Source organism: Arachis duranensis, chromosome 3 (assembly GCF_000817695.3).
Source record: "Arachis duranensis cultivar V14167 chromosome 3, aradu.V14167.gnm2.J7QH, whole genome shotgun sequence".
Taxonomy (NCBI): domain Eukaryota; kingdom Viridiplantae; phylum Streptophyta; class Magnoliopsida; order Fabales; family Fabaceae; genus Arachis; species Arachis duranensis.
Window position 1 is genome coordinate 126,995,600 of NC_029774.3, and position 62,535 is coordinate 127,058,134.

At 33.7% G+C, this 62,535-nt stretch overlaps 6 protein-coding genes across 6 annotated transcripts; 1 reads left to right on the top strand and 5 right to left on the bottom strand.

Moving 5' to 3' along the window:
- Positions 1–6,445: 6,445 nt before the first annotated feature.
- Positions 6,446–8,829, bottom strand: LOC107481206 (uncharacterized; the record flags this gene model as incomplete). Its single annotated transcript, XM_016101425.1, has 3 exons — positions 6,446–7,705; positions 7,788–7,825; positions 8,421–8,829. Coding segments are annotated over 3 exons (1,161 nt in total), but the record flags the coding sequence as incomplete, so codon positions are not given.
- A 9,020-nt stretch (positions 8,830–17,849) lies between these two features.
- Positions 17,850–19,041, top strand: LOC107481156 (casparian strip membrane protein 2). The gene is made up of 3 exons (XM_016101373.3): positions 17,850–18,248; positions 18,326–18,449; positions 18,580–19,041. Exons 1-3 carry the CDS (start codon positions 18,025–18,027, stop codon positions 18,793–18,795), a joined length of 564 nt encoding a protein of 187 aa, XP_015956859.1. The 5' UTR covers positions 17,850–18,024; the 3' UTR covers positions 18,796–19,041.
- A 139-nt stretch (positions 19,042–19,180) lies between these two features.
- Positions 19,181–20,419, bottom strand: LOC107481204 (NAC domain-containing protein 2). Its single transcript, XM_016101424.3, has 2 exons — positions 19,885–20,419; positions 19,181–19,811 (listed from the first exon to the last, which is right to left on the bottom strand). Exons 1-2 carry the CDS (start codon positions 20,335–20,337, stop codon positions 19,404–19,406), a joined length of 861 nt encoding a protein of 286 aa, XP_015956910.1. The 5' UTR covers positions 20,338–20,419; the 3' UTR covers positions 19,181–19,403.
- A 9,480-nt stretch (positions 20,420–29,899) lies between these two features.
- Positions 29,900–31,842, bottom strand: LOC107481203 (methyltransferase FGSG_00040). Its single transcript, XM_016101423.3, has one exon. The coding sequence runs from the start codon at positions 31,790–31,792 to the stop codon at positions 30,200–30,202; it is 1,593 nt and encodes a 530-aa protein (XP_015956909.1). The 5' UTR covers positions 31,793–31,842; the 3' UTR covers positions 29,900–30,199.
- A 3,851-nt stretch (positions 31,843–35,693) lies between these two features.
- LOC107481202 (anaphase-promoting complex subunit 2) lies at positions 35,694–42,331 on the bottom strand. Its single transcript, XM_016101422.3, has 16 exons — positions 41,948–42,331; positions 41,753–41,845; positions 41,248–41,479; positions 40,540–40,832; positions 40,381–40,452; positions 39,524–39,768; positions 38,711–39,127; positions 38,372–38,573; positions 38,122–38,236; positions 37,957–38,030; positions 37,073–37,192; positions 36,872–36,960; positions 36,716–36,797; positions 36,208–36,399; positions 35,988–36,056; positions 35,694–35,897 (listed from the first exon to the last, which is right to left on the bottom strand). Exons 1-16 carry the CDS (start codon positions 42,179–42,181, stop codon positions 35,775–35,777), a joined length of 2,652 nt encoding a protein of 883 aa, XP_015956908.1. The 5' UTR covers positions 42,182–42,331; the 3' UTR covers positions 35,694–35,774.
- A 1,043-nt stretch (positions 42,332–43,374) lies between these two features.
- LOC127745601 (uncharacterized) lies at positions 43,375–44,383 on the bottom strand. The gene is made up of 2 exons (XM_052258532.1): positions 44,072–44,383; positions 43,375–43,764 (listed from the first exon to the last, which is right to left on the bottom strand). Exons 1-2 carry the CDS (start codon positions 44,381–44,383, stop codon positions 43,375–43,377), a joined length of 702 nt encoding a protein of 233 aa, XP_052114492.1.
- Positions 44,384–62,535: the final 18,152 nt, after the last annotated feature.

Sequence of the window (62,535 nt, forward strand, 5' to 3'; positions counted from 1 at the left end):
AAAAAAAATGTTCATTACACATGTAACAAAATCCCTTATGCCGCTACTTGCCTACTTCAATGGAACCCATCAACTTCAAAATTTAAAGCTAGCTCAGCAATGACAAGTTGTGCAAACAGCAAATAGTCAAATTTCTTGTGCTTTCCAGCTTAGGATTAGATGTGTATCTAATCTTTATATCGAATTCCCCCTTTTTTTTTTTCCTGTCTATGTCAAATTCTCATTTAATTGTTAGGTGTATTTTATGAACTTCATCTTCATGTATTATTCTTAATTAAATATCTCTCTCTCTAATGTAACCCAAATTGACGTTAATTATAGCTAGCTGGCAACAACAATTTTCTTTGAAAATGAATTATACAAAGAGATTATCAAACATTGATCAGCTACACTATATATGTATGTTTTCATTTCACCCTTACAACCTTTGTGGTACATATATAATCAAGTTATCCATGAAGAAGAATTACCCTTATGGTTAATATAGCATTAATCAAAGAGATTAAGATTTGAACCATTCGGTATAGTGTTATTTATTTATTTATTTAGAGACTCGAACCCCCAACTTCTTAGGTGAATATAGAAAGACTATGTCATTTGAGTTATAACTCATTGGCCATTCGATATAGGGTTTAAGCTGCATGATTTTATCAAAAGCACTAATTAATGATGATAGTTATAGGAATACAGTCAGACAAGAATTTGACACCAATAATATAATAGATAAAATTATTATTTGTGCATCAAAATTAGTTAGTATATATTTATATTTTAATATATATTTTATACTGATAACTAATTTTAGTAATTAATTTTAATATATATATATAGCATGATTGTATATACTAACTAATTTTGATATATAACTAGCATAATTATATAATGGGTTGTCACAAACTTATTATAAATTAAATAACTGAAGGAAAGTATCAGCCCCTGTTTTTTCCACGCCCATGTGGGATGTTGTTTAAAGTGATTATCGCATAATCATATCTTGGGGTGACTCTTGTGATCACTAAAAGGAACAAAATCATTAAGCATTTCCCTCCAATTTCAATTTTCCCAAACCATAGCTTTTACTTGCATTCAAACTTAGAGAGTAACTAGCGTGAACATTCTATTGAGTGGCACGTTTCTTAAAAAATGGGTTTTCCTCACTAGTTAAAAGAAAGAAAAAATGGAACCGCAAGAAAATCCTTCATAGGTAGATAAGATTGAATGGCAAAACAGATTTCTTTATGGAAGAGCAGCTTTACTTTACGAGTCCCACACAATTCACATAAAGGCATTGGGCATGCACGACCAAAACACACACCAACTTTCAAAGCTTGGCCTAACGGGTTGCTCAGTGCGCGTGAACAAATATACCTTAATTATTCCTACAATGTGGGAGAGCATTTTATCCATCTCTCTTTGATAGCATGTGAGAGGGAGTAAAATATAATGTTGGTTAGATATGCATGCATATGAAGCCTTTGCATTGAAAAGTAGGATTTACTTTGAAAAAAGGAAAGGAAGCTGTATCTTTAGATTAATTTTAACTCCTCAACATTGTTGGATAACTTTAAATTAGAAAAATAGTAAAACTAAGTTGTCATTATATACTCTGAATTCAGAGTAATTTTAGCCCCTCAAAATTATTAGACAACTTGAAATTAGAATAATAAAAAGTGTGTGACACATACTTTTTATAATAAAAAGTGTGTGACACATACTTTTTATATAAATTATACATATCTCTTTTTTTAATTCAAACTTTTACGGTTGTCGCCGGTTAAAGTTTACCAATTTTGAATTTGAAATAACATACTTTTTTTATCTCTCTTCTTTTTATTTTCTCCATTTTTCGTCTCCAACTAACTAACCTAATTTAGAGAAGATTTTGACATCCCTAGAGCATATGTTGGCTTTGTTTGTTTGAAATAAAGTGGAAAAAAGATAGTCGGAGAAAGAAAAATAGAAAAGAAGTAGTGGATCAATTTAGGGTTAAGAGTCAAATTCGTTCCTTAAAGATTATTTATTTTTTAAATTAGTTTTCAAATAATTTTTTTAAGTCATATTAGTCCTTAAAAAAATTATTTTAAATAAATATAGTAATTATTCATACTCTAACCCAACAAATAAAATCAAGCCCAACAAAACAAAAAGGCACACCCAGGAGGGTGGCCCTCACAGTACGTCGGACACGGATTTAAGGAGACAAAGTTCTACTTACCCAAGGCAGATAACTATCTCTAGAAATCTCTTCTACTATCTCTATCTTTTTTAAAAGATAGATTCAAACAAACTTTCAAGATAAAAGAAACAGTTATCCATTCGAAAAGATGGAACTATTCCAACAAAAGTAGTTATATACTCTACTATAAATACACTGACACCCCTCATGTATAAGGTACGTTCTACTCTATTAAAAAACAAGTACCACCCCTCACGAGAAACTGGACAGGCGGCACCTCAGTATCAAAGAGGTCGGACACTTCCATATTAAGGGATCTGGACCTCACGTTCAGACCCAAATCTACGTTTCAAGTAATCCTCAGAATAGTAGTTATTTTAAGTATTTTAATCTTTTAGACTCATTAAATTAATATAGTAGTTATTTAAAAAAACTATATTAAAATATTAAGATTCAACAAGTGATCCCAAAAATTGATTTTTCAATTATTGAGTTCTATTATATAAATTAAATAATAATAAAAATTATAATTAAAAGATTTAAATTTTAAATATTAAGGTTTAAAAATAATATTAAAATTAATACTATAAAAAATATTTTAAATTTAATATTATGAAAAAATAAAAAATTTATATAAGGATTAATTTGAATAATTTTTAAAATTTTAAGGATAAAAATGACTAACGTCTGGACTTTTAGAGACCATTTTGATTATAAATAACTTTTTTACATGTCAAGTGATACGTGGCATTAATCTACCACGTCATCATGCCACGTGACACTTTACGTGACACATCATCATCTAACTAATGGAATGACTAATTTGACTTACATTTTATCTTTTAAGGACTAATATAACTAAAAAAATCATTTGATGACTAATTTGAAAAATGAGTAATCTTTCAGGGACGAATTTTACTATTAACCCATTAATTTAGGGATAGCAAAATTATATGCAGAAAGATACCTGTGAAGGTTACTAGCGACGTGAGATTAAATTGGGACTTTACCAAATGAAAAATTCTATGTTGTTTACTAGTAAAAGAAGCGTAATATGTTGATCATATGTGTCAAGAGAAGAAGTGTGATGTGTGGCTTTGTATGCTTGTTTTTGACTCATATGAGTAAATTCCTATAGTGGTTCTTGAGATTTATCGAATTACTCTATTTAGTCTTTAAATTTTAAAGTTTCAATTTTATCATAGTGATCCTTCAAATTTAACTTCGAACACCATAGTGGTTTTTAGAGTCATTTCCGATGTGTCGATAGTGACACAGAGATAAAGTGCTGATCCGGGATCGTTTGTCACGTTAAAAGTTTTCACCGGCTAGATGACATGACAAGATTGCAATTGGGTCCAAATTAGTCCCTCCTCTTATAAAATCTTAATTCGTCCCCAATGTTAAGATTGCGCTTTTTTTTCATCTTATTTTTCTTTTTCTTCTTTTTAATCGAAGCTCTCTAACTATCTGCAACTACTTAACATTAAAAAATTATAACAGGAGGTGGGTATACAGTTGCAAACAGTTCGATAAGGTTACCTTCTAAAGGATATTGGACGAGGACGACTAATTGCAGGAGCACATCGCGTGTGCCGAAATAGTGTGGAGTGACTGCTGTCCAATTTTGCGATAATTTGGGACAAATTTAAATTCAAACAAACCTTTTTTTAGTTGTCTTTATGATGCGAGTTAATTTGTTAGTACTGTGTTAAGTTGTTAGTTCTTTTCTATTTCTATAGCATCTTATTTATTTTTTTTTTGTTTCAAACAATAGAAAGAGATGGTTTGGGTTATTTGTGTGGGTAGACACTTGGACAAGATGACCAAATTTCAGAGTGATCCCATAGTTGTTTGAAAAGAAACAAGATGGAAAATTGCATGAACTAGGTCGCTCTGAAGTCATCATGAATAACTTGAATCCAGAGTGGATAGAGAAAATTACTGTTGCTTTTTAGTTTGAGATTGTGCAACCACTTGAGTAAGCTACTCCTTTGATAATTTAATTTCCTGTTTCTATTCTAAGATACATTATATTCATATTTTTTCTTTTTTGACTAACTTGTAACTACTTGTCTTTTGACCCCTTTCCAGATTTCATGTGTACGATATTGATTCAAAATACTATGGTGTTCCCACTAAGATTTGTAAAAATTAGACACTAAAAACTATCCCTTTTTAACATTTTCTGCTTAATGCCAAGTTGTAAGTTGTAATCTGCTAAATTTACTGAAGAAGAAGAAAATTTAACAAAGGGGCAATTTATTAGTTGAAAACATGTAAAAATGTGTAAGGTTCCACTTTTTCTGAGGTCAGTTTCATTCTACTTATTGACCTCCATTGATTACTAACATGCCAATTTGGTGTAACATTTACACTATTTCATTTTTTTTTCTGTGAAAAACTCTACTTTTAAATAATTTGGATGCTGCTTTTTATTGACATTGGTGTTTCTTATTTGTGGTTTCAGATAATGACTAAACATAGCAGGAGCATAATTTTAAACCTCCTAAATATGTTTAGGTCAAAATACTCTACTTATCTCATGTGCAAACAAAATATCTTTTTAATAATTTTACTTATTTTGTTAGTACTCAACGAGATAAATAATATAGAAAAAAAATAATTTTCTTAGATTTTCTCTATACATAATTGTTATATTTATTTTATTTATTTAAAGGAAAAGTATATAGAATCAAAAGGTTACCTGTCAAAAACTAAACAAAACCATATTAATTTATATTAATTAAGTAAACCTAATTAAAACCTATAAAAAAAATTTTCCTTTTCTCTCTCACATTAACCTAGTCACCTACAATAATCACACACACTTCGACTTCCATGCTCTCCGAGACGCCCTCAACAAGCGCAATAAAAATCTATACAGACAACTCAACCTTGTATTGAACAGAAACGGCAGCGTCAGGCGCGGGAGAGCCCTCCCGCACCAGATCCAAACCTCTCCACCAAGGTTCTCTCCAAAGACCTCCCCGTCAACAAATCAAAGGGCACATGGGCGAGGATCTACCTACCCCGCGAAACACTGGATCAGAACTCCAAGTTTCCGTTACTGGTGTTCTTACACGGTGGCGCATTCATATTCCCATGCTTTTCATCAGAATAGCCATGAGAGAAATTATAAAAAAAATATTTATTTAATATGAAAAAAACATCATAATACTTAACAAAAGAAACATCTAATTATATTTTAGTAAAAATAATTAAATATCTATAAAATTTAAAAAAATATGAAATTCTTAAAGAAATAGAGACATTCACATTTGCAATACAAAAAAAATCAAAAAATATATAAAAGAACATCCATTTAGTATAAAAAAGAAACATTCTGATACTTAGCAGAAAAAACATCCATATATATTAACTCGTAGAGATTTTAGATTCACCCAAAAATATTTGGCTGATTTTTTGCTAATATCCTTTTGGTTCTCTAGCATTGCTCTTATTTAAAAAAAAACACACACAAAATATTAAGTGCATTTGTTCGGAGGAAAAAATAAAAATAAAAATATAAATTATAATTAGAAAGTTAGAACCATCCCTCTCAAAGTCTCAATCAATAAGAGGCCCATTGAGCAAGGTACACAAATTAGTTCACAAATAATGTACTTCGGCTCAAGACCAAAAAATACTTCAGCTTGATAAACCCAATGTTTTTCCCATGACTCTTCTATTCAAAATAAAAAGATATGATGGTTTATTTGGCATAAAGGCAGCCCAGTAATGCAGGATTCCGGGAAGGGAAAAAAAGCACCCAAAGAATGTAATATAAAGATAATTAGATTAATAACTGATTCCACCATTTAAATCTGTAACCTAATTTTGAAGTCACACGATGGTTAAAAATCATCATATCCTAATTTATTTCTAAAACAATGTTATATATGCAACAAAATTTATTATTTTGAATTTTTTATCAACCCTGAACCAATAAAAATATTTTTATACTAAATTCTAAATCCCAAATTATAATAGCATAAAATTAAAATATTAACTCAATGTCAGTGAATATCAATAAAAAATATAAACCCTAACATTTCTCTTATTTCTAACCTTCAATGATAGCAAAACGAAGGTTGAATAGTAAACAGAGAACATGAACATGAATCATTCTAAATCTAATAATGCACAACATAATCAAGAGGATTACCCTTCCCATTCATTTTAATGGGCATCAAAGCACAACGGGTAACTTGCCACATTTTGGTTTATAGTTATTTAAATTAAAAGTTCCAAATATTTATCAGAAAATAACAACCAATAAAGTATTTATCAATCCATTCTCAGCCCTCAAAGATACAACAATGTATCCCCGAAAACAATGCAATATATGCATATCAAGTTGACTGAAATTTCAATACACAAGATACAACATCAGAATTTCAAGGGAGAAAGGATACAACATATCAATCTATACAAAAAACCTCAGCTTAAGAATCTGTCATGAATTTCCGGTTGACTAAAGTTGGACAATCAGCTTCTGAATTTTAGGGAAGGTTTCACATTCAGATTATGTTTGGTTCCAGGTAATAATAAGGTGAAATTTTTCATAGATGAGCTCTATATAATTTTACACAAACTCATCAATAAAAAGGTTCAACCCATTTTTATCCCTATCCAAACATACCCTAAAACAATTTCATGCTTCCACCAAGTCTAGACTTGGTTCAGTAAAATGGAAATGCCTTTGAGCACCAAGTGCTGCTGCCTATTCTGCTGGAATTTCCACCAAAAACATGTGATGAACATAGCCCACTTACTTCCTCAGATGAATTTCCCTTCAAATAAATATGCTTTCTACTTGGTTAAATTTCCCTTCAAAGAAAGATTCTTTTTACTGAAATTTCGATTGAGTAAGAACATCGTGTTTCGTGGGGGTGCATGCCCAAGCCCTTCAACACTATCAACCCCCTGGACACAGCCCCAAGGCCTTGAGGGTCCATCCTCATCAAATGGTCTAAGCCTTGGAAAACCATTACCCAGCAATCGGACACAGAGAGGGCAAGGAGGATCACTTTTCTGCGTCTTTGGAGTTGCTTGCTCCAAACACTCGGCATGAAACACGTGACAACAAGGAAGAACTCCGGTTGTAGGCATGTCTCCACTTCTCACAATGCGTCGGGTACTCCAAGGTGATCTATGTGATAGAAGTCTTTCACACAAGCTGCACCTTGATCTATCCAAAGGGATATGCCGGCGACCACATGTTTCGGATTCAAATAACTCAGAAACCTCAGAAAGATCCAGAGTACTGCTAGCACTACTCCATCCCTGGACATCTCTGAGTGGATTAGAAGCATCAAACTCAGAAGAACTTGCAACTGCAGGATCAAAAGCTTCCCTAGCAGGAGTAATGTCAGGAAACGAGAAAGGATAGATGGGTTTGGATATGAAGGAACAGTGTTTAGAGAAGTTCCTCTGTAACAATCGTGATTTAGTAGTTGATTCAGACTCACTACTCTCTGACTGGGCTGAGGTTGAGCCAACACTATCTGGATCTTCAGAAGTTCCCTGTATATATCTTTGCCTATTAGCCTATTTCTCAAAAGACAACAAACTGTTAAGCAGACACTCGTCAATTAAAAGAAATTACCTCGTTTTGTGTAAAAGATATCTGGGTCAGTGAAGGACCTATTGAATGCCAATGAGAAGGAAGCAGTTCAGTCAGCAAAAGACACAATCCACAAGGCAACCAGAAAGAAATATTACAAGTTCCAAAAATTGTACTCTTCAAAAGTTTAACAGCAACTAGTGAAACAGCATAAGTTCATCTGGCAGGACAAATTTATTTTGCACTAAGCGAATCCACACCAAGAAACTTTGAGTGTGAACCAAGAGACAAGCATGACATTTTTTGAAGGACGACAAACTCATATACAACATAATTTACAAGAAAAGAAAAGGCCTCTGATGATTAAATGAATCCCTAATGGAAAAATCAGGATAAAATAGATAGGTTACGACACGTGGAGACATAATCAAAATAAAAACTGTTCACATAGAGTACAGATATATTTTTCAAACATAATTTCTTCAATATAGTAAAATTGCAAATGAAATAAGACATACAAAACATTTTAAAGTATATACCTAGATGCATAATGTATAGGGAAAAACGCTAGTTGTGTAGTGTGGCAGAACAAGTCCACCGTTAAACTTTACAGAATCACACTTAAAGTAATGTATGCATATCTACAACAAACTAATGTGGAGATTTCAGCATTACCTCTGCTAGTTGGAGTTTCATAATCATTAATGCTTATTTCCTGTATTGCTGGAGGTGTCCACTGAGGACCCTGAGAGAGGTCAGATGGACTACTAAGGAAAGCCCCGGTACCATCGGAAGCGGAATAATGAAGATCATATAGGTGGTTGCCGCTAACCCACCCCCTACTGTCTTTCCCATTTGATGACGTAGAAGAGCCATAGAGCTGAATACCATCATGCAAACCGTATGAAAGCCCTTCGGACTGGAATCTGAAATCCCACCTAGATGGAGGCGGTGAATAGCTTGTATTCGTCCGCCAGTACGGCTCATGTGGGCCCACAGACCAGTCCCTACTGGCTGCATTTGATCCATGTGGCCTTGAAGCCACACAACAAAGCGACCCCGTCTTAACTATCTTTTCAGAATATCACTATAAGCCAATGCTGAATGCTCCCAACACCAAAGCTATCCTTAGCATTCAACTCGGTAATTACATGCCAGGAACAAAAAATTTGGAAACTATGCTGCAATTTGTTATGGTGCAAGCTGCCAGCTTACCAATCATAAGTTAACACAAAAAAAAAAAAAGATTTCATCTTCAACATGTGTAGGAAGGCCAAAATGAAAAACCTGCATTACAGAAATGGCATTCAACACAACTGACTAGAGAAATGCATTTACAAGAAACAGCATACAAAAGTAAAGCTATTTCATCTAAACAAATTGTCATTTTAAGCCAACAACTTAATAGTTAAATAACATTAAAATTACAAACAATGAAATATACAAATAAACAATAAATCATACAGACACTGAAATCATGGAAAACAACCCTATGTAGGAACTGATAAAGAAATTATCAGTAACAAAAAAAAAAAACCGCGTGTAAAAGAGTAAATTCAAATAAAATCAACTACCAACAGAGCAAAGAAAAACAAAAGCAGGAAGCTTTTTTCCTTAAGAAAAAATCTTTCGAAAAGAGGAAGAAAAGAAAGTAGCTGAAATGTTAGCAAGAGAAGCATATGACATGGTATGGTACCTTGTGGCAGCGATTGTGTGCGGAACAGATTGGTAAGGTGAAAGAGCGAAGAAAAGACGAAACCCTAATTAAGTGGTGGAAGGGAGAAAGGGGTTCGACGGAGAAAGGAGACGGCGGTGGCGGAAGTACCAACTACTACTCCCTAAGTCTCACAGCTGGAACCCACCCACCTCTCTCTCCTACTTCTTCATCAACTTTAAAACGCACCGTTTCCACCACCAGAACCCCACTTAAACTTTATCTGACTTTGAAGCTTAAACTTTAAACCTTGATTTTAGGTGACAATGGCATTTCCCAATCTAATAATTATTCTTCGTCGCCTAGATTTCTTCCTCACACAAGTTTGTCACTTTTCAAATTTCTTGTAATAATTTTTATTTTATACGTATTAGTATGAGTTTTGCTTTCTTTAAGCTTACTAAAAGGATTTAGCTCACAAATTTAAGAGTATTTTTGTTTAAGGAAAAAAACTTTTAAGGATTTAGCTAAACATATATTAAAGTTATTATTAGTGGAAATTTTATTATTTTAATAATTCATATAAATATATTAAGAATAAAATTTTATATTTTTATAAAAAAAATTAATTGACAAACTTAACATGTAATTTAACTAAATTTTTAATGTAATTTAAGTTCTTTAGCTTTAAATATGTCAATGGAAACTACAACATTAAATTCTATTTGTAAATTTCGTATTTGTAATATAATAGGTTTGACACATTTAGAATCATGGATATCTTATCCAATTATATTTGGTAACCAGTTAGGGTATGATTCAATTACAACTAATTATTGAAATGAATGTTTTTGGTATATATATAGACAGGTGGACGTTGCAGAGGTGCAGGTCCAACACGCAGGTAACGTGCTGACTCAGCACGCAGCCCACATGCTGAACACCTGTCCAAAATTTGAAGCAACATGCAAGCTCCGTGTTGACACGTGGCGGTCATCCATCAACACGCATGATGCGTGATTGATACATGGCAGGCAACTCGCAAGTTGCGTATTGCACACGTGGCGGACGTTTGTTGGATGATTTAGTAACATGTAGCTTGCAAGGTGAGTCTTCTGCCTATAAAAAGCAATGTTCGTAACCATTTTGTTTCATTTGGAAAGAAGTGTTTTCCTCCAGGGTCGGTACGATGGAAGGCACAGTAAATATAGTGGTTTACCACAACGGTGAAGTCGTACGAAATACGTATGAGAGTGTGAGCTTTGTGTGTGAGAATATGTTTTCGTTTGTCGTTCCATGCACTATAACGTTCACGGAACTACAGTACATGTTTTGTCAAAGCATAGAGGTTGATATTATAAAGAGGGTGACCAACATTCTCTACAGGAGTCCGGTTGTCATTTTTGGCGGCCTGATACAGTTTGAGGTTATGCCAATAGTCGACGAAACAAGTATTCAACAGATGTTTCATATTCACCAGCAAACTTAGGTGCAACACCCGAGGATTGAGTTGTATGTTGAGTTTGAGCATATTATTGCAGATGAGGTTCAACATGATCCAGATGTGCAAGATGACAGACTTGAGGCGTACTTGGGAATGAACGATGATAGCGATGAAGAGTTCAAAACTACGTACGAAGCTGGTGATGAGGACAAGGATGACGATGGGGGAGGTGAGGCTGTGGCGAAAACTTTAGTGGTTCCATCCGCAATTAGTCAACTGATTGACGTTCCACCCTTTATGCGTAGCTTGGATCTTGACGCCATGCATGCACCGGAGTTTCCCGAATATGAAAACACAGGTACGTGAGTAGTGGGTAGTATGTTTACTTGATTTTGTTTTAGTGGATCAATGAACGACAAATTTGTTTTCTTATAGGTGTTGCTGATCCTGAGGATGGGGAGTTTAGGATCGGAATGGAATACAGTTCAAGAAAATCAGTTATTGCGGCAATTCAGAGTTACACTATCTCCAGAGGAGTCGATTACGTTGTTTATGAATCTGAGCCACAAACATTCTATGCAAAGTGCAAGACTTACGAACGTGGGTGTGACTGGCTTATCCGAGCCAGCTTGATACAAAAGAAAGTCTGTTGAGAGATTCAGAGATACAACAGGAGGCACACGTGTTCCATGGGAACGATCTCACATGATCACTCCAAGTTAGACTCGGACACGATTGCTGAGGCTATGAAGCCATTGGTTGAATATAACCGTCAAATCTATAATTACGGAGGTACAGGCAAGATTCAACTACACTATTAGTTACCGGAAGGCTTGGCTGGCAAAGCAGAAGTCGATAGCCAAGGTTTTTGGTGGATGGGAAGAATCTTACCAAACTTTATCGTTGTGGTTCTTGGCGATGGTTCAAAAGATGCCTGGTTCAAAAGTCCAAATAGAAACACAACCACTGTATAACGGGAGTCAAGAGGTAGACGGTGTTAGGTTACTTCATCGGGTATTCTGGAGTTTCAATCCATACATAAGAGCTTTCAAATATTGCAAGCCGCTGGTTCAGGTTGACGGGACCCACCTATACAGAAAATATAAAGGTTGCCTTTTGGTTGCAGTTGCACAAGAGGAGAATAAAAACATTATACCGATTGCTTTTGCCATTGTAGAGGGTTAGATTGCTGATGCCTGGCACTTTTTTCTCAGTAATTTACGAACACATGTTGTAAGAAAAGATGACGTGGGATAATCTCTGATCGTCATGAGTCAATCCAGGCCGCAGTAAATCATTGCGGAGGTGATTGGAAACCTCCGAGAGCATGGTGGATGTTTTGTACTCGGCACATTGGCAACAACTTCTTGAGGGAATTCAAGGTTCCGTACTTGCAAAAGCTTATGGTCAACATTGGGTATTCAAGGACAGCGGAGGAGTACAATGCGAACTACAGGAGGTTGCAAGAACGAGGCAAGATATATGTTCGTTGGTGCGACAATATCGATCGTCCCCCTTGTCAAGTTCATTAATTCGGTGTTGAAGGGTGCTTGAAATCTTCCTATATTGGCACTAGTCCGAGCACCATGTTATCGGTTGAACGAGTTGTTTACGCGGAAGGGTACCGAGGCTTATCAGTGCAAGTGTGCTGGATTTACTTTCTCTGAATTTGCCACTCAGAAAATAGAGGCAAACATGCACCGCGCAGGTAACATCATTGTGAACCGATTTGATAGTAAAATTGAGGTGTTTGAAGTGCGCGAAATGCCTAGTGAAAAAATGTTAGTTGTTGATCTTGCACGACGGAGGTGCGACTGTGGGCATTTTCAAGTAGAGTGACTTCTATGTCGCCATGTTATTGCGTGATGCACTAACATCCAACTCTCGAGAGCTGGTAAAATCCGGTGGTCCGTAAGACTTGCTCAACATTCAGATGCCACGTCTTTGGTTGGTCAAGCTTACGGGGTAAAAAATTCCTATTAGCCTGATAAAGTTCAACCAGAAAAGGAATTAATTTAATAAATAACAATACGAATAAATTGATAACTTCTTTTAACAGAAAATAAAATAAATAACAATTACAAAAATTCAAATTTCTTATTACTCACATCTATATTCTTTGTTAGTTTCACTATAACATATAATTATATATTGTTGGTTAGCAAAATATAGGTTTATAAAATATAAAATACCATATTCTATAAATAATAAAAAATATATATTAATTTTGAAAAAATTAACATTAATTTTAAGCGTTAAGTATGATTTTGGTCCTCAACGTAGAGGTCGAAAATCGATTTCGTTCCCAACTTTTTTTTACTACAAAATGGTCCCCAAAGTTTCAGTTTGTTTTAAAATCGTCATTCAGACGAAAATACTCTTCTCCCTTCACCCCAAAATCAACCACCACCACCACCACTAGAACAGAAGTCTACACCCAACCAGAACCACCACCACCACCACCACCACCACCAATATCATTATGGTCATCATCATCTTCATCAGAACTTTCTCCAAAATCAACCAGAAGTCCAAGCCGAACAAGAACCCACCACCACCACCACCATTATCATCATGATCATTATCATCATCATCATCAGAAAATTCAAGCAACATGCACTTTGAACAATAATTAACAAATTCAGCAACAACAATATTTCAAATTCAAATTTCAGCAACAACAAGTTTTCACAACAAATTTCACAAAAATTCCAATTCACAGAAGAAGAAGCTGGTGGTGGTGCGGTGCGGTGTGGCAGGACGGCAGATCGGCGAAGAAGAAGAAGGTGCGGTGGTGCGACGATATGGCAGTCCCCCTTCTCTCCTCCCTCCTCCCCTCCTCCCCCCTTTTCTCTCTAATAAAATTGGTAAAAATAATGATTTTAAAACAAACTGAAATTTTGGGGGATCATTTTGTAGCAAAAAAAAAAAGTTGGGGACAAAATCAATTTTCGACCTCTACGTTGAGGACCAAAATCATACTTAACCCTAACTATAATTTATATTAATATTTAACAATACACAAATAAATAACAATAAACTACTAAATTAATGTTAACCAAGTAAATACTAATAAATTAAACAAAAATAACAAACTTACATAATTAGGATGTCCCAAATAATTGACCACATGATTTTCAGGAGACGTATAATTACATACCATTTTGAGTATTCTAATCTGACTCTCAACCTTAAAACTAATTCAAAATCCTAAGTCTCAATGAGTGAAAATCCCACCCTTATCTCCCTCAATAATGGAAGGCAACCCTAACCCTCCAACTCCACCACCTCTCAACAATACATGAGTAATGAGCCCCACCACCCTCTTAATATAGCCGAGCGCACTACCAACCTCCCCTCCCACCATTAATGACGCTTATTTTCGGAGGGGGCCTGCCTCCTGCATGCCCACATGGGGCAACACGCAGCTTGCGTGCTACTGCATGGTGGACACACGGCGGAGCGCCACCAACACACAGCCTGCGTACTATCTAGGTGGCGTGCACGTGGCGTAGCGATGTCAACTCGCATCTTGCGTATTTTTTGGATGAAGGCACCTTTGCTTCATGAGCTGAGTATGTATGGTTGTCTCTTGCATGGAGTAAGGTTGAGCTAAGTATGTATGGTTGCCACTTGTCTCTTGCCTCTTGCATGGATGACACGTCAGCACACATGCTGCGTGGTGAACAACACGGGATCTACGTGTTGGCTAACATTTCTGACTGCTCCACAATTCTGAAAATCACTCCAAACCCCAATATTTGAGAAAACACAATTGCTTTCTCCATTTAGAAAATAATTTATGTTCCAAAGTCATTTTTACGATTAAATTTTTAAAGTGGTCTTTGAGATTGACACCGTGCACTAAAATCATCTTTAAGATTTCAATTGCATTAATTACGTTATTCAGATTGAAAAAATTACACCATATTAGTCTCTGACCCATTTTTCGTTAATGATACACTGACGTGGAGAAACCATGAGGTGATACGTGTCACTAAAGATTTATTTATAAAAATTGCACCATTAATGTATTCAAAGATATTAAAAATTTTGAATTTATAAAAAAAAGGAACAAACTGATGAAATGACTAATTTGGTACTCGACGTTCAATTTCAGGGACTAAAATAAGCCATTTGATGCAAAGTAAGAGACCAATTTGTTGTATATATAATAATGACATAGTAGATAATACGTAGACAAATAACATTGTGACACGTGGCATAATTCGACACGTGACAAAATAGCATTACAACTAATTAATTGGCTGAAAAAAATTTAAATTCATTCCAAAAGTTACTTTTACGTTAGATGTTTGCTATGATGCCTAAAAGATATTACCTAATTATTAAAATAGGTTAAATAATTAATTTTAAATTTAAAAAAATAAAAATTAAATATTTTAAAACTACTATATAAGGTAATTTAGGCAAAAGTTAAATACCAAACAAAATGCACTATAGAATTGGCCTTCATGTGTCAGAGAAGTTACAGTACTATTCACATCGCGCCAGAGAACATCGTCACTGCCACGACCTCCATTCTTCCATCGCCGTCATCGTGTTCCACCTCTAGGTTGCTTTTTATTGTTGGTCCTAGCTCTAACTATCATTGTTTTGAAACATGCAAAAAGAAACATCCATAATATAGAGAAAGAAACATCTAAAACATATAAAAATAAAATATTCAAAATATTTTTAGGTAAAAAACATCTAAAACATCACAAAAAAACCAGCTAAAACTTAATAAAAAGAAACATCTAAAATTATAAAAAAGAACCATCGAAATCTAACCTACAAAAAAAATCCAAAACATCACAAAAAATATCCTAAGATCTAACACGCAAGGCTACTATGGTTACCACCACGAGGACTACTGCAGTCAGAAGGAAAAACGACACTAAGGAGGCTTGCAATGTTGTAGAATTAACGGCTGTAAGAGAGACACACAACATTGTATACAGCAGTAAGGAGGTGCACGACGCTATAGAATTGGCAATCAATGGCACGCAATTTTACATAATTAACAGCAATAAAAAAATGCACAAAATGCTACAGAATTGACTGCAACAAGGAGTTGCATGGTGTTTTTAAGTTGATGATCAGTAAAGGAACGCAAAATGGAGCATAATCAAAGCATAATTAAATGGTAAAGCAGTGTTAAATTAGCATTTTGTTAATGTAAAATCAAGACTTTGAGAAGAATTAGTTGATTTAGAGTAAACTACCATTTCTACTCATAAAAATTGAAAACGTTGACATATTTGTCCGTAGAAAATAAAAATTACCATTTATATTTATGTAAGATTGATTTTTTACAAGTAAAATTATCCAAACCTTAAATAATTATATAAAATTCTCAAATTATCTTGATGAGTTTTATTCTTTTCAATTCATCGTTTAGAGCTCTCTCTCTGTCACAATTCCTCCTTCCCCCTTCTCTTCACTCATCATTTAACTCACTCATTCACTCACTCACTATCTACATACTGCAACACCTCTGTCAACCGTAAACTACCAATGCCGCAGCACCATCTTCTTTCCTTCTCTCGCTCTTTCTCACTCTTTCACACTCACTCACTTTTCCTCATATGCCAGAATGAAAGTACTATTCTTAACTTTAAGAAATATCATTATGACAAAGCACAAACAATGTGCTTGCCTTATGTAGTCATTTAAAATTGTTTTAACGTGCAAATTACCACACAGAATTGTGCTATTTTTCTATTATAATCCTATTCCGATGCCGACATATTTGATTCCATATAGCTTCAAGTGTGAGATCATGTTACTTGTCATGTAGCAGGGAATGCTAATCTAGTCCCGGGTTATTGTCACAATATATAATGATCATACTTTAGCCTTTACCAAAACCACTAGAGATTAATTTGCTTAAATGCTAACCTCATTCGTACTACACATATATTTATTTTTCCTTCACAAGCATGCTTTTCTTACAAAATATTTTTTTTAAATAAATTATATATAATAAAGTATTTTAAGATCATCAACTCTCTTTCATATCGCATTATTTATAGAAGTATATTCTCCAGTGCACAATAATAGAAACAAGTTGAGAAATCTATAGATAATGCAAAAATATTACCCTAATTTAAGAGGGCCAAACATATATTAAATAACACAAAATTTAAGTGTTAGTAGATAAACTAATACTCGTTAATTTAGGGTACGGATTAGTAAATTCTAAAAAAATATTATTCTAACAAAAATATATTTAACAGAGAATAAAAAAATTAATCTAAAACGGTATAAAATTATCTTATTTTATATTAAATTTTTATTTTATATTATTTAATTATCGTTAGAATAATTGAATAATTTTAGAGATAATAAATATATAATCGTAAATATTAATTACATAAAATTATAAATAGAAAATTAAATAAAATAACTTTGGCTATTGTGTCCCTAGTGCTACTATTATTCTAGTTATTAAATTCCTATTTGGCATGATAGTACGTATTTTTGTTTGGTAGAAACCCAGGTGCAATCGACTTCACTTAAAGTTGATACCTAAGCTGTTTGATAATTTGACTAATTTAACTAAATTTTTATCTAACGACTTTCAGATATCAACTTCACATAAAGTCGACTTCACATGAGTTTTCTTCATTTTGTTTTTTTTAACTCGTTTGAACTTCAGTATTTTATGACCAAGTGACTCTAAGTTCAAAGTATGAGTGCAAAACACGATTCTCACTCGTACAAACATTTCTCATGAAAACAAGCATAGAAATATTTTAATTTAGCATATCCTGTTTCTTATTCTCCAGTGGCATGTGACACAAATTAAACAGCTTAGAGCCTTAGACCATTGTTTAATCAAAGTGATGTATGGCTCTGTATTCTAGAGTTGAAAGAAAACGTCATTCTTCGCTTCAATTATATATCTCGAATACTACAGCAAATAGATAATTATTGTTTTAAGGTGAAAATGTTCCACCCCAGAAGATCATGTAAGCAGCATCATTCACTAGAATCTTCGCTAACTAATCCACTAGAGCATTTCCCTTATGATATAATTAATGTAACATTACACTAACATCATCAGTGTTCAATGTTTTGTGCTTCCTTCAAGTATATAAATGTGTGCAACTTCCTTGATACTATAACATAGTCGAATTAAGCATCACTCTCAATAAGTTGAACAACAAAAAAGAATGAAGGTGAGTTCAGTTGAGGCGGGTGAAGTACCAAAAGGTGTTGTTTCCCCAAGCAAAAGGGTGAAGAGAGTGATGTCAGTAATAGATTTCATTCTGAGAATTGTTGCAGCCATTTCCGCACTTGGAAGTGCATTGAGTATGGGAACAGCAAGGGAAACACTTCCATTTAGGACTCAGTTTGTTAAATTCAGAGCAGTATTTGAAGACCTTCCCACCTTTATGTAAGTAGTCATTTCTTTCTAAAATGCAATTCTTTTGTTTAAACAAATCAAACAACAATGAGGATTTGTGATTTCAGGTTCTTTGTGATGTCCAACTCTATTGTATGTGCCTACTTGGTTCTTTCACTTGCCCTGTCATTCTTCCACATACTGAGAAGTACTGCAGTGAAAAGTAGGATTCTCATGGTGCTTCTTGACACGGTAAAACACATTAAATTGAGTGTTCTAACTTCCTATGTTGATTTCTTGTGTGTGATTTTAGAAAATTTCACTGAATTTATCCTAAAAAGCTTATTAAGACTGAAGTAGTTTTGTTATCCAACTTGTGAAGATTATGTATGGCCTTCTCACAGCCGGAGCCGCGGCAGCGGCGGCTATAGTATTCCTAGCCCACCGTGGCAATCCAAGTGCCAACTGGTTCCCTATCTGCCAGCAATACAACTACTTCTGCAAGCGAATTTCCGGTTCAGTGATCGGCTCTTTCTTCGCGGTGGTTCTGTTCATGATTCTTATTCTCATGTCATCAATATCTATAAGCAAGCACTGATTTCTATATCTATATATTAAGAGTAGTTGTGAAATTGGTTTGTTTTAAGAGTTCTGATATGAATATCAATGTTTTTGCCTAGCTAGGCATGCATGCTCTCATGTATGAAACTTAACAAGTGTAAAATCTGTGTGTGGTTATGATTTATGAGATTTCAATAACAATGTTTTCTTTTGACATAGAATTCAGCAGTGTCATTACACAATTTCTGCATTTTATATTACTTTTACTTTAAAATGTTGCATAGATATATACTAGAAGTGATCGTGATTGCCTACAACTTCAAAATTCTTATTATGACAAAAATAAATAAATAAATAAATAATCTTAAGAAGGCGTGATCCAGGCATCTTTTAAACTATTTTCATAAGTCCGAAAATTCAATTAAGAACCAGTAATAGTCTTGTCCTTATTATGTACAGATAAGGTGAACAATGTCAACGTGAACTAGAATACTAAATTCTATTTGAAAATTTCATTTCTGTGATAGGACACATTTGACATATTTAAAATCTTCATGATTATCTTACAGAAGACTCTTATCATAATTCATCATGTCTAATCTAAACAATATAACATTTTTTCTTTTTTCTTTTGTTAATAATTACTTAGTAATATCCTCTTAAATCATTCCCTTGTTTCATCACTTGGGACTTGCCTGAATCTTGAGCATAATAGCTATCATCCATTTCAACCATTTGAGTTTTGACAAGAGGATCCACTATTCCAATGTTGTCAACACTATTGCTATGTTGAAATATTTCAAAGGTTGATGAGTTGTTGTAGGATCCATCAGACAATAGCTGTGAGATTGGACCAAAGTAATTCATGTCCAAAAGATAAGTAAGGGAACAAGTCCTTGGAAGATTCTTCATCATCATCAACTCCTTCTGATCATCATTGTTGGTTGATGCATTTAGATTAATTTGAACCGTTGTTGGGTATTCCTGTCCTTGATCCAATGCTTTAGCAGCATGTTTTTTCTTATATATCCTACACAAGACGCAGTCATCCAGCTGATGACAGAAATATCAGTTACAAATTGAACATAACAATTGAAACATATAGTTAAAAGATTGGAAGTCTTACTCTCATAGAACCAGTGGTCCTGCTGTTGTGATTAGATTGTTGAAGAAGACGATATTCGTGCATAATCCAATCAGTCTTGATCCCCTTTGGAGGTCTACCCTTGTAGAAAACCAAGGCCTTCTTGACACCAACATGCTTACACTTGCTGTAAATAGCCTTGTCTGTCCCTGTGGCCTTCCAATACCCAGAAACCGTTGCGCGGTTCGGCCGAACCCCATTGGGATACTTCCTGTCCCTTGGGCTAAAGAAGTACCATTCTTTCTCCCCAAACTCAGCCTTCCCTGGCAATTCCCATGGATCAAATTTGTAGATGTCAACTTCAGGGATGATGGAAGCAGGGCAGGGCTTTGATGTTGCTTGGTTACAAAGGTAATACACAATTAGCTCCTCATCTGTTGGGTGGAATCTAAACCCTGGTGGTAGTAGTTCACAACTTTTACTACTTCCTTCCATTGTTGTTATGTGAAATTGAACAAGCTAAGGAGTTTGAACTGTTTGCAATGAGATGTGTGTTCCTTTTATGTGAGGGTCTCTTTGTCGTTTTGTGAAGTTGCATGGATTTAATTGATTGATAGACAACACTTTGTTATTGTTATACCTAGTCATCTGGCAATGCCTTGCCGTTATCCATTTGGGGAAGGGGACCATTACAAGATATATTTAATTTGTGTTTTATTTAATAATTTTGACGTTTAATTTTAATCATAAAATTTAAGAATAATTGGAATCAACGGTTATTGGCCACGTGATTGATTATCTCTGATTCTTTGAATCTAAACAAAGCACGTCTTTATCCATATTGGGTTTCATTTCCATTCAATTCAACTAGTTCCAGTTCCACCCACTCTGGAATATTATTGTGCATGCAGCAGTCAGCGGATCATTTTCTGAATCCTTGGATCTCTGAAGTTGTTATATTGAGAATGATTTGGCCGAACCAATAACAACAAAATCATTGTAGTCCACGAAATAATCTTAAAAGAACAAAGTTTTAAATATACAATAATAAGCGGTGCTGTGTTGTGTAAATGAATGTATGAACTCAGCAATGACGAAAGTATTTCTCCCTCCTTTTTATTTCTACGTGTGGAGTGAGTGGGGACTACCGCATCAAAGCAAAGCAAAATAATAATGTACAAAATTGAGTTACCCACTAGGCACTATGCAGTAGCATTCTTTTGGATCATCATCTTCTAAAGGAGTTACAAGTTTTAAACGTGGTTCAAACATATCTTAATTAGCTATAGTTTGGTGTGAACATATATATAGTCTCCTACTATCTCGCTTTGCAGAAAACTAGGCGTGTTCGCCGTGTAATTTAAATTGAGTAAATAGTCAAAATCGTCCCTTAAAGATATTTCGATATTTATTTTAGTCTTCGGAAGATAAAGTTAATCAAAATCGTTCCCAAAAGATATACGATTGGTCACGTTAGTCTTTCCGTCAGTTGGATGATGACGTGTCACGTTAAGTGCCACGTGGGATATAATGATATAGAGGGCTGATACCACGTGTCACAAGATGATTGGTTGACGTGTCAGATCAGTGACACCTGGCATGCTACGTGTCAGATTAGTGACCCGTGGCATGCCACGTGGCACTTGACATGTAAAAAAGTTATTTATGATCAAAATAATCCTTGAAAGTTCAGACGTAAGTAATTTTCATTCCTAAAATTTTAAAAATTAATCAAATTAGTCCTTATATATATATTTTATTTTTTCTTGATAATATTAAATTAAATTTTTTTATACTACTAATTTTAATAGAAATGTAATTGACAATAAAAAAATTAGTAATTGTATCTTTTCTTTTTAAAAATTTTTTCAATAAAATTATCTCTCTCCTTTAATTCTTGTCAAAATCTCTCTTATTCTTTTCTATTCTAAAACATTTTTCTTACATTATTACATTTTTTATGGAAGATGTCAATAATTTTCAACTTGGATAAGTTTCGATGAAATTGAAGAAGAGGCGTGCGGCGCTGTAACGCAGAAGAAGAGACGTGTGGCGCGAGAAGCAGAGGAATACAAAGGAAGAGAGAGGCGCGGCGTGGGCCACAATTCTAGTCATGACGGAAAGGAGGATCAGGACTTCTGCTTTAGTTAGGGGAAGACGTAAGTGGCGTGCGATGAGGCAGAAGAGACGATACATGCGGCGCGATAATGTAAAGAAAGAAAAGGAAAAAGATGATAGTGGCAGCGGAGCTAGGGCTGCCTTCGTGAGCAGAGGAAGAAGAAAGAGAAGGAGATGTTGCGCGAGGGAGAGAAAGCAAGCAATGATCTTCAAAGAGCGTGTAGAAGAGCGTTGGGCCAGTGATTTTTGACCCATTGAATTCAAAAAGATGAAATGAAAAATATGAACTTATTATTAAAGTGAGAAAACATCAAAAACAGGTGTCAAAAGAAAAAAAAAAGAACAACAATACATAGGAAAAAGAATTTTGTGAAAGAAAACACAATGATTTTATCAAAAAAATGATATTCTATTTTCTCTAAGGAGGATACTATAACTCTGATACTATGTTAAATTTTTTGAAGAAGAGGAGAATAAAAATATAATATTATATGTGATATTATTGTGTTGAAGTTGTTGTTACATGATACAATAATCATTTTATTTATAAAAATATTACCAACTAATTTATTAATATTCTATTTACTAATTACTACTGGTCATTACTAACTTAACTCTTAATAACTACTAATAACTTTGATAATATTTTAATAATAGCAGTACAATTTGAATTGGATTAAATTAATTTTAAAAAATAAATCCAAAATTTGATCCAATATACATAATTTGTTAAAAATAAAATACAACCAAATATAAATTAATACATTTTTAATTAGTTTTTGATTTAAATTAAATTAAATGAACATATTTAAATCGATTTGAATTGAAAAAAACCGAATATGTTAGGTAACCAATAATTTTTTTGAACAATATAAATAACCACCAATTAAATCAAAATACATGACACATCTAAATTACCTATCTAAATTTTAATATTAGAATAATCATCCGCACACTTAATAAAATGAACATCCAATATATTTATTATTTATATTATTTAATACTTTTATTGTCTACCTATATTTTTTTAATATAAAATTGTGTAGTGATGAAATTATGTCAGGAGGTCTATTTTTCGTTTTGGATATTTTAGGAGCATACACAACTCAAATCAATAAGACATCGGACAAATAGCTTCATGCGTGTTAATTAATTTCTTTCTTTCTTTCTTTCTTTCTTCTTCTCTTTTTATGGCTGATGTTGATTAATTCAAAAAAAAAAATCTCATATTATATATAACTTGATCAGTGATGTTCAAAGACCAACATCTTTTTTGACTAATTGTTATAGACTTATAGTTTTATATATATAAAAATATCAATGATACATTTACTAAAAAAGGCAACGATCACGTAAATCAAAACTCTATTTGGATATCACCAATTAGTTAAACATAGTTATTGAGAGGGAATGAAGCGGAAGTAGATAGACATGAGCGACGCACTTTTGTACTAAGGATAAGCACTAAAATTATTAAATAAAGAAAAATATAACCATCACTACCAAAAATAAATGATTCCCAATATGGAGTAATGCATTATACAGGAAAAGTAATGATACTTTTATTTTTTTATAATATTATTTTACACATAATTTTTTTTATTGTATATTATTATTAAAATAGGAATATAATAATAATATATAATAAGCTAGCAGTTAAGTGCTACATTATTAGCGATGTTAAATCAGATAGGGATTTGGTTTTTTGTTTTTATTTGTCCAAACTAAAATAATGTTTTTTCTAATTAAGTGAATCATCTACATGATTATTTATCATTGAAACACTAACTATTTAAAATAAAGATAGATTAACCCCATGTTTTCAATCAAAATAATAGTAAAATTCACTCTTTTAAGTTTTGAATAAATCCAATGCATGACGTATTAATAAATGTCTATTTTTTTTGTCTTATATCAACTCTATCCCGATCAAACTCTATACATATCCATTTTACATCCATTTTCTTTTATTCTTTAGATATTTTATTTTCGGTTGATTAGTTAACTATAAAAATGTATTCTGTTCTAATCGTAATTTACACTCACTGTGACTTGTTTTTGAGAGGCATAAACAAATTAATGAATTTAATATCGATACACTATAATATCTATAAATAATTTTATAATGTAATTTAATTATGTTTGTTATTAGATGACAAATTATATATTAATTGTAAAAAATAATTATTTTTATGACATAACAATATATAATTAAATATATATAATTATTTTATATTACTAATATATTAAATATATATATATTACGTTGAGTGTGTTATAAATGAGCATCGAATAAAAGTTTTTGATTTGAGATGGGCGCTTCATTGTGGTAACGCTCAGTTTTTTTCATGAATCAAATATTCACGCTTCTATTTAGAATAACGTCTCTCATTTTGGGCGTTAACAAAGTCCATTTTAAAAAGAAGGTAGATGGAATCCTTTGAGTTGGGCTTTCTTTGCATGCTTTATTAAGTGGCATATAAACTTCATGAATTAAGGTTAGTGCATACATGCTTAATGCCTTATGCATGCATTATTAGTGAATTAATGATTAAAATATGTATCTCATGTCATAAAATTATTCATCCCAAAAGTTTAAGCTAATTTTGGGGTTTACCAAGGATCAAACTCTTGACCTTTCGGATCTAGAACTCTAATACTATGTCATGAATCCACTCATCTCAAAAACGTAACTTTATAAGACAATGTAACACTAATTATCATATCTCTAATACTTCCTAAACCTCCATTGTACACATTGTATGCTTAGGCTATTGGCTCCCTATACTTTCTCAATAATGAAATGCAAGAAGCATGCATGACCTAACGTTAATTCATGAAACTTATATGCATGTTAATAGCGTGAATAAAAGAAAGAATGAAGCATGCACGTTGAAGGAGTTGTTAACGCCACTTAATGAAGCATGTAAGTAATATATATTATTCGAGAGAAACAAGCAAAGCATGCAAAGAAAGTTTGGTATTGGTAACGCCCAACTCAAAGGGTGTCAGCCAAGAGTAACAAATGCGAGTCTATCTTCTTTTTAAAATGGACGTTGTTAACGCCCTGAAATGAGGGGCATTATTCCAAATATATAAAAGCGTGAACATTTAATTCATGAAAGAAACTTGAGCGTTACTACAATGAAGTCTCCATTTTAAATTAGAAGCTCTTGACATACTAAACACTCTTAAAATTAGACACTTGGACATTAGTAATATATTTAACTTAAATCGATACTGCCTTCTATAATTTCCGTTCAACAACCAAATACACATAAATTACTGTTATTTGTAGCAGTTTTTGTTATTTGTAGCAGTTTCTGTTAAATTCCCATTATACGTAAACGGCAGCTACTAACAACGAACGTTCTAACCTAATCTGCTATTACTAGTAGCAGTTTTTATAAAATTATAAAAAAATACATTTATATCTTATTTAAAAAATGTGTAATTAAATAAAATTGATCTCCACTTTATTTATTTAAATAAATTATCCTTATTATTTGATATTTATTTATGCAAAATATTGTATCATATTAATATATCATATTAAAAAAATAACTTATCAATTAACAATAAATATTTAAATAAAATTTAAATTTATCAGATTAATTTTTAATTTGTCTAATTATAAAATATCGTACAAACAATTACATATAAAAAATAAAATATTCTTCGCACTTCATTTCAATCCCCAAAAACGCATTAAATAAAGCGTATCCCACAATAACTTTGAAAGTCAATGATCCAAACTAGTAGCATTGCTCGAAAAACATATTCTTTATCTCGTGTCTGAATTTGCTTTGAAAATTTGGATGGAGTATTCTTTCCAGTTTTGGATTGACATGAACACCAACAAACCAGGTAGCGATACATAAGTCATTAATTTGCCCCACAGCGCATGTTTAAATTAAAGACCGTGCGTCAAACCCCTTGACCTCATCATCACATGATTGGGATTTAGACCCAGCTAGGATTAGATTATTATCATCCTCTAATGATCAAGGATTGGATTACCTTTCTGTTATGTGTCATCTATCTTGTTCTTCTCGTAGTAGATAAGATGTACATATAATGAACGTTCAACAATCATGCATTAAGATTTGTCTTCTAATTGTAACGGGTATGGATAACAAGGAATGGAAAAATCCAGTTGAACTTGAATTTTGTAAAATAAGCTTAGATGTATCCAATAAAGCACATGATTTCTTAACTGACTAATCATATATATATCTCAGTCATATCATCTATTATATAGGTTTTGAATTCCTTCTGTCTTCTCTCTTCGATTTCTTTCGTGTGTTTCTCTCTCCCTTCTTTTTTGTCGTTTACGTAAGTTTCTCTCTATGTTCTCTTTTTTCGTTTTTTTCGTTTTCCATTGTTTCTGAAATAAACTCTGAAATCGTTTTGAAAATAATGGATGATTCAACTTCAGATTATCAGCTGAACCAGAACGAAGTGAATTTTGAATTTGAATATAATAAAGTTCCTGAGGTGTGGTTTAATTCCAGTTAATAATTGAATTTGAATTTGAATCCATTTAGTAGTTTATAATTATGTAGTTGAATAATGCGTGAACTTTGTCTGTGAAATTTACTGTTCATTATTTCTTGTTTAAATTGAATCTAATGTACTAGTTCTGATAAATTTTCTGCATTTTATATCAGAAGTTCGGATGTAAATCAGGAATATTTGGGTGTATTTTAAGAAAGTTTTGGTGTATTTACAGTTTATGACTTTTCATCTTATTGAGGGTGAATTGTCTTATTCTTTTAGTTGAATTGTTTTAGTTTCTGTTTAATGATGATTCATTAATCTAATTTTTGTTATTTTTTATGATGGTTTTATAGTTTTATTTGCATTCTATAATTTATGCTTGTTTTAATATGGTGTATTTTGGGTGTATTTTGCAGCCCTTCTATGGTATTGATGAGCAGTTTGTTCTCTATATACAAGCATTTTTCTCATACAAGTCTTTACAAGTCTTCTCCTCCTTTTATTTTTTTGAATCCAATCAAGTGACTGAGGTGTGGTTCAATTCAGAAGAAAAAATGTAGCATTAGAGGAAATATTTTTCTATACAAAAATGCTATTTGTACACTAAAATTAACTATTGAAATCAGCCACCAATGTATTTGTGTATAAATACATAGGTGGTTTAATTTATTTTCAATGTATATTTGTATTCTAGAATGTATTTTATACTGGTGGCTGACTTTGGTGGCTAATTTTAGTGTACACGTAGCATAACTCATTTCTGTATTTGCAGCAAATTTGAGTGTAACACGAAGATATTTGGGTATATTTTAAAGAATTTTGGGTGTAGTTTTATTCTGATAAGTTCTGCATAATTTAGAACTTTTTCTCTTCCTCCCCCTTATCTTCTGCTGCTTCTTTTTTTTTTCATCATCATCACCATTTCTTTTTTTCTTATTAATCTTTCCCTTTTTATTTTACCTTCTCAAGTTTCTTCTTATTTTACTTTCTTAACAAAAATAAAAACAAAAAATCAAATAAAGAAGAAGAAGAAACACATAATGCTCCAAAATTATTTGAAAAATGATGAACTTAGATTCATTTAACTAAAAGAAAAAAAGAAATAAGAAAAAGAAGAAGAAAAAATACAGCATTAGAGAAAATATTTTTCTGTACAAAAATGCTATTTGTACACTAAAATCAACCACTAAAATTAGCCACCAATGTATTTGTGTATAAATATATGTGTGGTTTAATTTATTTTCAATGTATATTTGTATTCCACTATGTATTTTATACTGATGGCTGACTTTGGTGGCTGATTTTAGTGTACATGTAGCATAACCTATTTCTGTATTTGCAACAAATTTGGGTGTAAAACGAAGATATTTGGGTGTAACACAAAGATATTTGGGTGTATTTTTATTCTGATAAGTTTTGCATAATTCAGAACTCTTCTTCTTCCTCCTCCTCATCTTCTGCTGGTTCTTTTTTTTCATCATTATCACCATCTTCTTTTTTTTTTCTTATTCATCTTTTTTCTTTTTATTTTACCTTCTCAAGTTTCTTCTTGTTTTATTCTTTTAACAAGAATAAAAACAAAAAATCAAACAAAGAAGAAGAAGAAACACATAATACTGCAAAATTACTTGAAGAGGATGAACTTACATTCTTTTAACTAAAAGAAAGAAAAAAATAAGAAAAAGAAGAAGAAGAAAAAAATGCAGCATTAGGAAAAATATTTTTCTGTACAAAAATACTATTTGTACACTAAAATCAGCCACTAAAATCAACCACCAATGTATTTATGTATAAATATGTGTGCTTTGATTTATTTTCAATGTATTATTTGTATTCTAGTATGTATTTTATACTGGTAGCTGACTTTGATGGTGGATTTTAGTGTACATGTAACATAATTCATTTCTGTATTCGCATCAAATTTGGGTGTAAAACGAAGATATTTGGGTGTAACACGAATATATTTGGGTATAAAATGAAGATATTTGGGTGTATTTTTGTTCTGATAAGTTCTGCATAATTCAGAACTCTTCGTCTTTCTCCTCCTTATCTTCTTATTTCATATTCTTATAATTCTTTTTGGGAGAAATAAATCAAACATAGAAAAAAAATACATAATGTTGCAAAATCAAAAGAAGAAGGAGGAAAAACACGATAATGAAGATGAAACACGCGAAGAAAAAGGAAGAAAAACACAAAAAAAAGGAGAAGAAGAAGGAAGAAGAGGAGGAGGAGGAGAAACGCCAAAAAAAAAATGACAGTTATAATTTTCATCGAGAAAGAAGAAGAAGAGTCGTTCTTAATGGTGAGGGAGCGCTTTGGAAACGTGATGCGCGTGTTAACACGCTTTTGTGGGTGAGTGTAGCTTCTGTTGGATTTGGCTCAACTTGTAAGACTTGTAAATAAAAAAAGACTTGTATGTGTAGTATAGAATTTACGTAAACGGCGAAGGAGAAGGGAGAGAGAAACACACGAAAGAGATCGAAGAGAGAAGACAAGAAAACGCAGAAGGAATTTAAAAAAGGAAACGAAATCCTTTCGAAAAAGGAAGTTATATATTTGTACATTGATTAATTGAAAAATCTGTTAAAGAGGCGTGTGAAACATACATGCCATAAGAAGCATGTTTTAGAGATTAGGAATTTTTAAGACTTGTATGATTTGTATAGTGAAAAAGCTTGTATGCAGAGATTAATCCTATTAATTTTTGTAAATTAAGTTTTACATTTATCTGAAGAAAGATATTTCTTAACTAACTAATAATATCTCTCTGTCATATCATCCATTATATATTGGATTGATAAAAACAATTTCTAAAAAATTACGTATAATTTAATTTGGTCCCCATAAAAATATCAATGTAAATAATTAATTTATTAATTTTGATAAAATTTTATTTTTTAATTTTAAACTTTATGTAAAGATAAATTATATATATATTTGATAGATGAAATAAAATCTACTATTCTATATATCATATTCTTAACGTACTACGTAACACTTTAACCATAATATGAGGAAAAATTAATAAAAAAAATTTTTGACTTACATTATTATCTTTTAAAAATTAAATTGAAATGCATAATTTTTTAAAGACAAAGTTTAAACATTAATCCATTATATATTATATTTAAAACATGTGAATGGAAAACAAATATGCACCCTACCAATACATATGCACCACAACACACAATCTCTGACCACTTCTCTTTCTTCAGATCACTAATATAGGTGTGAGGGGAAAGAAAGGTTAACATTGTATCAAAAACAGAACTTCAATCTACATTGATAAGCAAGTTACAAATAAACCAATGGCAACAACTGATAAAACATAACTTTTATATGACAGGCCACACCTTGAAAATATAAGTTTTAGTAAACACGAATTTTTCATCAAGTAAACATATCATCCCTCTGTGTATAGTGTATACTATATAGAACCAGTGAGCAAAATGAAGAAGAACATACAATGCTATTATGCTAATCAAATGACAAATCTCATAGTAATGAGAATACAAAACCTATTACACGCTCTGATAAAATGATTTTAGCAGAAGCAAGATCAAGAGTTTTGAATAAAATTGAAATTCGTAGTTTCATAACATTGGTATTAGCCATGACAACTTAAGTTGCTCATGATTATAAACAAGGCACCAAAACCATGAGAAGGAAAACAAATAGAGAAAATCTATAGGCTACAGCAACTAGTAGCTGACATAGAAAATGTATTCATCCAAGTTCAATCACCAACGCAAAACTCAACAAGTGTCTTCATTGCTTGCTTTTTCACTACCTTCCCATACACATCTCTTGCTAGCTTTAAAGCTTTTTCCATCCCCACAAGGCCGCTGCCACCGCCACCATTTTTCTTCAACTCCTCCACCATGATCTTAAGCAGCCTATGATCACCTCCCACCACATCAACCACGCTATCCACCACGGCATCCATCGCCGGAATGCGCCTTCCCCACCTCTTCATAGACCTATCAGACCTATAAGCCTCACAATAAGCAGACCAAAATGAAGCTCTCAAATAGGCCTTCTCTTTTCCCCTAACCTTCAATCTCTTCATGTGTTCCTCCAATTTATAAACCACACCACCAACATCCATCCCTCTTTCAAGTCCAATCTCAATCTCCTTAATCTCTTGTTTGGTGAAAACCTCATTTTCAAATCTACACCTCTTACACTTGCATTGAATCCCCCAAGTCATCGACATCTCCCTTCGCTTGCTCAGAGGACTAAGCGGATCTAAATAGGCAAAAGTGATCTCTTCTCCGGCCTTGAGATCCTTGGAAGCATGAACTATTAAGTAGTCCCCAACATGCAGTCGCCGCGAATTTGGACAGCATGAATGGTTGATGAAGGAAGGTAATAGCCACAATCCAACACCATAGGAATCATTGTTCTTCCTCAACACATTGGCCGAAACAGCATCCTCTGTGAGTGAATTCACATCCAAAATGGCCAGCAACTTCTCCATATCAATCATTTCACATGAATCCACGTTCCCAACATTCTCAGGCCTAAACAAATCTATATCAGGAATCTCAAGTTCTTCCTCATCTTCCCCAATTGACAACATACCAATCAAATCCCGGGTTTTGTAACATTTCCTTGCAAATTCAGAAACTTTCTGAATGAAATTCTTCCACATTGCTAACTGCGCATCCTCGCTTAAATCCTTACCTGCCAATATACTCCTCTCCATTACAATTGCCCTGGTGATCAAGATCAACGACCCTGCATCAATGTTCTTGGTTGCGAAAAGGCCGCGGCCACTGATATCTGATTTCCTGATCTCCACCGCACCAATGTACTCTGCAAGCTCCGGAGGCTTCCCGTGAAACCCATTCGAAACCCAATCGGAGAGGTCCAAGGACCCTGTCCTGGCTAAAAACTCAAACTTTTTGCACTTGTCAACATACCCAATTAGGGTTTCGGAGTTCCCAGCAGCTTGGGAGTCAAGCAAAGCTGCTTTAAAGCATTCAAGCGCCATCGAGTACCTATTGAGGCAGAGCAGGATCTTACCTTTGCATAGCAGGGTCTTGAAATGCGATGCATCGATCTGCAATGCGCGATCGCAGTCTTGCAAGGCGCAATGGAAGTCGCGAAGGCGAGACCTGGCTTCGGCGCGGTTGCAGAGGGCAATGCAGAGTGATTTGTGAAGCTTTTGGAGGTGATCTGGGTGATGAAGAGAGAGTTGTTGTTGGTGGTGGGTGCAGTGAGAGATGAGGTTGGAGTAGGCGTCAATGGAGTCCTTCCATTCTTCTCTGAGGAAAAGCTCTGTTGCTTTGGACCTCAGTTGCTGAATGTACTCCTCTTCCGCCATTTCTTGCTCTGCCTTTGTGTTGTTGTCTTTGACCTCTCCTCAAATGGAGCTTCTTTTTTCCAATTTCAAAAGTTTAAGTGTGTAACGGTCGCATTTATTTATTTTAAATTAATATCTTGTTGCCTTCTTTTTTGCCTCCTCGTCAATATTTTTTGTTTATTTAAATAAAATATAGGTGAAGACTCACCTATAATCTTTATGAAAATTAATAGTCAAGAACAATTAGATAATAATTAAATAAATTTGTTAAATTATGTTATAATTTTTTATTATTAACTTCACATAAAAATAATTATTGGTGAGTTTTAATTTATATATTGCTTAATTTCCAATTTGCATAATGTGTAGAAGAATTATGTTTATAGCCATTATTTGACAATGTTGTAACATGCTGAGAGGAAGCAAAATAATTATTACAACTATATTTTCCTTTATTAATAATTCATTTATTATAGTTAGTAAAACTGGATATTTTCGTTAACTTTTGTCAACTTTAGGAAGGTTCAGCAATTTGCTTCCCAATTGATCAGCACCAAAATTTGCATCCCCCAACCTTTTTACAATCGTTGGTACCTCTGTTCTTAAATCGTTTTTTATTCCTAACCTGAGACCTCAATTACTTTGTTGATGTTTTTAATATTACTTAATTAATTAGTTTACTATAAATTATATTTTTTAAATGAGGTTAAAACATCAATTAAAATTTAAATCTTAAGGTTATTATGAAAAAATTAAAATTTTGTCTTAATTTTTTTTACTTAAGTTTATCGAGTATATTATCATTTTTATCCACAAAAATTAAAAATGCTGATATATTTACACATAAAAAAAAAATTTTGTACCCATAAAACATGGGTTTTATATAACAAAATTATCCTAACACTAAAAAATCACATAAAAATTTCAAATTACCCTTATTATCATCCGCATCATCTTTTCCCTCCCCACTAACCATTTCATCATCCTCATTTGTTCATCACCTTACCACCACCACCACAAACCCCATTCGCTGTTGTCCTCCTACCGTCGTGGCCACCCCTCCTTCTCTCATTTCCTGTCTCGCCCTCGCCGACAAGGGGACCTTTGCACCAGCCCTTGCTTCACCGCCACCAGCAACTCTAGAGACGCAGTGCCCTCCCTCTCCTCTCTTCACCTAACATGGCTACCTTCTCCTCATCACTAAACCAGTATCGCCGACGGGCTACCGCGCCAGCCGCCACCACCGCGGTCCCTTTTGCGAACCAAAATCGCGACGAGCTCTCTCTCTTTCGCCATCTGTTTTAAACCACTGAACCCTAATTCACTTCTCCTTCTCCTCTTCTTTCCTTTCTTCTTTCCTCTTCAAGAACCAGAGACTTCCGGACCACCATTACAGCCTTGCCATCATCGCCGTCTGCACTTCCAGCCGCCAGAACTGTCGCAAACCACCGTCGTTTCTACTATCTGCGACGAACCCAAGCCACTCTCACCATTCCAGTCATTCTTTCTTTCGGTCCAGACCACTACCAGCGAGCCACTCACCAGTCTCGCACCTCCTCCACCGAACCCTGACTTAGCCTCTGTTCTCACTCTCTCTTCTACCCCCAACGAGCTGCCGACGACGTCACCATCATCATCAGCTTCTCAATCGCCGAACCTTCAGAGCAACTACTATAGCTAACGTCTCTTTCGTCGAAACAGAGCTGAAAGAGTTTGGCTCAGGTGAGGATTGTTCAATTCGTTCAATTTCCCACATAGCCTGTTTGAGTTTGGCAATTGATTTGTTGCAGGAGCACTAGGTGGTAGCACTCTATTCTGAGTTCAATGAAAAATTGAAAACGATGATGTAAGCGTAATTTGGAGTTTTTATGTAATTTTTTAGTGTTTAGATAATTTTATTGTATGGAACCCATGTTTTATGGATACAAATGGTAATTTTCTTTTTCTATGGGTAAATATATCAGCGTTTTCAACTTTCGTGGATAGAAATGGTAGTTTACTTTAAGTTTATCTATGTAAAAATGGGTTAAATTTCAAATTTAATGGTTTGAACTCGATCCATTTATTTATTTATTTTAAAAAAAAAAGAGTATTAAAACAATCAAAAGAAAAAAGCACGTTTTTCATCCAAAACAGAATTGAAGGAAATTTAAAACCAATAAAACATTTCTTACGTTTTTAGGTAACGTTTGGAAGCGAAATTGATATTGGAAGATAGAGACTGAAATAAGTTTTAGTACTATGTTTGGTATAAAATGTACAAGATTAAATTATATCTAAATTTAAAATAAAAATAGAGACTTAAATTTGATAAATTACTTAAATACCCCTAACAACCGCACTAGAATAGGTTTGAGGGCGGCAGCACAGCAACACTGACAAAGGTTCTAGCATGCTGAGGTGTGGCAAAGGAAGGGACAACCAAATAGAACACAGACAAAGTAGGTTTAGGGACAAGAACGAGAAGATGGTGGCTAAACAATGGGACACAAAACATTGTAACGTTTTTCGGCAACAACAGCAGCTTCTCCCTCCACCTATGTCATGCCTGTCAAGCTCGATCTCTCTCTCTCTCTCAAGCTCTCCCTGAGCAAACCTAGTGACCGCCGATCCCAATCAACACCAACGGTGATGATGGAAGCTCGTCAGTGCATAAACAACTTCTCCTCTCTCTGTTTGTTGTGTTTTCTCTCTCTCTATCTCGTTTCTCTCTTTCTCTTTTCCATCTATTTCCTCGGCAACTCACCTAACTCACAGTGGCTATCATGGCGACGAGAAGGTGGTGGTCCTAACGATGGTAGAGCAACAGCTCCAGATGGATATCTTCCATGCTTGTGTTTGATCTAAGAAGATGAACTCTAATTTGATTTTGCAAAAAGGTAAACTTAGAATTAATAATTTGAAATGAAATTATTTTAGACAAAAATTATTATTTAAATTTTAGTCTCCGTTTTCAAAATTTTCAGTCCCTGTGTCTTTATTTTTCAGAAACGGCTCTGTTTGGTTGATGTATATGATGAGACATAGACACAAAGACATAAACATTAAAAACATGGACATAAAATATTTGTGTCTATGTATTGTGTTTGGTAAAAATAAAGAACAAGACATACATATTTTAAAAAGACTAAATTACTCTTCATTCTACCATAAATTTTTACTATTTTTACTGTACATCTATTATCCCAAACACTACATGTCATCACCATTGAATTTTTATTTCTTTTAATATTTTTTATTTCTTCTAATATCATCTTAACTTATCATTCAAATATTAAATATATATATATTTGAAAAAAATAAAAAAACTAAAGCACAGAATTTATCAAAGATTAATCAAAATTTAAATAAATAAAAAATTAAATGTACAATTTTTTTTTAAAGAAAATAGAAAGATAAATTTAGTTATAAAATCTAAAAGAGGAAGAGAAAAAAAATTGGGGAGATAAGAGAACAAATTTTAAAATTTCAATAAGGGTAAAAGAGTAAAAAATTAGTGTCTCACAAATTGTGTCTTAGTGTCTCACCAAATTGGAGGTACACAAATTTAATGTCTTCGTGTCCATCCGTGTCTTCCCATGTCCTTCGAAAATCTGTGTCTCACCAAACCAAACAGCAGACATGTGTTACTGTATATCACTGTGTCTAACTGTCTATGTCTCAATGTCTATGTCTCTCAAACCAAACACTGCCTGAAGGAACTGAAATTTTGAATTTTGGAACTGAACTGAATCTCAATTATCCAATACCTCAAAACAAACGCTACCTTAGTGTTTTTTAACAACTAATCACAAGTGTTAGATGTTTTGGGCTTTCTTTTATTTTGGGGGGACTCATCCTATTTTCTAATTGCCAAAACCCTATGAAAAAAAACAATCTACCTACCTTGTTATTTGCCATTGTAACACTCGTCACACCTGAGGATGAGAAACATTTTACAATTTCACTTTTATCAAAATTCACGAAGCAAGGGATGATTGCACTCCCATAATGTGTAAGCATGTTACTTCTTTAGAAAGTACATTCCATCCCTAAGCTCTAATTTCTCCTCAGAGACTAGACCTGATAAAAAGCTTTGTAACTGTTGGAGTGACTTGTCATATGGGGGATCAGCAATACAAAACATCTGCAGTAAAAAAATCATATAATTAATCTAAGTAATAAAGCTATCAAAGTCCAAATAATGATATAGACATTAAAGCACTTTTTTTTTTACCTTGAGTGTATTGTGAATTCGATCTAGTGCCATGCTACCAAAGTTTGTGAGCATGCCCATGATAAATTTCTGCCATGAAAATACACTGGTTAGATTTCCCACTTGGATGCATTGCCAATCTATTTCTGTTTTTCTTGTCATCAACTATTGATTGATGATTTTTGTATTGACTAATCATTTATACCATTCAAAGAATAAGAATCAGTTCTACTTCACATACCTCATATACAGTCATCTCCTTAAGAAGTTGATTCTCCACAGAGGAGACGGATCTTTCTTCTTCCTCATCGCCCCCTAGAAGTTCCTGGATACCACTACTACCAGCTCCATTCTTACTTGTCTCAGCCATGCTTTCCATAATGGTGTATACATGATCAGAGGTATCTACCCCAGCCGACTCTGAAATGATCCCCTGGCACAAAACGAGAAAGCCATTAGCTGTTAGTTTCATCTTCACTTCTACAACTAAAATTTATGGATTAAAATGAAATGATTTTTAATTCATCTTCTAGGGTTTAAGTCATGCATAAACGAAGGAAGGATCATACATAAATAAGCATCAGCTTCATCATATAACAAAAACATGAAAAAGTGATCAGAAGTTAAACAACAAATGAAGAGGAAGACAATCCTAAATTAATCCATATGCAAAATAAGTGTTTACTATTACCAGGACAAAAAAATAAGTAACGTAAATTAGCAGCATATGTAGCCTGTATTGGACCTACCTTGCTTATCCAAAAATGTATTCTCCTACTCAATGCATCCACTGGGATTCCAATAGCAGCCGCAAGGTTTTTAGAAGTCCAACTGAAAATAGAAAATTTAGTATTATTGCACATCCAAAACAGAACACTAGAGTCATGCATAAATGGTTGGCATACCTCTTTTGATCTTGAAATTGCATAATGATTGATGCATGTACAGGGGCCACTGTGAACTGCATTATCCTATCATCAAACTGCAACTCCAACTAAACCATAGGATACATAGTCAGGAGAAAGTATACAAGTAAAAGGTCCAAAAACGTGCACTAAATATCTGAAGCAAGAAAAAGCAAAAAAAAAATATACAGAGAAACTGACCTTGACAGTCCCAAGACTTTTTTTCCACTGTAGCTTACGAGGGGTTTTTGTTTCATGAAATCTCGTTGCATACTCAGTAAGGAGCTGGTCGACAGATTCTGGCAGGTTAACTGGCTCATCCTGGAATTCTCTTCAAAGTTAATAATAGAAAGTTGACGCTTTTTGTTGGACCACAACGAAATTCTTTAAAGATGTGTTAAAGGGCTACTAAATTATTATGTTATGCTTGGTTTTATGTATGCTTCTAATTGGATTTACTCAATAAAACTGATCAGAAAAAAATGTTAATACATGTACTAGTTTGAAATTTGAAGAAACTCTCCGCAATTTTACATGAAATAACAGTGGAACAGAACAACAATGAACTTTGATCCCCTTTTTCCCCAAAAAGAAAAAACTTTGAAATTGTTAAATTTAATCTGCTCAAAAGGACCCAATGCAAATCTATGAGCAGACTTGATGTACTTTCATTATTCTTCTGGAAAGAAATCTTGACATTTTGGCACCGCATCAACATTTTGCATGTGTGAAGGTGGATAGTATCTTTTAGAAATATACTTTCAGCACAAGCACGACCATGACAACAACGAAATATATGAGAAATATCAGTATAAAGATGGGTATAGGAAAGGAAAAGTTCGCTCAAATTTAAAGTTATATTTACTTAAGATGAATAAGAATAAAAAGAGCAAGGGGGCTGATCATCACCTTTCTGATTTCTTATTAAACAACGAGTACTAGAAAGTGAGTAAAAAGGATGCCGCTAGATGGTTAACAGAATAACAGACATACAATATATACTGACAATTTTTTCCATGAATATAATATAAATAAAATACTCTTTCATATTTATCTAATAATCGAATAAAAGATTGTTTATGCACCTGTATTGGAGGCCAAAAATTAGAAGATATGATAGTGGCAGAAATCGTATCCATGGATATTGCATTTTCTCCACCTGAGAGGACATCACCAAACTTCCATCAAAAGGATTTTAACACAAATAGCAGTTAACATTGTCAGAAACAAGATTGGATATGAGAATTTACTTGTCTGAGATGGTTGACTTATGGTAGCTTTGATGTTTGTATTAGTTCTCTTTGAGCCAAGTAAATCATTGAGCATAATCTCACATTTTTGTAGGCTGCTCTCTCCAAAGTGTATCTGCAGAAGCAATCCATTAAATAAATGTTTATAATGAAATACTAAAACCAAGAATGAAAATACACAAAACAATTATAAAAAATCAATTCCCCAGCCAGTCAAATAGCCATCCTGACTTTATGCTTAAATAAGTACCTTGAGGAGTTCTAAAGTCCGAATCTCTGAGTCAATATCATAATCAGATTTATTTAGAAGTTTCTCAGCAAGCATAGTTCGATATTCATGAACTAATTGATCTTTTGAACCAATAATGCCAACAATCATTCCAAGTATGTCAACTTTCCTTTGGTTTCTGCTTCCTTTTAGTGGATCTGCTTCCACAGGGTCAGGCTGCCAGCTGTTGAAAATGATAATAAAAAGAAACATCAAATCTATTAAGATGGCAACAGAAAAGATATACTATTATTATTATATATATGCATCAGCAAGAATGATGAAAAGAAGAAATTTTCGCCTTCTATAACATAAGCATACCGTGCAGCATTAATCCATGCTTGCCTATCATCAGTGTTAAAATCATCGTCAATACCAACATCCTCTTGAATTTCTTCATCTCTGTTCAGCTCTTCAAGAAGGCTATCTCCAGGATTTCCAGATGCACTAGAATTCCCACCAGTCCCATCTGTCAACATGGTCACTATGCATTTTATGGTATCTCTCCTTCCTCTTAAATAATCCCTTATTGGTTCACCAACAGCCTCAAGGAAAACACCTGCAGGGTCTATTGTCCTCAGGGCTTTAATGGTTGAAACATATTGGTGCAATATATCATTGGTTGATGCGCCTGCAGTGAGCAAGCGATAACGAAGTGAAGAAATAAATGAGTCGACCAGCTTTGAATGTTGTCCCGTGTATTCAAGACACAATTTTAAGTCTTCAATTGCAGGAGAGCTTCAAATATCAGCAGAGAGAAGGGAAAATAAGTGCTCAAAAGACTTTACACAAACAATGAGAGCTATGATCTAGCAATGAGTTAATAAAAAATTGTCATGACAGGTCACAATATGCATTTTGCACTAGTGCTTATCATTGAAGTTTAAAATTAATTCAAAAACAGCATCAAAGCATGGAACTAACTGAAGCAAGAGTTTACAATTCAAAATCAAGTTTCAACTTTCATTTCACGCAGCCAGCCACAACCATACATTTCAGGATAATGACAACCTCTTCTTTCAGTCAACAAAACTCTGGTGTTGACCTTGTGATTCAATTTAATGACATTACAGGATAGCTAATTTAGAAAACAAAACCCAGAAGGAAAGCAGATAATTATAATTAACAAACTACCTCTCAGGATAATCAACGATAATCTCAAATAATTTGGAAATTCTTAAATCTTGCAGTGTTTCATAAGCAAAATATTCCAGCCGCAGCTTCCATCTAACAAGCCCTTCAGAAGGAGAATCGATTCCAGGACAGAATGACGATGGTTGCGATGCTAAAGGTGATTTGAGACCTGAAGAAGAACTCTCATAACTAACAGAATCTCCAAGATAGACAAGAAGGGCATGCAGAAACTTGAGAGGTACAGCCTGAATGTCTCCAAGAAAACATCATGTGTTAGCATTGTTAAAGCATTTGATTTTCTACACAGGTCTGCATGCACAAATAATATATTTTAGATAGAATCCACAGTGGCAGAAAAAGTATTTTCATTAACAACATTGGAACTAGTGACTCAAGATACTTTTGCCACAACACTTAGTATTTACTTTGTACAATCACTATAATGTGATACAACAGGAAACCTAGGTCCAGGCATTTGGTTTCTTGGAAAACATATAATTCGCCAAATAAACAATTTATAAAAAGTCTTATTTAATTGAATCCATGTAAACTGAATGGCAAGAAGTACCAGAACATGAGTCAAGGTTATTACCAGAATCTGAGCCAAATTCACATCTTCCAATATGACTCAAAATCATCATTCAATATGGTTTTTTAAAAATAAGTTGAAATTTGAACATAATTAGTAATAGCATAAGAACAAGTTCCTACTGTCAGTTTGCAACAAAATGGTTAATTTGTGAAGTAATGGACCGACATTAAAGAATACTTAATGTGGTATGTTCCTGATATACTGGATCTTGTAATACATGTCACCTTGATCCTTCTTTGCAAACAGATAGATAAGCACTACAAACCTGTATCCAGCTTTGAATAGACTGTAGAACAGAACTCCTAAAATCATCACCAGCTAAATCATATACTTTTGCCTGCCGTCCAAACGAATGAAAACAAATTCAGCAAAATGGTGAAAGCAAAGCTGCAAGCAAAATTAAGGATTTCAAGAACATTCTCACCTTTAGAAGTAAAAATATAGCAGAGGCATAAGCATCTTCTGCCATAGAAGTAAATCCAAGACTTCTTAGATGAAGAACAACTTTTCCAATGCTATTCACAAGTTTATTGTTTTCTGAGTACCTGCTGTCATTATAGCATTCATCAACATCCATTTCGCCAACCTTGTTGCATATTTTTCCTTTTTCGTCTAAATCCATGCCATCCTTGCTTTGAGATTCATGATCTTGCAACTCCTCATCCATCCTTGTACTTAACTCCTCCAATGTTCTTTTAAAATACCAATGCAGTATAACTAAACGTAGCAAAAAGTAAAAATGTGTGGCCAAGACAAATAAAAGAAATGATAATAAGCTTATCTAGGAACATAGCAAAGTCAAGGTACAAGCTATGTCTAATATGTAATATTTTCATACATGCAACTACACTGTTTTATTAATGTAAAAGAGACCACGAGCTGAAAGCCTGAAAATATTGCACTTGGAACTAATCTATAGTACTTGTATAGCGGAGATAAAGACAGTACATTTTCATGGCAAAATTTAGCAGATGGTGAAAATGAAGAGACTATTTGTAAATATTCCATAAAGTAGAAACAAAGAAATCAAGTAGTGATTGATAATAACAAAAGGCAAGATCCATTGTTCACCTATAGTATGAAATGGCGTGTCATCATTTAATATCAACATAATAATAAACAGGTTACACACCACGGAAATTCCTAGGAAGCGTAGCCGTAAGTACAGAGGAGACAATCCATTGATATTTAGTGGTAAGGTGATTCCTCTCTGCATCAAGATCACGAGTGTCCCTGGACACCTGCTTCTTGTATGATTGGAAAGCATGGACCAACATTAACAAGCACTTCTCCTGATACCCTTTCTCCAAATAGATTTCTTCCAAAGCACTATGCAACACACTCAGAATCTCGTCCTCGTCAATCTGTTTAAAATTGTTTCTAGCATCAACACTAGCAACTAAGTATAATCCACTTAACAATTACCCGTTTTTCTTTTCCCTTTTTTCCCAAGGACAAACAATGATACTAGTACCTAAGGTAAGTTGTCAAACATCTGTTTCTTACTTACCACACTCAATAAAATGTCACATATTTATGATACATATATAAACAAATAACAAGCATTACACAGCAATACCCAAATCAATCCCGATAATAATAATAATAAAAAAAATTGCCATTTTAGCAATACTCACCTCAAGATCATCATTCTTGTTCAAACCCGTAACATTACTGTAAGGCTCAAAATGGCGCCAAAACCTCGACGCCCCATTTCTCTCAAACGTTTCCTACGACCAGAAACAAAATAAAATAAAAATTTTGAAAAAACAAAAAGAAGCGAACTTTCCAGCATTACTAGCAAAATAAATAGATAAGTGGTAGTGAGGTACCTCCAAAACGCGAAGAAAGTGGTCTCGGACGAGGGAATCGAGGCCATGTTTGCAGAGGGAGTGAACATGGGCAACGAAGTCGCGGCGGGCGGATAGGTCGTCCACGGCGGCGAGGAGGGTTTGGGTGGCGGCACAGAAACCATTGTAGGAGCGGAGGATTTCGCATATGGAATCGTTGGAGAGGGAATCGAGAATCCCTAAGTTGCAGAAAGAGGAGGTAGTGGATTGGTCCATGAGGATCGAATTGTAATTGTGTTTTTGTGTTTTGTCTTTGAAACTTCTAAAGTTTGAATCTTTGGTTGCTGCTACTGTGTTTATTTCAGTGTTTCCCTCTTCTTCTTTTTTTCAGTCCTTGAAGCAGTGTTACGAGAATCGCTGCCTGGTTTCATCTCGTTAACCGTAAATCAGTCACTGGATCGATTTATTTTAAAACAAAAATTAGTTAACCAATTAAATTAGTGTAGTTTTTTAATGATTAATTTGTCTTAAAAAAATAATTTTTTAAAATAATATTTTTTATATGAATATATTATTTTATTATATCTAATTTGATTTTAATTGAATCTTCTAACTTTTAATTCTACCAATTTAATAAGTATTAGGTTTTTAGGACCTCACTTAGAACTTGAAAGAGTTACTTTTTAATTTGAATATGGAGGTTGAAATGGAGTAAAATGGAGTTATGGGGAGTAAGAGTGCTTAATAGTTAACACGAGTGTGGTATTAGTAACGAAGAAATTAGATCGTCTGTATTGATAGTAAATAATCGGACAGTCCAATTTAAGTTGCACAAATCGGATCGTCCGATTTGTGTCCCCACCACATGTCACGTATATAGCTAACTGAGATGGTGATCCCCCTTTAAGCCAACAAAACCCCACTTGAATTCTCACTCCTCCTTGTGTCCCTTTCCTCACTTTGTTTTCCATCCATCCAGCAACCATTTTTCTCCATTTTACCACCTTCTTCAACATTTAGAAAAAAAATCAATTACAATGTCAAAAAAGTAAAAACATAAAGATATGTTGATCGTCCTGAATTTTATATTATCAAGAGTAAAGGACATTTTCGTCCTTGACCTTTTTTTTCGCGGACATTTTCGTCCTCAAGGAATGGAAAATACATTTAAGTCCCTCACCCCCGAAAAACGTGGACATTTCAATCCTTCCGTCGAATTCAGGCGTTTGGACGGGACGGAAAAGTCTGACCTGGCAGAGGTGGCGCTGACCTGCCCGTTACGGAGGCCACGTGGCAGGGAGCATTTCGAAACAGGACATATAAGTCCTTGGAGACAAAAACGATGCCGTTTTTGTAACCTCCCCCAATTTTTCAAATTTCTCTGCCATTTTCTTCTTCCTTCGTCCTTTTTCCCTTCCATTTTTCTTCCTCGGCCCCTGCCTCCATCACCGCCGCACAGCGCGCCTCCGTCAGCCACCATCAACGTCGGCGACCTCCTCTTTCCTCTCTTTTGACAACCACTTGTTGATGTCCAAATACTTGATCTGTTGACAACTACTTGCAAGGCTTATCAATCCATAGTTAGTAATATTTGTGCACCCTTGCAATCCCAGTTTTTTCAGATTATGACAGTTTTTGGAGAGAGCTTCCAATATACCATCCATAACAAATCTGCAACCGGCGAGATGCAATACCCGTAAGTCGCTACAGCTTTTAGCGACAGCAGATAGTCCCTTGTCAGTCAGCTTTCTGCAGTAGGATACATCCAATGACTGCAACAAGGAAAGACCTTCGCCAATGGCTTTCATTCCAACATCTGAAATTCCTCTATACATTAAACCAAACAAAAACATTCCATGTCAATCTTATTGAAATTTTCACTCCCCATCAAAAGAAAAGCAACATCCCAAAGGTGGTAGATAACCTAATCATCACTCAAATTGACTATCATGACAACAGCACTCAAAATTGTTCATTTTCAAATTGCATAATAGAAACAACAACATAACTCAGAAGCACAATCATTCCAAGTGATGAGTTCAAAACTACTTCATATAACCAGTTTCAAAAGCAAAAATCAAGAAAAAGCAACAGCAGTAAACAAATCCAGCATCTTAGGGGGGAACTGAAATTTAAAGCTTAATATTTGAAAAAAGAAAACGTGAAGAAAAAATTGGCGATGACATCGAGGTCGGAATCGGTGACGCCGGGATAGAACGACCGCGAAACGGACTGGGCAAGCTCCAATTCGAGCAAGCACGTGAACCTATCAGCCATTCTGCGAAGCATGTGTGGACCTGCACGTGCCGCAAGCTTCTTCCTTTCGGTGCTCTGCAATCGGAGCCACCTCTTACACATCAACCCGAAGATCTCCTTGTCCTTCTCGCTCTCCAGCTTCGCCAGGATCAAACGAAGCTCGTCGTCAGTGAGAGTGTCATTTATGCAGAGGTTCGAGGCTCCCGATCCGGCACCGTTCATTGTTAGTTGGTGCGGAGGAAAACCTTAACCCCTCGAGATTTGAGACTAATTTTTGCAGAGAGGCGGCGGCGCGGCAGCAGTGGGTCGTCGAGAAGGTTGTCGCGGACGAACGGTGGGTGGAAGGAGGGTGAGAAGATAGAGAGACTAATGGGAGTAAGGGAGTGAGAAAGGGAAGAAGACGCGAAAAGAGAGGAAGGAGGAGCTCGCCGGCGTTGATGGCGACTGACGGAGGCAGGGGCCAAGGAAGAATAATGGAAGGGAAAAAGGACGAAGGAAGAAGAAAAGGCAGAGAAATTCGAAACAGGATTGGGGGAGGTTACAAAAACGACGTCGTTTTCGTCTCCAGAGATTTATATGTCCTGTTACGAAATGCTCCATGCCACCTGGTCTCCGTTACGGCCACTTCTGCCAGCTCATCCTTTTCCGTTCAGTGCAAACGGTTGAATTCAATGGAAGGACATAAATGTCCACGTTTTTCAGGGATTAGAGACTTGAATGTATTTTCCATTCCTTGAGAACGAAAATGTCCGCGAAAAAAAAGGTCAAGGACAAAAATGTCCTTTACTCTACTATTAATTATCTCTGCCATTCTGATTATGTAAGTTTGTTTTTAAATTTTTTTATATATCTAAAATATTATAAATAATGTTAAGAATGAAGATTGTTAATGATAGTTAGTGTAATAGTTTAAAATATATATTTAAATTTAGTTAGTGAATATGTTAGCTATTGAATCTGTTTAGATTAGACTAATATAATAGATTAGTAAAAAATATATGTTTAAAAATATTTGTTATAATTTAGGAAATTATAATTAATTATTATTATTAGATTTAGTTATTAATAGATTAGACTAATATATATTTAGATTTAATTATTAATAGATTAGACTAATATATATATTTAGGTTTAGTTAGTGAATATTTTAATCGATAATAATATTTAAATTAGACTAATATGATTGATTAGTTAAAAATATATGTTTATAATTTTTGTAATAATTTTTGGAATTATATGTCTAGAGTTATGTTAATTATTGTTTGTAATAATTTTGGAAATTATGGTTAATAGTTAGGTTTTATAAAATATAATATATTATATTTTACCGGTAATAATAATTTATTTATTGTTAGATATTTAAATTGTTTTAAATATATTGTTGTAGTTGAGGTTTTAATAAATAAAATATGATTAGTTAAGTTAAATAAGAGTTGGATTTATTTAGTTATTAGTTATTATTAATAGTTAGTTAGTAATTAGATTATTTGTGATGATATAAGAATTATTATTATTATCCGTTAAACTATGAATATATAAATAAATAATTATGTAAGAAACAATTGAATGAAAATTCAGGAAATCTATTAATATTTAGTTGTATTTATATGCATGCTATTAGTTACTAAATAAGCATTAGTCTAATAAATTAGTTACTATTTTTAGGGAATTGTTAATTTTTAGTAGTGAATTAGTAATTATTATTAATTTATTAATAGTTTGTTATGTTTTTCTAAAGTTTATAGAATTTGACATGTAACTACCTACTGTCTTTGGATCGGTAAAATCATGCTGTAGAGGAGCATTTACGGTTAACTAATTTTTATTATGTCTCCCAGATTAGAATAGTTCAATGCCAGAAAATTATTAGTAAATGCTCTAATCGAGAGGTGGCACCCAAACACATACATGTTCCACCTTCTGGTTGGTGAGTGTGCTGTGACACTGAAAAATGTGGTTTTGATTCACGAAGCCTTAGAGTGGGAGTGTTTGCACCAGTTTGGGATTGCACCAAGAAAGTCAGACTGTAGATAAAACTGCATAAAATTGACGTGACTTCAGAATTTGAAAGAATATTTACAGTGCATTGACGAAGACAGTATTAAGAGGTACGTGAAGTGCCACATTATGTTGTTATTTGGTATGATCTTGTTTGGAAACCTGCATCAATATATTCAGAAAACTCTGGAGCATGACCTCCAAATCCAAAACTCGCATGAAAGATGACTCTTCAAACGGAATTTCATTTGCCACCATAGTGCTGTCACCTTGCTCTTCGTCTCCGTCTAGACAAAAAACTTCGTAATTGCTCTCAAATTCTTCTTCACTGTCATTATTGTAATCTCCCCGTTCAATATTTTGGTCGGCTTCAGATTGTTCAAATTCAATATACAACTCAATGAACGACATCTGAGCGCGACTTTCAATATGCCTTGAAAACATATCTTGCATGCTCGCTTTATCAGTTATACATTTGGTTTGAAATTGAACGAATCTACCAAATACCGGTATAGGATATCTGTATAAAATACATGATAATTTCCTTGACATTTCCGAATCTATCCTCTCACAAATTACACATTTTAGTTCTTCGAATGAGATTGTGAATGGATTAACATCTAACGGATTTTCACAAACAAATCTCACTCCTTCAGATGTTTGTAACAAAATCTTACGAAAAAAATATATTTTCAATATGACTCTATCATCCATGTTTCTCACTCACATGAATATAAATTTTATTGTCAATTTTTTTGCATTCAAAGAAAATAATGGAGATACAAGTGTGTGGAAGAGCTCAGGAAAAAAGAAGAAGAGCACAAAGGAGAAGATGAGATTTGGAATCTCGTAACACACACAGATATATATATATACATATAAACATCACAAATCGTACCCATCGATTTCTGTTTGTTTGTTGAAATCATATATATTATAATCAAATCAGATAGTTCGATTTTATTTTTTCAAATAAAAAAAATTTAAACCCTACTGAAATCGGACGGTTCGATTTTCATTGCCAAATTTCAAAATTTTTCCTCCACACAAATTGGACCTTCTGATTTGTGACCCTGATTTTAGTAACAAATAAATTAGACGGTTTGATTTTTTCATGCCAATGTTCAGACAAAGTTGTCCCACACTCTTGTATAACACCCCACAGCTCCATAACCGGGCACAACATACACCCAGTTTCAATATAAAAAAAATGAGCCTGGAAGAATCCTCCTCGTTTTCAAATTTTCAAAAACTTCATTGAAAAAAACTTTGTTTTTTATTAATGGATAATAAAGTATAGATACAATACTTTTTGAGTACTTTCATGTATATTACTAGGAAAGAAAGTTATGTATTCTAATTTATTAGGATCGTAAATTATGCATTTTAAGATAGAAAATATTTGATATAGTTTTATATCAAAAGATGTATATATATGTGTTCATGACTAATAGAAAAGCAGGTTGAAACAACTTATTTTCTAAATGGTATCAGAGCGACTCTAATATCAACAAACACGAAAAGAACCTAGACTGCATAATCATGGCAGTAAAACTAGAAAAGAACTCTGCAAATGAATTAGAGACTTCAGAAAAATAAACTAAGAAAACTTACTCGCCATATGACCTCAATGCGAGTGACAACCCAGGAAATGTAATCATGCAATTGCAGCTGCGTGGAGAAAATTATGAGGAATGGGCTAGAGCGGTGAAAATATCGCTTCGAGCTCGGAGAAAATGGGAATTCATCAATGGAACTCTCACGGAACCAGAAAAAGATGCACCTGATCTTGAGGATTGGTGGACAGTCCAATCCATAATTGTATCCTGGATCTTGAACACGATCGAATCAAGCCTACAGTCAACCATTGCGTATGTTGAGAACCCGCGGATAATGTGGGAAGATATCAAAAGAATGGTTTTCAACTGTGAACGGATCATGAATACAACAACTAAAATCAGATTTGACGAGATGCAAGTAGGAAGGGATGGCCATGACGGTGTACTATGAAAAATTGAAAATACTGTGGGATGAATTAGCACAGTGCGAGCAAATTTTCAAATGCACATGTGGTGGATATAAATGTGGGATTGGCTCTCAACTTGAAAAGCAAAGGGAAGAAGAGAGGGTCCACCATTTTCTGATGGGCCTAGATTATGCGAATTACAGAACGAGGAATGCTAGGGGGCCAGCAATATTGGTGTTTTGTAACCATCAATTGGCCATCAATAGTGTTTTTAATGGTGTGAGATTACATCTAATGGTGGGAGATCACTCACTTTTATTTTGATGGTTAAGTGCTGGCCAAAAAATACAAAAGTTGGTAGTCCCCTAAACTTTTCCTTACAGAACATTGCGGTCAAATATCCTGGTAACAAATCCTTTGCCAATACTGAATCGTGTATACAATGCTAGTCCAAGAGAAGAAAGTGAGAACAATGGCTAAGGTGTCGGAAGAGAGAGGGTTGGTTGTAGGACTCGCAATGCAGGCAAGGAACAGGATGAAAAGACGAGGAGATAATAGCCAAAAATTAACAATATGCTCTAACTGTGGCAAAAGTGGGCATAATGTTAAAGGATGCTTTCAGATTGTGGGATATTCAGAATGGTGGGGCGATCAACCGAGGAATGAAGGAAGAGACGGTGACAATGGTTACAGACGACAAGGCACACGTATTGGAGGAATTCCAGCATGTGCAAATGTGGCATACACTTATGGAAGTGGCAGCCATGGTATCAACACAGAAGAGAAGAGACGTGAGATATCAGGACTGACCAATGAGCGATGGAACGTATTAGTAGATATGATCAACAAACAAAAACCAAATGAATATGAGAAAATGACTGGTAAGAGAATTTTTTATTTATGGATCATTGATAGTAGAGCTTCCAACCACATGACTGGAATCCTGAAAATTTTATGTGAAAAGAAAACTATACGCGGATGTCTAGTAGGTTTACCAGATGGAGAGCAAGTAATAGCATGCAAGCAAGGGACAGTGATTCTTGACGGAGGACTTGAATTGAAAAATATTCTTTATATACCTAAATTAAAATGCAACTTACTCTCAGTTTCTCAATTAATAAATGCAGAATATTGTCTAGTACAATTCACTGATGAATTTTGTGTCATACAGAACCGTACTTCAAGAACACTGATTGGAACGGGTGAGCGGAATGATGGGCTCTATTGGTATCGTGAGGCACACAAGATTCAAGCTTGTCATGCCAGAACAGAGAATCAACTAGCGCTTTGGTATAAGAGACTAGGGCATTCATCATTTAAAATTGTGCAAATGCTCCCCAATGTAAGTGAAAAATCTACAAGCATTGAGATCTCTGAAAATTGTGAAAATTTCAAACAAACAAAAGATAAGTTTCCTTTAAGTGACTATCAAACTTCCAATATTTTTTATTTAATCTATTGTGACTTGTGGGGACCCTATTCCCTCCTCGTGTGGTGCTTCGTATTTCTTAACTATTGTAGATGATTATTCACGAGAGGTTTGGATATATTTGTTGAAAGAAAAGGCTGAGGTATCAATCACGTTGAAAAAAATTTTCACGTTGGTTGAATGCCAATATAACAAAAATGTTAAAATGGTGCGATATAATAATGGGACAGAATTTATGTGTTTAAAATAATACATCTTACAACAAGGCATTGTTCACCAATCGTCATGTGTTAATACACCGCAACAAAATGAACGAGTAAAGCGCAAACATTGACATATTCTCAATGTTGCTAGATCATTACGCTTTCAAGGCAATCTTCCTATTCGGTTTTGGGGAGAATGTATCTTAACTGTTGGTTATTTAATTCATCATACCGCATCCTCAATACTAAAGGGCAAGACTCCGTATGAGATTTTTCATGGAACAATTCCAAGTTATGAGCACTTAAGCTTTTTTTGGCTCTCTGTGTTATGCTCAAAATCATAGGCAACGGGACAAATTTGCCAGCCGTAGTAGAAAATGTGTGTTTGTCTGGACAAAAATGATGAAAACTATTTGACTTAGAAAAAGAAGTTTTCTTTGTCTCTCATGACATCCATTTTGTTGAAGATATATTTCCTTTTCAAGAGGCTCAGGCTTTGCACCGGCACCAAGGATTGAAGATATTGGACCTCCTGTAACAGAAACAAATGTTGAAGAAGACACACATAATGGGCCAAGTTCAGAACCCACATTTGGGCCTAGTACTCCACATTTAAATGACTGTGCTGGAGAATTCCTCATTGAAGCATCTATTGACAAACAAGGGGGACATGAACTCAATGAAGAGATTAAAGTCTACATCGCTGACGATGCATTAGTACTAAGTGCAGCAAAAGCAACGCCGACTTCCAATCTACTACTAGTCACGATGGAAGTTCTACTTGGTCGGGGTCACCGCATGAAGACACCCTCAGTCAGGTTGCACGACTTCGTCTCTGCTGCCACAATACCAATAAGCTCTACTGACCAACCTCCCTCTCCATCAAAATTCTCAGGTGTGTCCTATCCTATACAAAATTTTGTAAATTATAATTTTTTTTTCAAACAACACCGCAGTTTTCATGCTTCTCTCCAGACAGAACATGAGCCCTTATTTTTCTCACAAGCGGTTAAAGATGAGCGTTGGCACGAAATTATGTCCTAAAAATTCGTGTGTTTCAAATCAATGACACTTGGAAGCTCATAACCCTTCCCCAAGAAAGAAAGCCCATGGATGTAAGCGAGTTTATAAAATTAAATACAATTCTGACGGGATAATAGAAAGGTTCAAAGCAAGACTGAAAATTTTGGGAAATAATCAAGTGAAAGGCTTAGATTACAATGAAACATTTTCCCTAGTGGTAAAGATGGTAACAATTCGCGCAACGCTCGCAGTGGCAGCAGCCCAAGATTGAGAACTCCACCAGATGAATGTCCACAATGCATTTCTTCATCGAGAACTTGATGAGGACGTTTACATAAAACTTTTCCCTGATTTTCAAGTATCTCAACAAGAACTGGTCTGTAAAATTTAGAAATCTCTCTATGGCCTGCGGCAGGCTCCACATTGCTGGTTTGCAAAATTTTCATCTGCCCTTCTTCGATATGGTTTTCAACAATCCCCAAAGGACCATTCCTTGTTTAGCCTTCGCTACAATAGCATGCAATTAGTAGTTTTGGTGTATGTTGATGACCTTGTAATGCAGAAAATAATAATGCTACAATTCAACATTTCAAAGAGCATGTTGAGTTAAGAAATTAACTAACATAATTGATGATGACAAACATTAGATTGTTGGGCTAATTACCCTATTAGTTTTGATTATTTTGTTTGAGTGATGCAGGCAAAAAATCAATATATAGCTGCAGCCCAAATAAATAGAACAAAAGTCAAAAGCTTTCATAGTGTACTATACTTACAAATAAAGCCCAAATTAATTTAGAACAAAGAAAGAATATTACAGCAGCCCAATAGGAAGAAAATCAAACCAGAAACAAAGTGGGTTACAAAGCACTAAAATCCTAAGGTTGTCAAGCAATAGAATCGGTTGGGCTGAATGGAAACATATCTAACCCAAGCCCAAATTGATCATACCAAGCTTCTCATACAAGATTGAAGTCTTCACTCTCTCTTATTGCTTTGGTCGGCAACAAAACACAAGAAAGAGAGTTTCATCCTTCCTACTCATTTCAACAGAGAAGAAAGAAAGAAAAAGCTTATTCAGAAAGCAAATGTCTAATCACCCACATCAATCCATATTAAACTAAATCAGAAATTAAAAGGTGATTTATTTCCATTTGCATGCAACTTACTTTCTTCACTTCTTCTCAAATCTTCTGCTTTACCATTTTTAGATAAATGGAAAAAGTGTTCTCTGATAATCATTATTGTGCATCTACGGTCAAAATTATGTCTTGGGGACCAAGTAGTGTTTCAATGGCCAAGATATGGGTATACCATTGAAAATACTTGTTGGTGCTGTTCTGTGGCTTTCGGTCAACAAGAGAAGGTCAGAACCAAAGTTTCTATTCTGAGGATTAATGAGAAAAAGTGAGATGGTGGGTTGGTGAAGCACAAAGCTTGAGAGTTGACCTAGGAGAGAGCAACTCAGCAACATGCAAGGAGATACAAAAGAGGTTGGTTCACCATTCTGAAACCAAGGAGAGAAAACCAATGTTCATGAGGTTAATATTCTGAGAAGTTATCTCTGAATAAGTTCATCTACTTGGACAGTGCTTTTTTTCAAAGAAGCATTCTGCCAAAAATGAAGAACTGAATCAAAGCATGCAAATCTGGTTTATCACATAGCAAATAGGCTGTTGAAAAGTCAATCTCCTTCATGTTTTATAGATTGTATTTTACTTTTTAATATTTATCTTTCTGTAATTTCTTGAGTGAAAAGGCATAATGATAGATCTCAAGTAAAAGCCAAAGAAAAGAAGAGGCTGAGTGATACACTTGAGAGAAAAGCCTAGAGTTATTTCAGATTTCTTTAGGTAAGTTTGTGTCTTGTATCTAGTACCAGTGATGTACCCCTTTCTTAGTTGGGTGAGCACTAAGAGTGAAGAGTTATGTATTAGCATAGCCAATGTCAAGTTAGGTTAGAAATTAAGTGTGAGAGGATTGTGTCAATCCGGTGAAATTGGTGTATGTAATACTTTAACTATAGTGGAAATTTCACTACTGTTGTGGTGGAGACTGAACGTAGGTTGCATAGCACAATGCAACCGAACCAGGATACATGATGGTGTTAGCTTCTCTTTCTCTGCTCTGTTCTGTTTTCTGATATTCATGAGACAAAAATAAAGTGTCTCATAAATTTTTGCTGCTGAGTTCAAACAGAATCAGAATTGAAAGTTTGCTGTAAAGGGTTAAGTTCAGTAATTTAAAAGAAATGCATAGATTTAACCCCCCTTCTCTAAGTCTATTACAACCTTCAGAGTATTTATACAAATGTTTTCACATGAAAGATTTAGGCCGACTCAAGTACTTTTTGGGAGTTGAGGTTGCCAGATCTCAAACTGGAATCTTCCTGTGCCAAAGAAAATATGCTTTGAACATAATCACCGAAACAGGACTTCTAGGTGCTAAGCCTGTACCAACACCGTTGGAAGAAAATCATTGTTTGGGGTCAGCTATAGCTACAGGTTCTCTTTTATCCGATCCTAGCATATAGCGTCGACTTTTTGGAAGACTAATTTATTTGTGTTTTACTCTGCCTGATCTAGCCTACAGTGTTCACATGTTATCTCAGTTCATGCAAAATCCACGCACCGAACACTGGCAAGCCGCTTTACCTGTTGTACGCTATTTAAAGGGACACCCTGGGTAAGGAATTCTTCTCCCACGAGAAAATGATTTGCAGTTCTATGGATGGTGTGACTCTGATTGGGCTAGTTGTCCACTTACTCACAAGTCAACCAGGTTCATCCAGTTTGTAACTCACCAATATCTTGAAAAACTTAGAAACAACCGAAAATGGCTCAGACAACAAGAGTTAAAGTTGATTAAAGATATACTCTCCTCTCTATACGTGCCTTATCATGTTCCCATTCATCTCTATTGCGACAGTCAAGCTGTCCTTCACATTGCTGAAAATTTAGTTTTTCGAGATGAGATCGTGCACCAACGCCTCCTTCCATCTTATGTTCTCACTCACACTCAGATGTCAAACATTTTTACTAAAGCTCTTGGTGCCAAAAAGTTTGAAATACTATTGGTCAAGTTGGGCATTGAAAACTTCGCATGCTCCTTGGGGATATTAATGGATAATAAAGTACAGATACAATACTCTTTGAGTACTCTCATGTATATTAATAGGATAGGAAGTTATGTATTATAATTTATTAGGATCATAAATTATGCCTTTTAAGATAGAAAAGATTTAATATAGTTTTATATCAAAAGATATATATATATTTCATAGTCTCTATATCAACAAATCAACATATTTTTTAATAATTAAAAATACTTTAAAAAAGTGTTATAAATATTAAACTAATATGCTTAAATTAATTTCTAAAATTTCATGTTTAAAGAATAATGCTAGGTAGCGAAATAATAAGGTAAACTATAGATATAGCACAAAATAAATTTCATTTTCATGATAAGCAATGGAGTAATTAATTTCATTTTCAAAATCCAATTCAATTTTTTCTAAATCAAATCCCTAACATCCCTCATTTATATTTACATCCATTAAAATGTAATTTCTCTCTAGTATTTTAAAATCGGAAAATACGGTCACATTAACCTAAGTGAAAGATCAAACCTTTTTCCCAATTTCATTCGAACCATAAGCCCATAATCGATTATAACCTATGAGTAACACCATCTCTGCCACACTGCATAAATTGTCTTTATTTTAACTGTTTAACGTTCATAAAAATATTACACTATACACTTATACAAGATTGTAAATTTATACCCCGAAAAACATAAAACAAAAATCTAACAAATCTCTTTACTTCAAATTTGTCACTTAGATTATTTTTCTTTTATTAGTTGAATGATAATGGTAATTAATTATAGTAAGAGTACATAAGGAGTACCTAAGATTAGCCACAAAATATTTTTGTTTTCAATTTTTTATTTTTATTCATTTAACAAAAAACTCCTTCTAGTTATGCATGCAATAGAGATGTTATTCCTTCATATTTTTTAGTATGAATTAAATTATATTTATAAAAGGTTGAGTTGAAATTTTGCATACATCAATACACATTCATACACAATTGGTGTCTGCTAAGAACTAAACATACATACATATATAATTTGTTAAATAATGGTATATAGTTAAACAAATTAATTCACAAAATTTTGATTAATTACTTGAGTGAAATGATTATGAGAATGATGGATACATAGTAAATAATCATGATTTTGGTATTGAAATAACCTGATTAATATGGTTATGACAACAATCACAGTAGGAACAGAAAATGAGATATAAGGAAGGACATAATTATTGATAACAAAGCACTATAGAAGTCCATTATTGGTACGTAAATGGTTGTGTGGGGGACTATTGTGATATTGTAATGCTAGAGTAAAAAACTTTCAATCATGAATGTTATATTAAACAAAGATGTTATTGTAGCTATGCTATTAATAAACATGTTGGGATGTTATATTTAATTTAAGTAGGTTATTTAAGTATATATCTCAGTTGCTCGTGAACAGGTGTTCAAAAAAGAAGAAGTAGCAATGGCTCGTATCAGGAGCAAAAAAGAGACACATAAGAGTAACAGTCCCGTACGACAAAAAAAACATGGGGGACAAAAAAGGTACGTTGAATGGTTAGCGGTGAATTAACTAAAAATTCGGGTTGTTGTGTTTTAATAGTAAATGTTAAAACTGAAATTCTCCTTCGTTGTCACTGTGTGTTGATTATGATTGGTTATATAGAAAACACTGATATCTAGGTGTTCGTCATGTTGCGTGGCTTTAGTTATGAAGGATTTAGGTTTAAAAGCGGACAGAGAGAAAATGATGGAGGTGGAGAACATGGACTTTAGCTGGCTACAATATGTGCCTGAATGGACTGTCAACCAAGATATGATGGTGGCATTAGCATCGTCATATAGTCAGGATGAGAAGTCATTGATCGTCAGAACAAGAAAAATCTCCATAACGGTTTAATCTATTGCGCGGTATTTTGGACTACCGAATCTTGGTACGCAATCTCCCAAATAAAATAGGAAAAAAGAAAAAAAAGAATTTTTCACAATAATGTTTTTGAGTATATGTTTTCGGTAAAATTAGCCAATAAAGATTTGGACTGCATTGACTCATTTTGTGTTTGGCAGGGAATAGTTTTAAAAATCCAGAAACACCAATCGAGCACCGACTTTTTAACAGCTTCACAGAAGAGACAAAAGCAGATTTAAAAAGGGATGTTATCAAATGCTCGATGCAGTTTGATATGATAGAATCAACTTTCGGTGACAATTCATCATGTTGATACCAAAGTACATCTCTTTCGGTGAGGCATATGATAGATATATAATCTTTTAATAGTGATAAGTGTGAAAGATATGTTAATCGGATCACTTCTTTTAAGCTTTAACGAAAATAAAAATTATACTTTGTCCATTGTAGGGCCTTCTAAATTTAATTGGGAAGGTGTCTTGGCTACCAAAAAAGCACAACCGCATATCAAAGAGAGGATGCATTAGAAAAAAAAAACAAAGTCTAATAGAAAGACTCATAAAGAAGCTCCGACGATAGATGAGACTGAGACCGACATACGGACTAGACATGCATCAGCTGTTAAATTTGATGAACATCCTTTGAAAAAAGGCAAGTCAATAATTTTCTAGTTATAGTATAAAAGTTTATTGCTCTGACCTTCCTCTTGTTAATAGTATGCTATTATAAATATTTTTTTAGTTTTGGCATCTGTGTTAAATTAATTAATTAGTACATTTGTATATAAAATTTTACCATTTGTAGAGTAATTAATTATTTATCTAATTTTAGAAGTGTGATATTAATGCTGTAACTTGTAAATCCATCTTTAAAAAACTGTTAGAGCTAGTTATGTTGAGCATGACAATTGACCCGACACATTTAGATGAATTTTTTTATATTTTAGCATTCACTTCATAAAATAATAACTTTGAAAACTATGTGAGTATCGATGAATTAATATGTATAACATCATTTCTACTCCCTCTTATATGCATAGTTAAAAACTTTGTTACTAAGCTACTTTAGTTTTAATGTGTAACATGTATGACAGTTTGATAAGCGTTATCCCAATTAAATAAAGATCTAACTAATACTAATACTAGTTAGCTGAAATAGGAGTTTAAATAGCTAATATTTGTCTTCTTAGTTCGGATGTTATGTATGCCTGACACCTGATGTTATCCGTATGGCCTTATGGATGTTAACTGATTGGAATTGCGGATGTTATTGTCCATTCTTTACTTTACTCTGCATGAAGAAGCCTTGGGTAAACCTTTGAATTAAACTCATTCATACATTTGAGCGTACTAGATTTACTTGATCGGATTATATTTGTGTTAGGTGCATTTTTTATTATCACTTATAGTTGTTCAACCTCTAATTTATTTAAACAGAAATTGCAGTTAAGAGTCACAAAACGGATGCATTAGGGAAGATACAGTGTGTATAAACAAGACATGTACGGAAGCGTCTACAGGGGATGAGACAATGGCCGACATGCCTATTGAAAATACAACAGATGATAATGTTGATGTAGGGCCTTCAGAGAAAAAGCAAGTTAATGATTTTTCAGTTATAGTATAAAATTTTAATGCTCTAACTTACCTCTTATTAATAGTATACTAGTATATATTTCTTTTAATTTGGGCATCTGCGTTAACATAATTAATTATTACATATGTATATAAAGTTTTACCATCTATAGAGTAATTTCAATATACATTACCTACATATAATATTGAGCTTAGTTGATAAGGATAGCAACTATAATTAATTTTTTGTCTAATTTTGGAAGTGTAATATTAATGCTGTAACTTGTAGATTTATCTTGAATAGGAGTTCGAATAGCTAATATTTGTCATTTTAATTCGAATGTTACGTATACCTGACACCTGATGTTATCTATGTGGCCTTATAGTTGCTAATTGGTTGGAATTGCGGATGTTACTATCCATTCTCTACTTTATTCTGCATGAAGAAGCTTTGGGTAAACTTTTGAATTAAAATCAGTTATACATTTAAGCGTACTAGATTCACTTGATCGGATTAGATTTGTGTAAGGTGTCTTTTGTTATTATCACCTATAGTTGCTCAACGTCCAATTTATTTAACAGAAACTATAGTCAAGAGTCCCAAAATAGATTCATTGGAGATTTGGGAGGAATACCGTGTGTATGAATAAGACATGTGCTGAAACGCCCACAGGGGATGAGACAATTCCTGACACACCTGTTGGAAACGAAACAGATGATAATGTTGATCTAGGATCTTCAGAGAAAAGGCAAGTTATTTGAATTTAACCATAATATGAAGTATTGATAATTATAGTAGGTGCATGACTTTTTATTTCCGACTCTTTCTTGCTTTTCTGGTGGAATGTTTAATCAACAATATGTTATCTATATAATCTTATGAATGTTACACGACTTTCTATACTTTAGTTCGTGCTAACATCCTTTTTGGAAATGCATGGTTCGTACTAAACTAAAGTATTAAAGAATTGCACGAGAACTTACAATAGGCACTCATTTAAGAGCACTTAATTATTAATAAATATGTATGGATTCCAGAGAACTTGCAATGGTAATGTATGTTGCACTAGAGGATCCAAGTTGACTTTTCAATCCCATTATTCTCGCTTGGCATCACTCAGATATACATACCAGACTCATTGCTCAGATCTCTGGTAACAAACGAATGAAATGCGACTCTAGAACCCGAAGCACCATAAAGTATAAGAAAATCAAAAGATGTGGTAAATACACCAATGCCATCTGGGGGTGCTGCAAAGCCTATAGGTGATGACATGAACATGATATACAAGTGGACGACAGATCGTAGGGCTGCACAGAATGCCGCGCTTGCATGGATTCGCAAAGGTGATGATGTACAGCTACAGCGAGCGGACCTGCAATCACTGGGATGGCATCAAAGAGTAAGCGATATGGTAAGACCGAACAAAAAACCGTAATCAATTGGTGAGTATGTATTCTGTATTAAAGTGCTATAAAATGCAATGCGTTTATTCTATTCAGGTGGTTGATTACTGTTGTGCCATGTTCAATGCTTCGAGTAATGCAAGATTTTGCACGGATTTTTACTGTATTCCACCGAGACTAACGGTTAGTGCAATATGTCCTTACCCATTTAATATTAATTAATACCCATGATTACCTTGGTGAAGGATACTTTTGAAGATATATGAAATCTATACTTATGACTTATCACTCTTAATTATTTTCTTAGGTGTTTCACTAATCCAAAATGGGTTTGCAAGCCCTAATATTGACTTATGATAATATTGAACGAAGTGCAGACACGAACACTCGATTTGTCCCTATTCTTAGTAGCTTCATGGGCCGCGGGCAGCACTGGTTCGATGCGAGAAAGGCGAAACAAGTTAAATATGTAAGTAATTCATGTATTTACTTATTATCTATACACAAAATCTATTTTTCATTACAAGAATGCGAAAAAAACTATATGCTAACATCCTTTATTCAACGATGAAGTGGTTTGTTCTAGTGTGTTAAAATGATCACTAATGGCTATATATGCTCCACCGGCATACTGATAACCTATGGGTGTTAGACTCCATGCACAATGGGCCACACTCCGAGCGGCGAGAGAAAATAGATAAATATATTGTAAGTGAGAATAGATTTGATGATGCATATTTTTACGGGTGTTAGTTGTTACCTTTGTTGTATGTTTTTTTCCTCCCTAATTTTTCTATCTGGTTTGTCATAGGACTTTCTTCTCTAAGAGTTGGCTGCAACTATAGACCAGAGTGTAGTATTCATAGATAAGGACTACGAGTGTTGCTATGAAACAATGATCCTAAAACAGCCAAATGGGTAAGTGGGCTAGAGATGAGAACGAAAAATGATTAAATAAAATCAACTAAAGTAAAATTTTAATATATTAGCACGACTTTTTGTTGTTTGTATTGCATATGTGGGACTGTGGCATATATGTCATAAAATAGATGGAAATGTGGGATTTAAAGAGTTTGGCAGAGGATGAATTGAACATGCCTATTTAGACGGTTAGTGTAATGCAAAATATATGTAAATACTTATTTGCGTATTTAATAATTAATATATAACTCTTTTTGGATGAATTCTATTTATAATGGCTGGATTTATATTTGCTTCTATAATGTATTTTATATCAAACATATATACATTTATTTGTTATCACAGGTCCAGATGCAATAAATTCGAAAACAAATTGTAACCGACATACTAATGTGTAAAGATAACATCTCTAAAAATGTAGTAGAGAGTATATTCAATGTGTCATGTGTTATGTGGAGGATAGGAGAAAGAAAAAAAGAAGATTGAAAACCCTTGGACGAATTCAAAAGCAAAATCATTGATTCGAAAGGTGAAACGGACTAAAAAACTAAATAGAACTATAAATCATAACTTGAGATTAGAATTGGTGTATTCCGTTAATTTGAATCTAGAATTTTTATGGATGTTATTGGAGATAGCAACGTGCAATTGTGCATTGTTCGAACGAGTAGGAATGCATCAGCGTGGAGCCGTGGACTACTCATTAGACCTGGATTTTTTTAAGTCATCTTCGCTACTCGATATTTTTTGCATAAATCAAATGAAAAATGTTATTCATATTCTAAACACTATTTACATCCGTATAAAAATATAATTGTTATTAATCAATTGTGTATTTAAATTATTTTTTGTTAATAGAATACATAGATAATAAGTGTCAAAATGACACTCAAACCAAGTGTTTATTTGAGTGTTATTATTTTGATAAAAATGATCTTTTTTTTAATAAAAAAAAGATATTTTTTATGTTTTAATGTGTTTGGCAAACTTCTAGTAATAAAAATTAAAGCACTAGAAAAAAAAAATCTTTTTTGAGAAGTTGTAATTTACATTTTTTTAAAAGATATTTTTTTTAAAAAAGATGTTTTCCATATAATAAATAAACAAAAAAGTATTTTTATATTGTTATATCCAAACATAATTGATAAATAAAAAAATCTTTTTGCATGAAATACCCAAATATTAAATTACTTTTACTTTTTTATAAGATCTTTTAAAAAAAGATAACTCAAAAGTTTTTTTTAAAAAAAAACTCACCCAAACAAGCCCAAAACGACTTCGCAATTGTCTTCCTTCAACTAAATACATGTGTATTCATACGTTTTACCCTACATTAACTATCAAAACAAACAAATCCTTATTCCAAATTATTTGATGGCATCTTCCATATCAACAAATATACATATCCTATTTTCATGAGAATTCCTATAGTTAGTAATACGTAAGTATTTTGTAAATACTCAATAACTTTGAGAAACATGTCTTAATATTAGTGGATTGACCTATGTTACCCACCTAAACTATCTTTTAACAAATGATATCTACTCTTCAAAAGATATAGTTTATAATTAATATTCTGAGGGAGATTTTTACCTTCTTTGTTTAAGCAGTTTGAGTGAGAGATTTTGACCTCCCCAGTTTGAAAAATTGTGACGTAGTTTTTGACCTTCCTTATATGAAGTATTTAAAGGTAGTGTTTTTTAATCTACTTATATTGTAGAACCAACACAAGTAAAACAGAATACGAACAAATATTAAACTATGATATTTGATTAGCTAAGAGATCATAATAAATGACACTAAAATCAACACTATTGGGGTAATCAATCACCCGTAAACCTATCAAAATTCGGAAACAAATGGTCACAGCTAAAATTAAACCTATTCGACTGAGCTTTATCAACAATTTTGTTTTCGTTTCCAGACTTATACTCAACAACAGTGTAAATCGTTGAAGAAATTGATGCAACTATTGCGTCGATTTATTTTGTATGAATGTTTTTGAGAAATTGATTTCTTTTTGTTGGTTACATTTTAAGGGAGATTTTGACCCATTTTGTGTTGTGGCATTTTGTTTGAATTCTATTTGACCCATTTTAAGGGCTTTACTTTTTAATCCTCTCTGCATGAAGCATTTTTACTTTTGAGGGGATCCATTGGTTGAAGCAATTTGAGAGGGTCTTGACCCCTTTATCAGGGCGGAGCTAAGATAAAATTTAGAGAGGGATCAAAATTTAATTTTTTTAATATAGAAGGACTAATATTAAAATTTTAAGGAAATTAAACCAAAATTTATATATAACTTATAAAAAAAGTTAAAATTTAGGAAAGCGATTGCCCCCTTTTTATATGAGTAGCTTCCCCTACCCTTTATATAAGAAGCATTTTGTAAAAGTTTTTAAGAGTAAATTCAATTTATTTTCTATCCATTTTTAAGAAGAATGAGATAATTTTTTGATACTTCGACTTTTTACCTTTTTTTTATTTTGGGATAATACGATATTTTTATTAAAAAAATTATCAAATAATAACAAAAATTGGTTTTACGGAAATTTTATTTATACACAAACTATTAATAATTTTTTTTATTTTTCCACCCATGATAATTGAATAGAAAAAGACCATTACTAAAAGTCTAAAAGTAAAAGTGTTTATGGGCTAGATCCGGCCGATTTTAAATACACCCGTACATGATCCTAAAAGATCATTGGATCTATTTTGACCCGATTTGAAGTGATCCAAAAATAAAATGAGTTAAACCGGCTCTACTCGATGTGAAATTAATATATATAAAATTAAAAATTTTATATATTAAAGTAATAAAATTGTATTTTTTAAAATTAAAT

Excerpts from the sequence above, each read along its gene's own strand:
- LOC107481156 (XM_016101373.3), top strand. The coding sequence starts at position 18,025 with ATGAAGGTGAGTTCAGTTGAGGCGGGTGAAGTACCAAAAGGTGTTGTT. Across the intron at positions 18,249-18,325 it reads GAAGACCTTCCCACCTTTAT|GTTCTTTGTGATGTCCAACT; the intron begins GTAAGTAGTCAT and ends TTGTGATTTCAG. Across the intron at positions 18,450-18,579 it reads TCATGGTGCTTCTTGACACG|ATTATGTATGGCCTTCTCAC; the intron begins GTAAAACACATT and ends CAACTTGTGAAG.
- LOC107481204 (XM_016101424.3), bottom strand. The coding sequence starts at position 20,337 with ATGGAAGGAAGTAGTAAAAGTTGTGAACTACTACCACCAGGGTTTAGA. Across the intron at positions 19,812-19,884 it reads GGACCACTGGTTCTATGAGA|CTGGATGACTGCGTCTTGTG; the intron begins GTAAGACTTCCA and ends TTCTGTCATCAG.
- LOC107481203 (XM_016101423.3), bottom strand. The coding sequence starts at position 31,792 with ATGGCGGAAGAGGAGTACATTCAGCAACTGAGGTCCAAAGCAACAGAG.
- LOC107481202 (XM_016101422.3), bottom strand. The coding sequence starts at position 42,181 with ATGGACCAATCCACTACCTCCTCTTTCTGCAACTTAGGGATTCTCGAT. Across the intron at positions 39,769-40,380 it reads CTATTCAAAGCTGGATACAG|GCTGTACCTCTCAAGTTTCT; the intron begins GTTTGTAGTGCT and ends GGAGACATTCAG. Across the intron at positions 38,574-38,710 it reads GCATGGATTAATGCTGCACG|CTGGCAGCCTGACCCTGTGG; the intron begins GTATGCTTATGT and ends CATTTTCAACAG.
- LOC127745601 (XM_052258532.1), bottom strand. The coding sequence starts at position 44,383 with ATGAACGGTGCCGGATCGGGAGCCTCGAACCTCTGCATAAATGACACT. Across the intron at positions 43,765-44,071 it reads ATGTCATCGCCAATTTTTTC|CATGGAATGTTTTTGTTTGG; the intron begins TTCACGTTTTCT and ends CAATAAGATTGA.